Source organism: Rosa chinensis, chromosome 6, assembly GCF_002994745.2.
Source record: "Rosa chinensis cultivar Old Blush chromosome 6, RchiOBHm-V2, whole genome shotgun sequence".
NCBI lineage: Eukaryota > Viridiplantae > Streptophyta > Magnoliopsida > Rosales > Rosaceae > Rosa > Rosa chinensis.
Window position 1 is genome coordinate 56042401 of NC_037093.1, and position 53253 is coordinate 56095653.

The 53253-nt window shown below is 38.1% G+C and overlaps 9 protein-coding genes, 1 long non-coding RNA gene, 1 other non-coding gene and 1 pseudogene across 15 annotated transcripts; 7 read left to right on the forward strand and 5 right to left on the reverse strand.

Annotated features, from left to right (window-relative positions):
- The first annotated feature begins 8102 nt into the window (after window positions 1-8102).
- On the forward strand, window positions 8103-9179 carry LOC112173392 (annotated as a pseudogene).
- Window positions 9180-12434: 3255 nt separating this feature from the next.
- On the reverse strand, window positions 12435-13727 carry LOC112171617. The gene is made up of 3 exons (XM_040508594.1): window positions 13547-13727; window positions 13382-13450; window positions 12435-13279 (listed from the first exon to the last, which is right to left on the reverse strand). The coding sequence occupies exons 1-3, from the start codon at window positions 13725-13727 to the stop codon at window positions 12435-12437; spliced, it is 1095 nt and encodes a 364-aa protein (XP_040364528.1).
- A 1167-nt stretch (window positions 13728-14894) lies between these two features.
- LOC112173393 (glutathione S-transferase) lies at window positions 14895-15995 on the forward strand. The gene is made up of 3 exons (XM_024311006.2): window positions 14895-15129; window positions 15213-15261; window positions 15361-15995. Exons 1-3 carry the CDS (start codon window positions 14980-14982, stop codon window positions 15804-15806), a joined length of 645 nt encoding a protein of 214 aa, XP_024166774.1. The 5' UTR covers window positions 14895-14979; the 3' UTR covers window positions 15807-15995.
- LOC112173388 (pentatricopeptide repeat-containing protein At5g43790) lies at window positions 15926-17734 on the reverse strand. Its single transcript, XM_024311001.2, has 2 exons — window positions 16297-17734; window positions 15926-16065 (listed from the first exon to the last, which is right to left on the reverse strand). Exon 1 carries the CDS (start codon window positions 17718-17720, stop codon window positions 16320-16322), a length of 1401 nt encoding a protein of 466 aa, XP_024166769.1. The 5' UTR covers window positions 17721-17734; the 3' UTR covers window positions 15926-16065; window positions 16297-16319.
- An 88-nt stretch (window positions 17735-17822) lies between these two features.
- TRNAG-CCC lies at window positions 17823-17893 on the reverse strand. The gene has a single exon. It is a non-coding gene; the product is annotated as a tRNA-Gly (tRNA).
- A 6-nt stretch (window positions 17894-17899) lies between these two features.
- LOC112173390 (dephospho-CoA kinase) lies at window positions 17900-19935 on the forward strand. Of its 2 annotated transcripts, none has more exons than XM_024311003.2 (4): window positions 17900-18031; window positions 18695-18813; window positions 18922-19067; window positions 19368-19935. In XM_024311003.2, the coding sequence occupies exons 2-4, from the start codon at window positions 18706-18708 to the stop codon at window positions 19819-19821; spliced, it is 708 nt and encodes a 235-aa protein (XP_024166771.1). In that variant the 5' UTR covers window positions 17900-18031; window positions 18695-18705; the 3' UTR covers window positions 19822-19935. The 2 variants fall into 2 exon arrangements, with proteins under 2 accessions (XP_024166771.1, XP_024166772.1); XM_024311004.2 differs by having other exon boundaries at window positions 17992-18031; window positions 18656-18813.
- Window positions 19936-21887: 1952 nt separating this feature from the next.
- LOC112173389 (heavy metal-associated isoprenylated plant protein 36) lies at window positions 21888-23625 on the forward strand. The gene is made up of 3 exons (XM_024311002.2): window positions 21888-22279; window positions 22386-22461; window positions 22616-23625. Exons 1-3 carry the CDS (start codon window positions 22232-22234, stop codon window positions 23353-23355), a joined length of 864 nt encoding a protein of 287 aa, XP_024166770.1. The 5' UTR covers window positions 21888-22231; the 3' UTR covers window positions 23356-23625.
- A 6463-nt stretch (window positions 23626-30088) lies between these two features.
- LOC112169689 lies at window positions 30089-34977 on the reverse strand. Of its 3 annotated transcripts, none has more exons than XR_005801449.1 (8): window positions 34436-34977; window positions 33681-33949; window positions 33289-33423; window positions 32048-32117; window positions 31767-31896; window positions 30950-31102; window positions 30722-30766; window positions 30089-30355 (listed from the first exon to the last, which is right to left on the reverse strand). It is a non-coding gene; the product is annotated as an uncharacterized LOC112169689 (long non-coding RNA). The 3 variants fall into 3 exon arrangements; XR_002924834.2 differs by having other exon boundaries at window positions 32048-32139; XR_002924833.2 differs by lacking the exon at window positions 32048-32117 and having other exon boundaries at window positions 34436-34973.
- A 4393-nt stretch (window positions 34978-39370) lies between these two features.
- LOC112171865 (MLO-like protein 1) lies at window positions 39371-41406 on the reverse strand. The gene has a single exon (XM_024308989.2). The coding sequence runs from the start codon at window positions 41252-41254 to the stop codon at window positions 39728-39730; it is 1527 nt and encodes a 508-aa protein (XP_024164757.1). The 5' UTR covers window positions 41255-41406; the 3' UTR covers window positions 39371-39727.
- A 74-nt stretch (window positions 41407-41480) lies between these two features.
- Window positions 41481-42763, forward strand: LOC121050042. The gene is made up of 3 exons (XM_040508595.1): window positions 41481-41586; window positions 42039-42486; window positions 42754-42763. Exons 1-3 carry the CDS (start codon window positions 41577-41579, stop codon window positions 42761-42763), a joined length of 468 nt encoding a protein of 155 aa, XP_040364529.1. The 5' UTR covers window positions 41481-41576.
- Window positions 42764-45908: 3145 nt separating this feature from the next.
- Window positions 45909-48692, forward strand: LOC112173023 (bifunctional protein FolD 2). Of its 2 annotated transcripts, none has more exons than XM_024310568.2 (6): window positions 45909-46046; window positions 46610-46791; window positions 46864-47047; window positions 47190-47347; window positions 47524-47736; window positions 48191-48692. In XM_024310568.2, the coding sequence occupies exons 2-6, from the start codon at window positions 46678-46680 to the stop codon at window positions 48419-48421; spliced, it is 900 nt and encodes a 299-aa protein (XP_024166336.1). In that variant the 5' UTR covers window positions 45909-46046; window positions 46610-46677; the 3' UTR covers window positions 48422-48692. The 2 variants fall into 2 exon arrangements, with proteins under 2 accessions (XP_024166336.1, XP_040365092.1); XM_040509158.1 differs by lacking the exon at window positions 45909-46046 and adding an exon at window positions 46105-46483.
- A 2082-nt stretch (window positions 48693-50774) lies between these two features.
- On the forward strand, window positions 50775-52260 carry LOC112174258 (desiccation-related protein PCC13-62). Its single transcript, XM_024311993.2, has 3 exons — window positions 50775-51106; window positions 51229-51454; window positions 51701-52260. The coding sequence occupies exons 1-3, from the start codon at window positions 50778-50780 to the stop codon at window positions 52076-52078; spliced, it is 933 nt and encodes a 310-aa protein (XP_024167761.2). The 5' UTR covers window positions 50775-50777; the 3' UTR covers window positions 52079-52260.
- Window positions 52261-53253: the final 993 nt, after the last annotated feature.

The window sequence follows — 53253 nt, forward strand, 5'->3', positions numbered from 1 at the left end:
CAAAATGAAGATCAAATAGTTTAAATGTATTTATAAATTACATAAAATAACTCAAAATGAATGTTTTAAATTATAGAGAGCCTCATTTCGCTCTCTATATTTAGGAGCGAGAAAGCTAAAAGTTATAATAGAGAGCCATTTAGGAGTCTGGTGCAGCTGTTAAAATGGATAAAAAGTTAAACATACTCTCTAAAATAGCTAAGAAGTCAAAATAGAGAGTTCGTTAAAAATGCTCTTAGTCATTTACACTCGCTTCAATTCATTCTTTGTTGACTTTCTTTTAAAACCCTAAAAGCAAATTGACAATTCTAATAATTATTTTGATTAGGAATAGTTACGATCAACTTTATTAATGCCTCAAATTCTCAAGGGGGCTGAAATTTGCACACCCTATTTTACATTCTACACACCCCTTGTGCTGCTTTTACCAAATCACCCTTATACTTTCTGTCTCATCCTCTCCCTTCCACAGCCTACAACTAAAACACGCACTCTCTCTCTCTCTCACCAGACGTACTCCAACGTTAGGATATTCTCCACAAGGTTGCTCAGGTGGAGAACGGGCTATGCGTGGCGAAGGCGGGTCCAAATTGTGGGTTCGTTTCCTTGGAGCTTGGAATCAATGTAGTTGATCACACAATCAGAGCAATACACATGGTTGCAGTTCTCGATTGGAAAAGATTGGTACCCAAACTTGTCGTAGGCGCAAATATCACAAACGAATGGCGGGTAGTCAGTGAGAGAATCGGAGGAGGATTGGCCCGGTTCTGATACGAACCCTGTTGTAAACGGGTTTGTCCTTCGCTTTTTGAAGTGGGTTTTGGTGGGTTTGAATCGGAGGATCCGAATCTCGTCGATGTCGTCAGGTTCATCGGAGAGGTCGATAAAGGTGGGTACTTTGGTTGGGGAGGGAGATGATCTGGGGGCAGATAGGTCTTTGCGATCGTCGTGGAGGGCGATCGAGGCGGCTGAGGTGCTGTGGGGAATCGGAGGGAAGATGACGTCAGCGTCAGCGTTATCGTCGTCGGCGATGATGTTCTTCCTACGACGTATTGAAGAACATCAGTGGGCTTTCGAATTCGGAGTTGGCCGAAATCTTTGATGAGTGGAACAAAGGGGAGCTGGAGAGCTTCTTAGTTCAGACGGAGATGAAGGATGACTTTGGACTAACATGAGCAGCGGGTGGGTCTTTGATTAGATTTGCAAATTGATTACTGAATCATTGCACATGCTACTGCTCTATCTCGATGAGGCTATGCAGTGTTCGATTATTTGTTTATTTTGAAAGAATCCTCAATCATAATTGCTTGTGTTATTGCTATGGCAATGTGCTATTTTATGAGGATTCTAGACACAACAGAAGAAGTAGCTATCTGTTGATGTTATAGCTTAATTACTTGGGACATATATTTCTCAAGAGTTACATGTTTGGTTGCACAAGACTTGGTTGTTGCGAAGGTTTCAAGATGCTCATCCAATAGATTACATTTCTATTCTGATTGTAGTTTGGGTGTCTTCTCTCCTTTATCCCAGCTCGTTTGCAACTCATTTGCACCCAATTCATCCACAAGCTCCTTCGAACGATCCATCTCCGAGGCATTATCATCTTCGTGATTGCCCGGAGGCTTCTCTTGTTCAAAGGTGGGAGTTGGAGGAGCCAGTGGCTTTGTGGAGCTGTCAACAAATCCAGCTGGTAATGAATCCACTTCAGGAAGCTGATTTGCTTCTGGGTTCTCCACTTTAACCTACAATCAACATCACTCTCGGTTCTGTGGAGGGAGGGAGAGAAGGGTAGTTTTGGAAGAGATTTATCTTGAATTGATAAGAAATATTAAAAAAATGCAAAGGGTGTGTAGAATGTAAAATAGGGTGTGCAAATTTCAACCCCCCTTCTCAAAATATAAAATTATAAGAAGAATAGCTGCTGCGCACCCAACCAATTAACAATTAAACTAATGGTGACATATGTGCATACTGCATATGCAACCCAGCTCAGAATAACTTTGAAATATAATACCAAGTCCTTGACTTGCACTATTAATAGAGAAGACTGGTGCCAGACTGCCGGGTTGGTGGATGGCGACGCATCATGCATGAGCATATGAAACCACCGAAACTATAACAATCTACAAATATTAAATATTATGGAGTCCGTAAACTTTGCCTTGTGGATGGCATTGAATCATTGATCTCTTCCTAGCTTATAAATATAACGCCATATGTCAAAAGCTTCATAACAAAGTTTAAAGGTGTATTTATTTAAGAGTCTGTAAGATTTTTTTGTATTTTGGAAGTCTATGGGTATTTAATTGAGATTTTAAACAATTCTTTAAAATTTCGATGTATTCAATTAAGAGTTAAAATTATCTATTTAAATCTGCAGATATTCAAAAGTATACGGATTTTTAAGGATTTCATTCAATGTTGAATTTTGAAGCATTTTATAGTGTTTTTTTTTATACATATGAAAACTCAAAAACAATCTAACCATTTTCCAAGAGATTTTGATGGATTCTTTCTCACTCAAAAAATAAAGAAACTCTTTACCCAAAAAAAGAAAAAAAGAAAGAATTAGAAGAAGCAGCTCTCAATAGACCTATCTTCCCACTATCCTCCTCTGCCTTTGCCTCCGCTCTCATCTAATAATTTGTTTATTTTTAAGGCTAAATACTGCTTACTATCCTATAGTTTGGATCCAAAATCAATTCAATCTCTGAACTTTCAATTTTATCAAATACACCCCCGCACTATCACTTTTCATCCAATAAGTCATTCCGTCAATCATCCGTGAAATAAAATTGTTAAATTGCTGATATGGTATGCCAACTCAGCTTCTGTGGGACACACATGCAAGAAAAATTCCTAAATTAGCCCTGACTTAGTCATCCGTGCCCATTTGTCAATTCCATAATTATTCAAAAATAATATACCATTCGTAATTCTGCTTGTGCTCCACCATTTGTCAAGATGATACAAATTTCTAAACAAATTCTACAAGCACCCAAAAGGTGAAAAACAAAAATACAGAGCTATAATAAACATGAATCAACAAGTTCATTCACCCGAGTCTTTTGAACAAGAACAAAAGTATCCAAATATTAAAACCTTTCTATCCTTTGCGCTTTGAATTCATCTGCACAAACATCCGGCAAGACCTCCAAATCATTTTCAACTTCAAATTAAAATAAAAAGAATTCTCAGATTGGAATAGAATCAGTAATAGAAAATGAGTTTTTTACTTCAACAGTGTCTGAACTCTTCGAGGACTTTTGAAATGATACCTGAACTTTCAAAGTTATCAATGTGATACCTGGACTCTAATTTTCTTGTCAAAGGAATACCTACGTCAGTATTCCGTTACGGGTCCGTTATCTAGAGGCATGTGAGGTGCATGTGATCAAAAAAACAAAGGCAAAACAGACATTTTATCCCAATTCCCCCTAAAATGGATCAAAAACTAAATTCCCTCTATAAAATTTGAAGGAAATGAGGTTCGAACCCCCAACCTCTCTCACAACAACTCAACTCCCCACCACTGGAGGACAAATTATCCTCAGTATAATACCTGCAAACTTTATATTTATACTCTCTTTAAAAGATACCGAATAATTATACAAAACATACAAAACATGGAAGACTTGAGATTCGAACCTCCAACCTCTCGCACGACAACCCAACTCCCCACCACTAGAGAACAAACTGTTCTCGGTATTGGATCTCCAAACTTTATATTTATACTCTTTTTAAGAGGTACAGAATAATTAAACAAAATATATAAACCATGAAAGACATAAGGTTCGAACCCTCAACCTCTCGCATAACAACTCAACTCCCCACCACTGGTGCGGGAGCTGCCAGCGTTTTAATGTCTACAAAATTTATATTTATACTTTTTTTAGGTGATAGATTAAACATAAAACAGAATCTTCTCTCTCTCTTGGTCTTCGACCTTTCTTCTTCTTCTTCTTCTTCTTCTGCAGTTCTGCTTCATCTTCTTTTTTTTTTTTCTTCCTCCCCAATCTCCATCTCAAATCAACATCAGATCTTGTAATTACAACATATTCCATCACCAAATGGATCAGTTTATTACCGAATCCACCCCTACTAGTCCAAACTAACCACACAAAGAAAATTTCAGATCTTAAATCAATCATAAACTATTGCTCCCAAACCAAAAAGGAAGTGGTGGCTTCAGTGGTGAGAGGTAGGAAAAGGAATGGATAAATCTGGTGGCTTTGTGTTTCCAAGGAGAGAATGATTATTAGGGTGAGTGGCGGTGATTGTATAGAAAAAAGAAATGGATAGGTGTTGTGGTGTTAGTTTTTAGTGTGAGATTTGCAGGTGAAGAGGTCGGAGGAGGTGAGGGAGTCGCGGCGGCCGGGGGAGGCAGGGGGAGAAGAGAATGGGAGGGCGGCATCGGTGGACTGACGTGGCGGAGGGATCATGACGGGAAAGAGAGAGTTGCCGGAGGGGGAAATGTCGGAGACCGGAGGGGAGGAGGCGATAGGCTCCGGGGCGGCGAAGAACCCGACTTGGGGGACCTTCGGGTCGCTGACGAAGAAGCTGAAAGAAAGCAGGGGAAGAAGAAGCTGAAAAAGAAAAACAAGAAAGACAAAAAGAAAGAGAGAAAGCAAAAAAAAAAAAGAATTAAAAATAATTAAAAAATACTTTTGAGGGTAAATTAGTCTTTTACTCTTATTTTGTGTCTAACATGCCAACACGTGGTCATAGTTAACGGACCCGTAACGGAATACTGACGTAGGTATTCCTTTGATAAGAAAATTAGAGTCCAGGTATCACATTGATAACTTTGAAAGCTCAGGTATCATTTCAAAAGTCCTCGAAGAGTTCAGACACTGTTGAAGTAAAAAACCCATAGAAAATCTCAGATTCCTATTCAATAGTAGGCAGCTCACCCTATCTGATAAAGGCTGGATTTAGAAACTTTGCCTCAAAACCCATCACTTGTAAACATCCTCAAAGTTTGTGAGAAAACCCAGAGAAGTTGTTAGAACTTCAACCCGCACAAACCCATGGTTTTTTATCCTTTCTGCCATTTTCCATTGGCCTGCACAACATTGTATCTTGAAGATGCACAACCCTATGTGATTGAGAAAACCAATGCCAAGAGAGATGCCTTCTTTTTCATCCAGCTTCTGAACAACTTCTGGGTTGATTAGCCCTCTATTTCTGTCTCTCAAATTGAAAGCAACAGTTGCACTGCTCTTGTATTTTAGTTTTGGGCCATATATATGCACCCCTCTCGGCAGCGTCTCCATCCACTCCACGCACTGGAGATTGTTGCTGTGGAGATTCGATCAAGGCTGATTTTCGCTGCTGGTGTCTGTGTCCAAGAAAGAATTGAAAGCATTTTGGATCTGCAAGACGTGGTTGGGGTTTTGGGTGAAATCAAGAGGAAGAGTGAGCCAGGGTTAATTTGGGAATCTTCCCTCTCAAGTGGACCCCATTGAAGCTGAGTTGGCATATCACGTCAGCGATTTAACGGTTTCATTTCACGGATAATTGATGGAATGACCTATTGGATGAAAAGTGCAGGGGTGTATTTGATGAACTTGAAAGTTCAGAGACTGAATTGATTTTGGATCCAAACTATAGGGTAGTAACCATTATTTACTATTTAGCTCTTATTTTTATCACTATAGCTCTGGAAGCCTTAATCTCTTTAGCTAATTAAGCTCCTTTTCAATGTTATTGTTAAGATGATACATACACACATGTTTTTTTTTTTTTTTTAATCAAACCCGAAGTCGGATGTATATATATATATATATATATATATATCAGATCCTATCTAGAGCGAGGTCTCACTCTGAAATTAAAGTGCGAGGTTAGAGTTTAGAATCACTTTTCGGTCTCATATCCATATTTCAATCGTTCAGGTTTTAGGTACTAATGTATAGATTATCTCTGTAAAATTTCAGCCAAATTAATGGTCGTTAAGGCATTGATAACTGCTTTAAAGCTAGTACGGTTCAGGTTAGACAGATTCAGTCCGTCCATTAGTTTAAGCTAGTTAGATACCTTAAAGATCATCCATTTGACTGAAATTTTGCAGAGATGATTTATAGATTAGTACCTAAAAACAACACGGTCGAGATGTGGATATGAGACTGAAAAGTGACCCTAAACTCTAATCTCACACTTTAATTTCAGAGCGAGACCTCGTTCTGGATAAACATTTTTTTTGAAAGGAAAGACGACAGACTATATTAATTGCAAACTGAGGAGTACATGGAGCGATACAAAAACATCGTAAGAAAATAATAAATCATAACAAGATGCACAAGCGCATCTATAATGAAGAAAAACAATAAAGGATAAAAAGCTGCACAAATGCATCTAAAATGAAAGGTAACCAGGAAGTGACTTGATGCCGAACGACATCACTGCACTGCATATGTCATGAGAGCAGTGTAAGTGTAAAAGTAACCGTAACCGAAACCGGTGATATGATCACCTAGAAGGCTAGAAGAGGTGATTCTCTCACCAGGAGTCGAAAGTAACTGAGGGTGTCAGAAACTCAAAAATTAGCAATCGAACTCCTAAGAACCAGAACCAATACCAAATCAGTATGAGTAGTTGTCTCGGATCCAAGATCCGGATATGTGTGCCACCCGGGTCCCAAATACGGATCCAAATTCGCCCCGAAATAGAGTTCAAAGCGGATGCCTCAGAAACAAAATAAGCCCAATCCCAATCAGAGCTGGTCTGGGCACCCAACCTATTGGGCACCCAAGAACAGGCCCAGCTGAGGATACTCTGGACACCCAAGTGACTAGGCAACCAAGCACTGCCAGATTGGACTGCTACGCTACCATCTCCTCTTAAAGCAAAACACCGCGCCGCCTTCGCTTGAGGGAGGAGAGCAAATCGGAGGGAGAAACCCAACAATGGTGACCTCCATCGGCGCCACCCGTTCCTTGGTGCTAGACCACTGGGAGACGAGAATCGACCACCACCAGAAGAAAAAGAGGCATGCCAACCTAGCATGTAGAAGCCATCTGCAGAAACCCACCAGCCCAAACCGATCGAGTACACCAGATCGGACCCAACCAGTAATCACCTCCGGACGCCTTCAAAATCCCAAATCGGGTTGCATCCCAACTTCCTCTGTCACCGGCAACCACCGCCAAGCCTGCCCAGCCACCATCGTAGCAACATCTCATCCCCTGCGAAAAAGAATAAATAGAACCAGGATCCCAAATTCCGATTGCCGCACCCAAATCCGTTTTAGAGAAAGCTCTCCTCCAGCAAATGTCTCTCAAGAAATCGGACTCCAGAACAGACTTCTTGTTAGCACCACCGAAAAGGTCCGAGAAGCAAGTCAAGAGACGGATACCACAACCAACAAGTTGAACAGAGGGGAAGCACGACCTCTAGGAGAGCGACAGACAGGCTTCACGAGGAGAATGAGACTCATCGGAGGCCAAGGATCGCGATGAACAAAAACCTAAAGCTAGGGTTTGCCACCACCAGAGAGAGAGGGGGAGAGTTCTCATCTATCTTTTTGCTTTTGTGGAGAAATAAATAAATCCTCTTATGCTCTGGATAAATATTATATATATATATATACACACACACACACACATCTAATGTCAGAATAGGTCGTTACATACACACATGTTTCTTTTGTAAATTAGATATGAAATAAATTATGTCATTAGTTTACTACTTTATTTTTTGTGTAACATTTTGGTTGATTAGTTTTCTCTTATGATTCATATATCATTATACACAACATAAAGAATGATAGATTGCCATATATATATATATACACTTTTTTGTCACTGATATAGCATTATAGTTGGATCCATATATCCATTGCTTTTAAAGAAGAAGGAAAAAAAATTAACCTACCAAAAACATCATAAAGATTTGTAAAATCTAAACAAATACCAGTAAATCAATCCATTAGAATCAATCAGAGTTCATATAGAATTTAAACAATCCGTGGATTAAGTAAATCTATGGATTATAAAAACTCAAGCAAAATCTTTTAAAATTTGAATTGAATACACTCCTATAAATCAAAGCACATATTTTTCTCAGTTCATCGTCCAAACCAAACACAGCCCACAGTCATGGCCGACATCAAAGTCCATAGAACCGCTTTCTCAACAGCAGCAGGGTGAGTTTTGGCAACCCTCTCGGAGAAAGAGGTTGAATTCGAGCTTGTTCCGGTAGACATGAGAGGTGGTGAACATAAAAAGGAGTCCTTCCTTGCCCTCAATGTAAGAATCTTGAAATAAAAATAGAATTCCTTTTCAGGTTCGTTTACGGTACATTAATCTACCGATATATCAAGTAGGCTATTTCGGTACAGAAGTAGACTAACTCGATATAGAGGTAGACTAATTTGAGATCAAGTCAAGCTAGTCTACTTATATATAGAGTCAGTCTACATCTGTAACAAATTTATCATATTTAATGTATTGGTATATTAATCTACCGTATCAAATTTAGCATACTTAATGTATTGGTACATTAATGTACCGTAAAATTTTCTTTTTTTCTTTTATTCTTATGTTTCTTTGTTTGCAATACAATCCAGCCATTTGGTCAAGTTCCACTGTTCCAGCTTTTGAAGACGGAGATCTTCAGCTCTTTGGTAAGTTTGTATTTAGCTCTCAGCCACATCAAATTTACACACCATATATAAAATTGTGTCTGTGAATCTAAGATGCGTACCTTGTGAAATGCAGAGTCAAGAGCAATTACACAATACATTGCCCATGAGTATGCTTCAAAGGGAACCCCGCTGATTTTCCCAGACTCAAAGAAGATGGCAATTCTATCAGTGTGAACAGAGGTGGAGGCTCTAAAGTACGACCCAGCAGCCTCAAAACTGACTTCTGAGCTAGCTATGAAGCCTGCCTTTGGCAAGCCCACAGACTTCGCAGTTGTGGAGGAATTTGAAGCTAAAGTTTGGTACAATTCTCGATGTGTATGAGACTCGTCTGGGCCAATCGAAATACTTGGGAGGTGACTGCTTCAGCTTGGCAGATCTTCACCACCTTCCAACCACACACTACTTGATGGAAACACAAGCCAAGAAACTGTTCGAATGCTGCCCAAATGTTAGCGCATGGGTTGCTGATATCACGGCAATAAGGCCTGCTTGGGAGCTCACTAAAGTCGTTGCCATGGGAACTCACTAAAGAATGCTGTAGCTATCTGCTCAACAGTCGCATATCTTCAATGATTATCTCTATACTGGCATATCTTCAGTGTCTGGCCTTCTCATTTCCTCCAAGAAATTGGATAAAACTCTGCTGTACGTGTTTATAACATGTTGTTGTACACCTTTGAGCTTTTGGCTCGTCTTCAATGTGAAATTTGATGCCTAGCTTTTGCCTTTGCTTGTAAGCTTTGACAATTTATTTTGGGTGAAATTCGATAACCAAATTACCTCCGATCTGATGAAATCCAAGCCGACCTCCCCATCTTCTTACAGCGCCAGCCAGAGATTTCCGCCAAACCTCACTACATCACCTTCATTATCAAATTCTCCGCCATCACCCGTGGTTGCATAAACTAAATCAAGTGGGAAATTTGATACGGGTTATTTTGATTTTCTTAAATTTTGATGGATGGTGCCAGGTTTAGAAGGTTGATTGGGTTTAGGAGGATTGTAGAAATGGAATTGATTCATGGGAACAAGGAGTTGGAAGCGTTAGTTAAAGACTTGAGAATTGTAATGAAATTAGTCAACATGATTCTTGGCAATTTAATTAAGTGCAGAAGAGATTGATAAGGAGAGAGAGGCTTTGTCATAAGAAAATTCCATCCGATAGTGAGGGAATAATAAATGGAAAAAGAAGAGAGAGAAAGGGAAGGTAAAGAAGAACATCGAAGTAAAAGAGAGAGAGGAAAGAAACAAAGTAATTGTGAAGGTAAGGAGAAATGATAGACCATTGGATCTGATATGAGCCACGTGTTTTCATCTGCTGCAAAGCTCAGGAAGCTCAGGCAAAAATAAAGCTCAGGAGAGGATCCTCTCCCTATAAGAGCAAGTTCACCGGGCTCTCTTATGCCCGGGCACCACGTCAAAAGCAGCATCTGGGTCACCATTTTTGAACTATTCATGCTTCCACTGGTGTTGGGGCAAGACCACAGTGGGAGGCCCAGGACATGATCTCGGGTAGGAGGGTGACTGAGCCCGTGACCCAGGATGCCAGGCTAGCCCAAAAGGAAGAAGTTAAGGGAGACGCGCCGTGGGCGGGAATTGAAGGCCACTCTCTTGTCTTCTAGCGGCGACAATGACAGCAGGCGCGATGCAGCCGTATTTTTGTCGTTTAGTGGCGTGATGCGGCGACGTGGCTTGTAGCCGTTGGGCTACTTTGCAGATTTGAATGCAACGGTCCACAGATCTGGACTGTTGCTTATGATAATGAAATGGATCTGACGGCTATAAATCAACATTTGCAGAGGTTAAAAAAAAAAAAATAATAACCGTTAGATTACAACGGTAACAAAAAAAATATAACCACAATTTCCTATAAATACCTCACCTCCTATTTGACTTCTCACACCAAAAAAATCATATTTCTTCCTCAAAATTTTTTGTTCCTTCTCCTCATAGCTTTCATCTTCCGAAATTTTTTGATTCCAATATGAGCGTACGAGGCAATACGATTGTCCAACCCGTATCAAATCCAAGTATTGACGGGACACGTTGGCAGACTAATGAAGACATTCAATTGTGCAAGTCTTGGAGGGCTGTTAGCCAAGATCCGGCAAAGGGTACGGACCGCAGAAAAGATGATCTATGGATAGAGGTACGCCAACACTATGCCGAAAATTGGGATGGATATGTCCGATCAATGCAAGCTTTTCAAGGGAGGTGGAAAACCTTGAAAGTCAAACTTTATTCTTGGTATTGTGCGTTAAGGCAAGCGAAAAGTTGGTACAAGAGTGGTGCGAATATGATTGATGAGGTATGAATTTGTTGTGTAACATGAATATTAATTTTTATGATTCTTTTAGTGTATATTAAAATTTAATTAGTTGATACATCTTACTTTAAATTATTAGTTCAAATATTTTGTTGATAATTATACTTTAAATTATTAGTTGGTATATTAAAATTTAGTTGATAATTATACTTCATAATCATACTTTAGACTTCAATTTATTTTAATTATACTTTATACTCACCTTATACTTAAAGTCAGTAGGTGGATTTAAATAGTTGATACATTGTACCTCGTTTATATTTGTACTAATATATTTATATTTTTTTGTTTAAATTAAATAGTGACGACGAGCACAAGATTTGTGGAGAGCTGCGATGACCAAATCGAAAGGAAAACCAAAAAAAGGTGATTTCATTAGTTTAGAATGTTACGAGATTGTTAAGGGGTTTCAACAATTTGGTGACATTTCAAACCATTCCTCTTCGGCTGGAGGAACCTCCAGGGGAGGAACTGAACGGGTGCACACACAACAATCCATTCCTGATTCTCATGTCCAGTTGGACATAGATGCAGATGAGGTAAATGCCGATGCAACTCCCAATCCTTCGGTGAGGCCTCAAGGAAAGAAGGTTGCCAAAGAAGCTATTCGGAAAGGAAAGAAAGCATGTAATGATTCCACTCCTCTGACAGCCGCTGTGGAGACTATAGCAACCAACCAAACATCAATGCTGTCTGCTACGGAGAAACGTGATGAGGAATATGCTCGACATCTCCGTGACCAACAACAACGAAATTATATACGCTTGCAATTGGATATTCAAGAGAGGGAATTCAAAATTCAAGAGAGGGAATGACGTATTATGGAGATGGACACAAGTAAGATGACGCCAACCAAAAAGAATTACTGGCAAAGAAAACAAAAAAAAATTGCGGAGAAAGAAGATGAAGATGCAACCCGTGGATCTAACATCCCACAACCACCATTCATCGGTGGATATTATCCACCACCTCCTTTCCCCGGTGGCTATCCACAACCACCAATCCCCGGAGGGTATTATCCACAATCTTATTTCCCTGGTGGTTTTCCACAACCAACATTCACTGGTGGCTTCCCACAAACACCATTCACCGGTGGCTATCCACAACCACTATTCACCGGTGGAGTCCCTTCCCTACCTTTCTCTTCGGGTGAATCCACCAACCCTAACCATATGAATGACCCCACAAACACAAATTGAATTCCTAATGAAGATGAAGATTAGGAAAATTAGGGAGTTATATATTTTAAATAATTGTATTGTTATGATTCCAATGCTTGGTTTTTCACTTATGTAATATTAGATTGATGAAATGAAAATTTATTTGAATAATACCCTTACAAATGAAAAGCTAAATGAAACCACACAAACATAATTAAAAACATAAAAACTAAATGAAAACCACACAAACATAATTAAAAACATAAAAACTAAATGAAAATACACACAAAAAGCAGATCTAGATACGCCTGTTGCCTTGAAATTCCCAAAAGTGTTGAATGAGGTCTTCCTGAAGGTTGGAGTGACTGTGCTCAGATCTAATTTGTTGGTAGCGGTCCATGAATCCGTTCATATGATGAGCATCTCTACCAACAGGATCAAAGTCTCTACCGGTTGGTCCCTCCCATACCTCAGCAATCTTGGGCCTCATATTGTTATCCTCTTCACCGTCGGACTCCAACTCATCATCGCTGTCTTTAGATCGTTCATCCTCGACAATCATGTTGTGTAATATAATACAAGTCAACATGATGTATCGAAGGTCCTTTTTATGCCACCCACGAGCAGCTCCTTTAACAATACCAAACCGTGACTGCAATATATCAAAACATCTTTCTACATCCTTCCTATACCCCTCTTGAGCCTTTGCAAACTCGATTTCCTTGGGGCGTGTAGGATTTCGAATTGTTTTCAAGAAAGTCACCCATCGAGGATAAATCTCGTTAGCGAGATAGTACTCTAAACTGTGAAATCTGTTGTTAACTTGGAATTGGATCAGAGGTGCTCTATCGGCGGTAAGCTCATCAAACAACAGAGACTTTGCCAAGACGTTGAGGTCGTTGCATGCCCCGAGCATTCCAAAGAATGCATGCCAAATCCAGGTGTCGTAAGATGCGACTGCTTTCAGGATGATAGTGGGGATCTGTTTCCTACCACTATATTCTCCAGCCCAACCTGTCGGACAATTCTTCCATTGCCAATGCATACAGTCGATGCTCCCAATCATTCCTGGAAAACCTCTGCTCTCACCTTTGACAATAAGTCGTCTGAGGTCGACAGCAGTAGGAGCGCGAAGGTATTTTGCTGAGTAAAGATCAACAATTCCTCATGTAAATCGCTGAAGGGCTGCGACGGAGGTGGATTTCGCCATCCGACAATACTCAGCACATTGATCTGCCCCTGTACCGTAAGCAAGCATTCGCAAGGCAGCTGTCATCTTCTGGTCCGGAAGCAGTCCGACTTTGCCGGTAGCATCTGATCTTTGAACAAAGTAACGATCATACTGGCAAAGGTCAGTAAATATACGCTTGAAGAGATTGAGACTCATCTTGTAACATGTTCAGAACTCACAATCTTTGAACATTGGCCGGTCGACAAAGTAGTCGGCCAACATACCTTTGCCCCTTTCTTCTCTAAGTCGTTCCTCATTTGGTGCATGACCCGGATGTGAACCGTGCCCTCGGTGTTGGTTTCCAGATTCTTCTGTGACTGCAGTGATGACAATGGCGTTGGTGACCTTCATCATCTTCATCCTGAGACCGTCGAATTTGATCCCACAAATTGTTTATTGAAACGAGGGAAATTTAGGAAATATGTGATGCTAGAGATATGAAAAGGGTGAAGGTTTGTTAAGCTCGGATGGTGTGTATATGTAGTGAAAACATCATGTTTATTTATTGAAAATTTTCACACATAAAAGTGTCAGTGGGTTATCACTCACTCATTTCAAAAAAAATTGTCGGTGGTGTGCATGTGATAAAAGTGTCGGTGCAGTTTTAAATTTTTTCACACTTTTCAAAAAACTTGTCTGTGGTGTGCATGTGTTAAAAGTGTCGGTGGAGTTAAAAAAAATTTCACACTTTTCAAAAACTTTGTCGGTAGTGTACATGTGATAAAAGTGTCGGTGGAGTTTTAAATTTTTTCACACTTTTCAAAAACTGTCTATGGAGTTAAAAAAAAAAAAAAAAAAAAGTGTCGGTGGACATATAATTTGTCTACCAATAAAATTTTCTATGGTTGCATTTTCAAATTGTTTATCAATACTATTTATTTACATCATACATTTCTCATTTTCCAAAAAAAAATAAAATAAAATATTCGATGAACAGTAACTGACTGGTGACCCTAACCCAACGGGTGGAAGCAAAGATCCAGTGGCCGTGAATAGTTTCCTGCTCTGGTGACCCAACGGGTGAACTTGCTCTAAGAAGATAGTTGAACGCCTGCACCCTAACCAGAAACATACGTGCATTGCAACCCAGCTTGAAGAACATTTGAAATAGAAATGCACCTAGAAGAGGCATGTGAAACCACTAGGTAACTGCTCAAGCTGCTGCGTCTTGGATAGCCGAAAGCATGAAGGGGAAAATGCTGCGTCTTGGATTCTCAGGTACTGTTCTTGATATTTAAACATTTTCAGGCCCCCAAAGAATGTTGAAAGCATATTGACCATTGATCTCTTTTCCTAGCTTATTTTATAAATATAAGGCCATATGTCAAAAGCTTATAGCACAGACCACCAGGTAACTGCTCAAGATGCTGCGTCTTGGATAGCCGAAAGCATGAAGGGGAAAATGCTGCGTCTTGGATTCTCAGGTACTGTTCTTGATATTTAATCATTTTCAGGCCCCCAAAGGATGTTGAAAGGCATATTGACCATTGATCTCTTTTCCTAGCTTATTTTATAAATATAAGGCCATATGTCAAAAGCTTCATAGCACAGACCAAATCAAAGCACATCTTTTTCTCAGTTCATTTTCCAAACCAAACACAGCCCCATAATCATGGCCGGCATCAAACTCCATGGAAACGCTCTCTCAACGGCGGCATCGCGAGTTTTGGCTGCCCTCTATGAGAAAGAGGTTGAATTCGAGCTTGTTCCGATAGACATGATAGCTGGTGAACATAAAAAGGAGTCCTTCCTTGCCCTTAATGTAAGTCTCATGAAATGAATATAGAATTGCTTTGACATATTGTCTCTTTTGTTCTTACATTTCTTTGTTTGAATTCAATCCAGCCATTTGGTCAAGTTCCCGCTTTTGAAGACGGAGATCTTCAGCTCTTTGGTAAGTTTGTATTTGGCTCCGCCACATCAAATTCACACAGCATGTCAGCATATATAAAACTGTGCTTATGAATTTCAGATGCCACCTTGTGAAATGCAGAATCAAGAGCAATTACACAATACATTGCCCGTGAGTACGCTTCAAAGGGAACCCCGCTGATATTCCCAGACTCGAAGAAGATGGCAATTCTATCAGTGTGGGCAGAGGTGGAGGCTCATACGTTCGACCCACCAGCCTCAAAACTGAAAGATGAGCTTGCTATGAAGCCTTTCCTAGGCTTGGCCACAGACTTCGCAGTTGTGGAGGAATTTGAAGCTAAGTTGGGTAAAATTCTCGATGTCTATGAAACTCGTCTCGGCCAATCGAAATACTTGGGAGGTGATTGCTTCAGCTTGGCAGATCTTCACCACCTTCCAATAATACACTACTTGATGAGAACACAAGCCAAGAAGCTGTTCGAGTGCCGCCCAAATGTTAGTGCATGGGTAGCTGATATCACAGCAAGGCCTGCTTGGAAAAAAGTCGTTGCCATGAGAGCTTACTAAAGACTGCTGTAGATCACTGTTGAACAGTCGCATATCTTCAATGTTTACCTATATATCTTGGCATCGTATGTTTGGCCTTTTCATTTCCTCCAATAAGTTGCACAAGACTCTGCTGTTTTTATAACTCGTTGTTTTACGCCTTTGACCTTTTGTCTCTTGTCTTCAATGCAAAATTTGATGCCTTCTGCATTTGCTTTGACAATTTCTTTTGGGTGTTTGAAGTTTGTGTTTGCCATTTACCCATGCTACAAGCTGAGCACTGCAAATTCACCGCCCAATAAACTTATTGCAACGAGTAAAACAGAAACATTCCAATTCAATAATGGAAACTGCTGATAGGCACAGAGAGAATTCCACGAATTGTGTAGAAAATCAGAGAATCAACAATGATGATATTCAGGTTTGGCTTGACACACTTGTACTTGGTCCATTAACAGAAACATGGATACTACTGACTAACAACTGCCATAGTAAAAGGGGTTATGCTTACTTTGCTTGCAAATGCAATCCGACTTATTGCGCTACTAGTTGATCAACTTGGTCAAAGGGTTTGCATTCCGCCGAGCTACAACCCAAGTCTTTCTTAAGGTCTCTCTCTTTCATCATGGCCCTCACTTTCTCAACATCATCCCATCTACCCATCTCGGCATACAAATTCGACAGCAAGATATAGTAAGCACTATTCCCCGGCTCCAGTTCAACAAGCTTTGTAGCTGCAAACTCGCTCAACTCCAAGTCCCCATAAGTTTTACCGGCAGCCAGCAATGACCCCATCATAGCTTTACTAGGCTCATAAGGCATCTCTCTTAAGCATTTGAAAGCATCTTCAAGACACCCGGCACGAGCCAAGAGGTCAATCATACAAGCATAATGCTTGACGCTCGGCAAAAATCCATACTTGCCATTGCTCAAGGAACTAAAAATTTGTCTACCAACATCTACCAACCCCGAGTGACTACAAGCAGAAAGCAGTTCCACCAAAGTCACTTCGTCTGCACCGAACCCTTCTTGTTCCATTCTCCCAAACCACCAAACTGCCTCCTCGCCGCTCTTGGCAAGAGCAAACCCCTTGATCAGTGCATTCCAAGTAAATGTGTTCTTCTCTTCCATCGTATCGAAAACAGCCAAAGCCTCCTCAGTTTTCCCACATGTTCCATACAAATCAATCAACGCTGTTCCCAATTTCACATCCAACTCCCATCCCTCCCTCCTTATGCATTCATGAATCCACACCCCCATCTCAAGCGCCCCGAAACTTGCACACGCAGCCAAAGCATTCACCATCGTCACAGCATTCGGCACCACACCCGCATACTGCATCTGCTCGAAAGCAATCAACGCATCGTCATACTTCCCCAAGTTCCGGTACCCCTTAATCAAACCGGTCCACGACACAACATCTCTCTGAGGCATTTCATCAAACACCTTTCGACATAGGTCCATCCGGCCACAGGAAGCGTACAAATCCAGAGCCGAGTTCTGGACGTAGATATCACACCACTGACCCAATTTGACGACATGGGTATGCAAGCATCGGCCTTGTCTGAGGTCCCGGCCGTCGGACAAGGACTTGAAAAGAACAGGAAATGTGTAGTGATTGGGAGGAATGGAGGTTTTGCGCATGTGGGTGTATACAGAGAGAGGGACGTGAGGGATGTGGGAATGAGAGAAGGCTCTGATGAGGGAGTTGCAGGTGAAGACATGGGGGTTTGGGAGCTGGGTGAGTAAGTGAAGGTGGGCCAAGTGGAGGAGGCCGAGGGTTTTACAGGCGGTGATGAAGGTGGAGGCGACGGTAGTGATTGAGTGGAGGTTTTGGGTGATGAGCTGGGCTTGGATTTGATGGATGTGAGTGATGGAGGAGCAGTTGGGTAGGAGTGAGAGGAGTCTCGTGGTTGTGACGTTCAACTGCGACATGGAATTTGAGAAACAGAGAGCAAAAAGAACCAAGGACTCAGTGGTGGCGCGCAATACAGTTTTTGTTTTTATAATTTGTCAAAAAGATTTGAAAAACAAAAATGCGCATCCAGGGAATCGAACCCTGGTCAGTACCGTGGGAGGGTACTATGATACCACTACACCAGATGCGCTTGTTGGTGAAGGTCGTGAACAGGTGTTATTTAAAGTTAGACTGAAAATCTTTGTAGTTTTAAAGGAAGCATGGGGACTGGAAAAACCCAGTTGAACTACTCGGACGGAAAACTGTTCTGGTTTCTCTTGAAGAAACAGTAAGTGTTTAATTTCAATATCATCTAGAATCTGCATCATTCCCTAAAAATATTTATGCTTAATTTGCTATTGAATGTCTAAGTGTTGTTGTTAATCTTTGATGGGAGATATAGAATTTTCTTTTCTCTGGGTATGTGTAAAGCTTTAGAATTGAGGTAGCTTTTGCTTCTTTGTTGTTTCCCATGATTGTTTTTGACTGAATTTGGAATGAAATTAGTTGACTTTTTCTGTTTCTGGGCAGAAACTTATACATGTGCAAAGGCTATGATTCATATTCACTAGTTCTTTAGTGGTAGACCTCATTTTGAGACCATAAGCTGTTTGTCAATATTCTTGGGATACTTTTTATGCTTGTGGTTTGATGGAGGATGATGATAATGTGGCGGATGCTTGATGATGAAAATAAATCTGCATACTGAAGAACAATAAGAGGAGTAAAAGAAATCTGGGAAATTAGGCCTTTGTCCAAAAAGTTTTGCCTTTTCTTGTTTTGGTGATGAAAAATTTTGCCTTTTGTTCTTCCCATTTGCGGTACAAGTGCTCTTATTGAGTGTAGCAAATTTAAATACCTCAGAAATTCGTGTAATGAAAGTAATTTTCTTACTGGAATTAGTTAACGTCAGGAACTTTGTTAATCACCGTTCTTTGATCTTTCTGAGTAGACGTAAGAAGAATGAGGATAGTGGGACTGACAGGTGGGATTTCGTCTGGGAAGAGCACTGTCTCAAATCTCTTCAAGGCCCATGACATACCTGTTGTTGACGCCGATCTTGTGGCTCGAGTAAGTGATGAGCAAAAGCTGAAGCATACTAATTTAGACAGTTATAAAAAAAAATATGTGAATCAGTTGTCTTTAGGTCTTTCATGGACTTAGTATGTTTGGTTTCAGGATGTATTGAAGAAGGGAACTGGTGGATGGAAAAAGGTTGTTTCAGCATTTGGACAGGGCATTTTGCAACCTGATGGAGAAGTTGATAGGCTTAAACTAGGGCAAATTGTATTCTCTAATCCTGAGAAGCGCCAACTTTTGAATCGGTATGTACCTTCTCACAAATTGCATAATTTAATTATGTGATCTCACTGAGAGCATCTCTTTGTAACACTATTAGTTGTAAACAAGCGCATTATCTGTAAACTGTTCTAAATTATACCTGGTATGGTGGAGCAAATCATACAGTTTTACAAATTTACATGGTCACCATTTGATCTACTGATTGCTTGCTGAATGTTGGTGATTTTTATTTCGGTTAATGTCTGGATAATGTATTGGAGTGCCTTATAATACAAATTACATGCCTCTATCAACTTTAATGTCTAGATTTTATCTTTTTGTAGACTACTGGCTCCTTACATATCATCTGGAATCTTTTGGGCAATTTTGAAGCTATGGTTGAAGGGGTTTAAGGTTATTGTTCTTGATGTCCCTCTATTGTTTGAGGCCAAGATGGACAGATGGACAAAGCCCATTATTGTTGTATGGGTCGATCCTGAAACACAGCTCCAGAGACTCATGTCGAGGGACAGAACAAGTGAGGATGATGCTCGAAACAGAATAAATGCTCAGATGTCACTCGATTTAAAGAGGACTAAGGCTGACATAGTGATTGATAACACTGGATCACAAGAGGATTTGAAAGAGAAGTTTAAGAGTGTGCTATTTGAGGTCACAAAGCCCTTGACATGGACTGAATTTTGGCTTTCTCGACAAGGTGCTTCATCTGCTCTTGTCTCTATTATCATAGGTGTTCTTTTGTTCAGAAAAGTTTATAACAGTGATAGTAAATTATAGCAACCTTGGAGTTGTGCTTGTTGAGATATTGATCTAAATCTCCCTCTCTGTGGTAGTTGATAAGAGAAGAACTTCACTGTGTTTGTAATGAAGAATGATTATATGCATTTACAATCTAAATTATTGCAAAAGGTCTTCAGTTTCCTAAATTTCTAGGTTATATTTCTGTTTATAGTAGAAACTAGTTTATGTGTTATATGAAGAAGGCTCATTTGGTCATTGAACTTCCTGGGAGTAGGTTTATTTAGACTACTTGCAAGTGCATATCAAGGTTTATTTAGATCTCTTATTTCTTTAAAGTCCCCTGAACCTTAGCTTGTAAGTGGAGAGAATGGTAATATTTATGGATCTAGGAGCCAAAGGTGGGAAGGACTCCCCAGTAGCCAACTTTAACTAGACTGTTGAAATGTCAAGGTGCTCGGGTTCAAAAGAGAGTCAAGTCATTTTGCTGATATTTTGGCCTGCTTTAGGATGATTTAATCATTTATTCATTTCTTTTCGAGTTTAGATTTCTATTTGGATCTTTAGTCATAATGATCGCAGTTGTATTCCAAAAAAAAATAAAAAATAAAGCAAGAGCTGTTGTGAGTGCCAAGTGCAGTCACAAGTCACTCCAGTGATCTAGACCAGGAAAAACATTGGCTTATACAAAGTGCAGATAAGTGAAGCCGAATTACATTGTTGTCTGCTGTGACAATATTGAAGTTTTATGTTGAAATGATACTGACCTCTACATTTGCCTTTTATCTCTAATGCTAAAATACTCTTTGAGCAAAAGTGCTGCCACTGTTTAGTAGTAATCTTTAATCTTTTCATCTGCTCCAGTTGCGTTTGAGAATGATCGTTGTTATCTTTGTGCCTTTGTATTTTCAAGGACACGTACTGCTGGCAAGCACATTAATTGCTAACTACTAGCTGTTTTTCCATTGTAAAGCTGCTTTCTTCTCCCATTTGATAAAAGGAAGGCATTTATTTGCAGTTACTGTAGCTTTGTACTATGCATATATTTTTTAAGAAAGTGGTATATTAGTTTAAGTTTCCAAAATTCTCAATCATCGAATACTTTGTTTGGAAAGACGAAGTCCCGTATATAGACTATAGACTTTTTAATTGTCAATTAGGTTTGAAAATTATTGCTGGTATAAGGTCATGAAGATACAGTTACATTGTCAAACAATTCCGGTTGCTTTTTCTTTGTTCTAGTTTACTAGTTACCTGGTTAGTCCAAAAATCCATCAAAATTTGATTGAAACTTTGAAAGCAACGCAAGGGAAGTTGGCTTAGTCTTTTCGAATTCAGTTACTTTTTTGCCTTGACATTTCACCAATCCATCTGCAGATGAATATGTTACTGTAGGTTAGTGCATTGTCATAGTTGCTAGAGCTATTTACATCAATTTACTAGTCAATTAGGTTTAAATGATTCTTGCTGGTATAAGGTCATGAAGATACAGTTACATTGTTAAACAGTTTGGATGCTTTTTCTTCGTTCTAGTTTACTAGTTACCTGGTAATAGTCCAAAAATCCTTCAAAAGTTGATTGGAACTTTGAAAGCAATGCAAAGGAAGTTGCCTTTGTCTTTTCAAGCTCAGTTACTTTGTCACCTGGACATTTAACTAAATCATCTGTAGATGAACATGTTACTGTATGTTAGTGCATTATAGAAGTTGCTAGAGCTATTTACTTCAATTTATAACACTATTCTGATTAGTTCAAAGTTGAAGGGCGATGGTTACTGCTCTCGTTCCTTCTTTGATTGCTTAGAACCTTCTAGGTCTCCTAACATAGATTGATCAGATGATGAGCCCATCAGCATTTTGGTGGTAGGTTATGCTTTGGCCCCATCTGGATCAATTATCAGTACCACACCAGAATACCAGTAAAAAAGTGATGATTAAAGCCTAGAAGTAAAGAACGTCTGATCATCTAGGTAACTGCAAAAGATGCATGAAAAGCCAATAAAGGTTGAGTAAAGCCACAAGAGGACCCCCTCACCCCACATTTCCCTTGGTACAAAAGTAGTGATCATCAATCAAAAGCTCTGGTCACTTATCCACGGGCAGAGTAAGAGTTGGATTGATGATATCTGGAACTGTAAATCGTAAATTTTGCCATCATGATATTTCTCACCTACAAATTCAAACCCATGTTTGAGTGTGAGTTTGTGAATGATTTCCTGCAGTCAATTCTAGTTGAGCTTGTTCAGTTATAGATTGCTGATGTGTGAGAGATGTAGTGGTTCATTAGGTGTGAAGGTGATGTGGCATCCACACCAGATGCCTTTGCTTTTCTTCCACTTTTTAGAGCTGACTCTCTATATTCCTTCCTCAAGCCTCAGCTTACACAAAACAGTCTAAGCTATCTTTCATTTCCTTCCTCTCCACTTCCATCAACTCTCTCTCTCTCTCACATGGCAACAAAACCAGCTGAAGAACCTCCTGGATCCTTGAAATACCAGGTAAATAATAGTGAAAGGTCTTGATTTTCTTCATGAATTACAATATTATCTTGGTCTCAAACTGTTACGAACTAACCAAATCCATATGATCTCCTCTGATTTGCAGACATGGGTGTTGAAAGTCTCGATTCATTGTGAAGGCTGCAAAAGGAAAGTCAAGAAAGTTCTTCAAAGCATTGAAGGCAAGTACATGGTTATGCTTACTTGTGTGTTAGTGGATTTATGCGATCATCATATAGTCGAGTGTTCACTCCTGCTTTAGTGGATTCATATGATCCTTATATAAATATCTATAATCTGTTCATAATTAATGAATTTTCCATGAATTGTCCACAGGGGTTTACACTATTGCGATTGATTCTCAGCAGCACAAGGTCACAGTGACTGGCAACGTGGGGGCAGAGACCTTACTCAAGAAGCTGTTGAAGTCGGGCAAGCACGCCGAGCTCTGGCCAGAACCTAAGAAGGGGAAGAAGTCCAAGAAGAAGAAAGATAATGGGGAAGCAGATGGTGAGAATGGCGATGAAGCGAAAAATTCTGCTGAGAAAGACCAACAAGCTGATGAAAATGGTGGTGATGATGCTGATGATGATGACGGTGAGTCAGACAAAGAGGGTGGGAATCAAAACAATGAAGCTGGTGGAGAACAAAGTGCTGGTGCTGGTGCTTCAACTGGAGCCAAAAAGAAGAAAAAGAAAAAGAAGAAGAAAGCGCAAAACGGGAATCCTCCTAGTGGTGGCACTGGTATCCCCAGTGAGCATTTAGGTGATGCTCATCCGGCGGGTACTAATGGGCCGCCTATGGTTGGTCCAGACATTTCTCACCCAATGGCTGCCATGAATCTCGGCCCACCGATCCAACATGTATACCCGGGTCCATACCCGCCACAGATGTATTATCAGCCTCCGGTCGCATATGGTCTAAGTTACAGTACGACGTACCCGAGCTCAAGTGCTTCATATTTTACCCCTGCTATGCATGAAAACACGTACTATCACCCGGACATCTACTCGCCTTCTGATCCTGTTGATTCGTTTACCGACGATGATGAAGAAATTGGCTGCAACATTATGTGAAAATGTTGGGCAATATTAAGAGTATCTATAGTGTGTTGTGAGGAAAGGGGAGGCTTAACTTTGTACAATGTACTGGTTAAGATATGAAATGGTTGAGCTTAGTGTATTTAGGATTAGGGGGAAAATAAAAAGGGCTTGTAATGGGTTTGGTCTCTTATGTATTAGTTGTTTAGCTATTTTTGCACTACTTTGTGTTTGACCAGCCAATAGAATAGCCTTGTAATGTATTTTGCTATTTGTAGGACCTAAAAAATCTTCTTTTGCTCTCAACTGATGTGTAAAGCAGTTTTTTTGTTATGCAAATCTCTCTCATCACTCTCTAAAATTTGGAAAGCTAGCTTCTTTTCAAGCCAAAGTTACTCAACAATCTTCAAGTTCCCAAATCAATTAGACTCTCAATAATTGTTAATGTATATCCAAAATCCATGCTAGCTAGCTAGCTAGCTGTTGTTCATAGTTCCAACAATTTTAGTTTTCACTGGATTCTTGAATGAAAAGTATAGTCCTGTGATGTAATGGTTTAATCTTCATATCATGATCTTTCCAAAAGCAACATGCTATATTGCTATCTCTCTTTTGATACAAATGTCTCTTTAGAAATCTTTGCCTTTCAATAATGTGGGGGATGTATATGTAGCAGCTAGTGTGGCACTTTGGACTGAAAGCTAGTTCTTGTGGTACTTGTTGTAAGCTTTTCTTTTCTTTCTTTCTTTTTGAGTCTCAGAACCACCGATCACTCATAATGTTAATAGAGTAGGGACCAAAACCTAAGAAAAAAAATCTAGGTGGAGATATGATCTCACTTTCAGTGGATCACTTTGAACAAGAAAATTATATTTTTTTTCATTGAATCAATTTTTTTTTTTTAATAAATTTAAAATGAGTTCTAACGAAAATTGAGAAATAAAAACTACAGAAAAGAAGAATAAATGTAAAAGAAAATGTGTATAACAGGTGACCGATCTTCTCATTTCTATGAATCATCATTGTCGGTGTATTCTTTCATATTTGAAAGGTATATATATATAAGGAAGTTCTTCGGTTCATTTTACCCTTCCTTAGTATTCAATTAATTACATCGTGATGCTACCATAGTAGTCAATACTCAATGTACTTGCAGAAGGATTATGATCACTCTGTGTTGTTCGACATATTATTGGGATCCTAAGATGTCTTTTTTCTGACTTCTTTTTTGTTTTCAATAATTGGAATCTTCAACTATTGAAGTAGGGGTCATCATGGGCCAGGCTAGGGCTGGCTCTACCCTAAATTTTAGGGCTTAGGGTCGGGCCGGGTCTAATCAAAGTCAACAAAATTTAGGGTCGGACCGGGGCTTAAATATGCTAATCCTTATCTGCCCGAAAGGGTCGGGTCAGGCCGGCCTTCCAAATAGGGCCAAATAGAGCCGAAATGGGCCTAAAAGGGCTTTAATTTGTTTAATAAAAAGAAATTTTTTATTTTTTATTTTTTATCTCAAAATGTGGCTCAATGGTTATATAGTTAATACAAGACTCAAGATGGTTATATTCAATTAACTATGTCTCTAAATCTTCCAAAATTAATTGTTGTTTAACAAAGGAAACAAAAATTAAAGAAAATAAAGTTTAGGAAATTAATTACAAAAAAGAGATAAGTTGTATGTTATAGACTAAAGAGAAACATATTTAAAAAATAGAAAAAATAAAAAATCATTAGGGATTAATTGAGCGAGCGTAAAGGGCTGGGCCGGGTTTGGCCATAACGGGCTCAAACGGGCCTGGCCGAGCCGTAGGGTAGGGCCGGGTTTCATTTGCATAACCCTTACCTTACCCTATTTGAGAAAGGGCAGGGCTGGCCCGCCCTAATGCAAGGGCCAAATAGGGCAGGGCCGGGCAGGCTTAGGGCCAAAAGGCTAAATGATGAGGCCTAAGTTGAAGGAATATTGAAAATACCACCAGCCCTACTTATAGAACTTTATGAGGCCATAGATATAACATGGCGTGCAATTAATTGTCAAAATACATTATTTTCAACCCCTGTGTGTGTGTATTATATATCAATGTAACTTAGCCTTTATGCAGGCCACATGGTTAGAAATTTAGAATATTCACTTACGCAGAGTGGATTATACCTCTTTTTCAGCACACAAAAGACTGAAAGAGAGCACACCGTACCAGATATAACTATATGCTGTCACATAATGTCATCGAATGGAAAGTATTATTTGTGAGAGCTAGCTCATAAAACTCACCAATTTAATTTCCCAAAAATTGTTTATTGGTCAAAGAGAATAGGAATAAACTGCTAAATATGCAATTATGTATAATATTCTTCTAGCATAACAATGGGTCAACTGTGTTTCATTAAATTATAGAGAAGCAGTGGCATGACAACTGTAAGTTGTAGTCGATCTCTAATGTTTGTTCCATTTGGATTATATAAAGATGGAATGATTTGAGTTTGATCTTTGGCCCTCTTGGGATCATGATCGATTTGGTCGAATCTACAAAACAATCCTCTTTTCCGATCCTAAACCCTAAATCCCCCACCAAAAGAAAGGACAAAATAAGAAAAGAAAATCAGTTTGCATTTGCCTTGGCTTCATCTTTATTAGCCGTACTTTAAAACCCTACATGTATATGCAGCTAGCTTTGCTCTGTAGTCACACATTCATGAGGATATTTTGAGGCTATTGATGTTAACATGATGCAAATGCATTTAGACGACAAATGCGTACTATTCATTCCAACGGTATGAGTATGTATATCGATCCGAAAGAACAAAAATAAATCGAGTCTCACTGCAAAAGCAAATGAACCCTAAATATAAACCCAGTGTCTGCTATTAATAAACCCTGCTACGTACGCGTACGTAAAATCCCTTTTTGGTACTTTTAGCCATATAACTCTTCCCAATACGTTAATGTAGGAGATGAAGATGGAGATGAAATGGTCTGATGGTAGTATATATATAAACTTCAATGGAGTTAGGTTAAGCTTTTATGGGCATGCATGCAGCAGATAAACCTCATAACAGAAGCAACCTGCAGGTTGATCGAGTAGGTGATGGTTATATCATTGGTGTTAATTAGTCAGCTGTCATAGCTATCTTTAATTTTCTACTTAATTTCCTCTATATATAGGAAAATGACCTACCAAGTTGGGGACCCTTGGCCTCACGATAGGTCATAGTTAAATGCAGCAAGTAGTTTTCCTCCACTGGCCAATTTGGATAATGGGATCTTTATTCTTTGACCGAGCCAACCGACCATATGAAGAACACAAGAACAATGATCTAGCTAAAATTCTAGAGCACTACTTTTGACTGAGCCCTCTACTTTGGATCACTCAGTCCCAGCCTCAACTTTAACCTTAACTAATTCAGGTTCATGCCAGAACAATCTAGACTAGGTAGATAAAGGAAGTCGATCTATTAGAATGAGGTCCATATACTTCAGAGGAGGGTATATAGACTGCGTAAGTGTCATTGTGTCAACATGATTCCTCACTGATTTATTTATTTATTTTTATTTTGGCAAAGATCTCACTGAATTTTTCTAAAGGAAGGAGATATTCACACTCATTTTTGTTTTTGAAATTACTACTTGTATTTTTTTTTTTGTTCTAAATTAAACACAAAAGAGAGTATGGATACTAATTTCATAAACAAATAGAGTGTGAATATCATCTCCCTTTCTAAATTATGAGAAACATAATGAATACAAAAAGTTATGAATGGGGAAAGAGAAATTTTATTCACACACCTCTAAATACTTAATACACATCCCTTTTTTAATTTCACACACCCAACATCACATTTTATGGGTAAGTTAAATTACCAAAAGAGATATTTATATCAGGATTAATTTCAGTTTACCCCCCTAAGGTTTGGGGGTGTCATCATTTCACCCCCTGTACTTTCAATTTTAAATTTTTACCCCCTAAACTTTCCAATTTCAATCAGTCGTGTCCAATTTCTACTATTCAGTCCAAATTGGACTTTAAGTTTGACTTTTGAGGGCTAAAATGGTCATTTCAACATAAAAAAAATTAAAAAAAATTCTGATTTTTTTTTTTTTTCTGTTTCTTCTTTTTATTTATTTATTTATTTTTATTATTATTTTGTCTTCAACCTATACACCACAAGTTATAATAGGTTTATAAAAACAAAAAAATACTCTAGGTAGTTGAAAGCCGCTCGCTGGTCTACGATATTTGTGACATATCTCCGATAAAGTGAAGAATTTAGGATATATCCCTAATAAAGTGAAGAAATATCTGTAAAAAATAATTTTACACTTTATCTGTAAATAAATATCTGTAAAAAATGATTTTACACAAATATTTCTTCACTTTATTGGGGATATACAGATATTTACAGATAAAGTGTAAAATCATTTTTTACAGATATTTCTTCACTTTATTGGGGATATATCATAAAATTCTTCAATTTATTGGAGATATATCAAAAATATCGTAGACCAAAAATGATTTTACACAGATATTTCTTCACTTTATTGGGGATATACAAATATTTATTTACAGATAAAGTGTAAAATTATTTTTTACAAATATTTCTTCACTTTATTGAGGATATATTCTAAAATTCTTCACTTTATCAGAGATATATCACAAATATCGTAGACCAGCGAGCGGCTTTCAACCACCTAGGGTATTTTTTTTGTTTTTATATAAACCTATTATAACTTGTGGTGTATAGGTTGAAGACAAAATAAAAAAATAAAAAAAAACTAAGAAACAAAAGGGAAAAAAAAAAACTAAAAAACAGAAGAAAAAAAATTAATTAATTATTTAATTTTTTTTATGTTGAAATGACCATTTTAGCCCTCAAAAGTCAAACTTAACGTCCAATTTGGACGGAATAGTAGAAATTGGACACGACTGATTGAAATTGGAAAGTTTAGGGGGTAAAAATTCAAAATTGAAAGTACAGGGGGTGAAATGATGACACCCCCAAACCTCAGGGGGGTAAACTGAAATTAATCCTTTATATTAACAATAAAGAAACATAGTTGGAATTAAGAAATATATGCAGTTTTTTTTTTCCAAGTCTACCGCAGATGGATATCATGAATTTGATTCTCAATAATTTAGCATGCATGGAATCGAGCCTTCTTATCAATCTAGTTTCAAAAATGTATTAACTATCCAAATGATATGGACAAACAAGAGCAAGTGAAAATCGTTGAAAAATTCCTCAAGAACTCTTGTGATGTATTGTTTTGTTTCGCTCGAATTTCATCATCAGTAGTTCACAAATCTCAACAATTGGCATATGAATATTGTCTTGGTCAAGTCCTCAATGACAAGCAATTCCCCATTGGCATTTGAGTATGTTCAACCCAACAAGTGAAAAGCAATTAAATCATTCTTTGGGTGCCATTGTATTAACTTTAGTGATGACCATGTGATTTACCGAAACTCTCACATTGAGCCATTGGGGAATTGATTCTGAGTCTTCTAGTGTAATATGCTATTCTTTGGGTTTTTTTTTTTTTTTTTCAACTGCAGTAATGCAATAGGTAGTCTCTCTTGTATAAGAAAAAAAATAGGTAGTCTCTTACCAGATATTTATCTCAATTTATTTCAGCAAAAAAAAAAGGATATGTATTTAATGAAAAGATATTGTGTATTGTGAATGAGGATAGTTTAGGAAGTTTGGGGGTTGTGTTTCTAGTAAAATAATAAAATAAATGACTAAATACTGTTTAGTCCTTGAGTTTTTTACCATAAAACACTTCAGTCCCTGGCCTTCTAATTTCACACGTTTAGTCCATGTACTTCAAAATTTCAAACCTCCGTTAAGTCGTGGCGAAATGTCTATTATGCCCTCAGTTCTTTTTTTTAATTAATTAATTATTTTATTTTATTGGAAAATGAATTTTTTTATTTTTTCCCTTTCTTTCTTTCTGTTTGTTTCTTCATCATTCCTCGTAGAGGGTGGAGGAGAAGAGATAAAAGAAAGAAAAAGAAAAAAAAGAAAAAAGAAAAAATAAATAAAAGAGAAAGGAATAAATTTATTTTAAAAAAAGAACTAAGGGCATAATAGACATTTTGCTGCGACTTAACTGAGGTTTTAGACGGTAAGGACCTATTGGTCCGAAATTTTGAAGTACAAGGACTAAATGTGTGAAATTAGAAGGTCAGGGACTGAAGTCACTACAAAAAAAAATTGCAATAGCCACGGCGCCTTGCCGTAGCGAAAAGCTATTTTGCCGTAGCAAAAAAGCATTTGCGACGGCTCTGCGACGGCAAAGCTTCCGTCGCCGTTGGTGGCGTCGCCAATATCTTTTGCCACGGCATTTTGCCGTAGCAGACCACTTTTGCGACGGCAAAGAGTTTTGCGACACTTACTCTGCGACGGTTTTATGCTACCCCTAATGCCGTCGCCATTACAAAATATACTACGGCAAATTGCCGTCGCAGCATAATTAATATTAAGATAATTATATTACTTCCCGCCAAAATTTGTTTCCTACTAAATTTTTTTCCCGCCAAATTGTTTCCCGCCAATTTTTTTTTGCTGCCAAACTAATTTGCTTCCCGCCAATTTTTCAATAGGAAATTTTACTACGGTCTCGTTGCCGTAGCTTCGGTGTGGTGTTATATAGAAAAATATTCTTGGCTACCGCAATTCACTGATGTTAGTAGCTAACCAATATTTTTTTTTTAACAAAACCTGTATTTTTGCAATATCCAAAAATGGGATAAAAATATCATGAATACACAACACATATATTGTTCATTAGCTCATCTATTTCATTGCAATGTAATTAAATTGTTGCAGTGTCAGTATAGGTAATTAGAAGAAGTACAAATTAATTTATATATGCCCAAAATCAAGTTCCTAATGAAGACAACTAAGAGTAACACTTAACAAAAATATGCAATAACATATTGAAACTCAGCCCATTGCTCTATCACTGCTTGAATCTGGATTCCTTTCTTCTCCTACAGACTCTCTCCGAATTTCATGCATGGTCACTAGTTGCATCTGGAACCTAAGACATCAAAAAAAAAAATTAAATATATCATGTATGGCTTTGCATATCACCCTTTTTCAATGTCACACCGTAACCCAATTTCAATAATGAACATCGCAGGTTACACCATTCTTTATAATCATATTACAAAGAGAATGGCAGTATGAGAGGAAATTTCAAACCAAGTGTCATCAAAGCTAGTGTTTCTTTTACAAGTTGATACTAGTATGTATATTCATCATTGATAAATTAATAAAGGTATATATATGTGAACAACAACAACGGGCAAACAGATGCTAACAAATATTGGCAATAATGTATCACTTGAAACAATTGTAGGACTGAGGACACAGACATCCAACACATGAAAAAGATAAGGGTTACCTGCAATTCCCCAAAAAACAAAATTCATGCAAGCTAGCTGAGTTCCTGTAGAAAAGAAAAAGAAACAAGCAAACTTTCCATCATTGCCAATTTTTTTATAACATCATTCAAGCATTAGGCATATAACTAATCTAATTAAAATTGAAATAACAAATAGAGGAAGATCCATAATGCTTTAATGAATGCACTAGTACACACTAAGAAGAACAAGTGAATAAGAATATTTACCTGTTCCCCCACCTAGCACGCAGCTCTAGAATTGCAATGATTGACTTATGGCATGGCAACAGAGATAATGAGAGATCCTGCAAGTATGAAGGGGCGTCTTCTTCCCATTTTCAAAGAGCAGTTGTCACTCCAAATACCACCGCAGGGTTGAACCTTAAAAAAACAATAAATTAAACAAATTAAGATAGAAGAGGTACAAGTACAATTGATAAATATCAATATCAGCATCAAAATAAACCCAAGTCCAGATAAAAAGAACACAACATATTAGTATGCAATGAGGACATTAACAACTGTATGAATGACAATCACAGCATATAGATGAATAACTAGTTCCCCAAAGTCATCACGTTATGCAGTAAATCCACTGATACGAGCACAAAAGAGGTGGTGAATTACAGCAAAGGCTACATATTCTCTCCTTATTCGTTTTATACATCCACAAAAGAGTCAGAATCGGAATGAAGTGAAGTTGCAACCTGAATTAAGTTGAACTTTTCTTGCAGTCTATATTAGTGTAGATTATGCAAGAAGTCATTATAAATCAGACTAGGTATAACCAAAATAAAAGCAAGATCCTATCTAATTTTTCTGAAGCAGATTGCAGTTTCTATAATTTCAAGTAAAATTGAATTCAGAAAAATGAGAGTTCATGAAGTCAAATTCTCAAACTCATATCGTTTGCTCACCAATTACTCAATTGAAAACCCTAAAATCACTTCAAATTCAAACTGACCCACAAATTGAGCACAAAACTTTCTAATTCAAGCCTTCAATTTACAAAACAATGTTTATATGAGAGATAGAACTTTCTAACCTTTTCAGTTAAAATAATGTCACTTCCTAGCTTTAGACTCAATGTCTCAGGATTTCCAGCCCTCTCCTTTCCTTGCAAGAAGATTGTTCCCAAATAAATGCTAATTACGTCATTGCCAATAGGCCTTGAACTGTTCAAAGCACAAGATATCACTATATAATCAGTAATTTATATATTCAAGACCTCAAACATATATAAATTCCTCATCCAACACATCCAGCACTAAATCAAGTAAACCATGAATCAAAAACTCAAACAGTATTCACCCCAAATAAGCTTACCTTATACACAGCTGATCCCTGCAATTCCCAAAAACAACAAAGCTGCAGGAAAAATGAAAGTAGGAAGAGACTACAGCAAACATTCTGTTATGCTGCAGCTTAGAATATATTGATCTCACATCACAATAGCGAAGACAATAACGAACAAGAACAAAACAGATAACTCTAATGCATTTGTAAATGAAAAGAAAAAGTAGTAACCCTTAGCATCCATTCCACTATGAAATCCAAAAATAAACAAATGACACAATTATCCATGGCATCTACCCCAAGTAAATAAGCACTAAGCAGAATCCCTAACAACTGATATTATAACTAATGACATACTTCAAGGTGGTGTTTGTTACGTGGGACTATTATCACCCACATTATTTTCTATAATAGTCTAGGACTCTTCTAACCTGGGATATGTTATGTTAATATCTGACCCATGTTTGGTACTGCTTAGGACTAAAGAGCAGAATAGTCAAAATAGTCTTATCCCATGTTTGTTTGTGTATTGGACTAAAAGTTGGTAATTTGCAGACATGAACAATTTTATGAGTTTGTGAGAAGAAAAGAAATTGGAATGAGAAAGCTGAAGACAAATCCAGAAATTGTATCCCTTACGTGACCAGTTACAGTGACATGGTCAGTTACGTGACCAGTTACTTGGTCAGTGACATGGTCAGTTACTTGACCAGTGACATGGTCAGTTACTTGACCAGTGACATGGTCAGTTACTTGACCAGTTACAGTTACTTGGTCAGTGACATGGTCAGTGACATGGTCAGTTACTTGGTCAGTGACATGGTCAGTTACTTGGTCAGTGACATGGTCAGTTACTTGGTCAGTGACATGGTCAGTTACGTGACCAGTTACATGACCAGTTACAGTTACTTGGTCAGTGACATGGTCAGTTACCTGGTCAATTACGTGACCAGTTACATGACCAGTTACATGACCAGTTACAGGTACTTGACCCAGAATTGATCAACATCCAAAATCAATGAAAACAAACAACCAAATAAGAAGATAAAAACACAGACGTTGTTGAAAGAAAGAAAAAACCCAGAATTGATCAACATTCAATTGAGTCCTCTAATCTCATTTAATTGAGTCCTCATGTGTGCCAAACGTGGGATGAGTCTTATTTTCTTACATAAGTTACTCCAATCCAGTCCAATCCCATGTAACAAACATAGCCCAAAAGTATAAACAGAAAAGCTAGTAAAAACAGAAACAAAATGAAGAAATTATACCATGAAATTAGATTGCTAGCAAGGTAAATATGCAGTTCCCCAACTTTAGATAACAGAATTCTCGTACAAGTCAAGCTTTAGATAACCACCGTCTTTTCCTTGTTTTCTTCCACACCAGAATTGTTTACCACTACCCTGTTCAGGAACCCCCAAAAAAAAAAAAGGAAAGAAGAAATGCTTAATCACCACACAGAAAACAGAAAAAGTACAATTATAATAGAATCAACCACTAAACCTGAACCAAAGTATTACAATTAAGGAGTTACAATAGCCCATGGACAACGTATTAAAAAAAGAGATTATACAGACATTAGCCCATCGACACGAAAAAGAAAAAAAATGTGCAATTTGGGAAACCAAATTAGTTAAATGGAGAAGAACAGAGGGGTTACCTGGAACCATAATTGCTCAAATACCTGCAAATTTCAAAGAAAACCACAGGAAAAAATCAATTAGGTAGGAAACTCCATGGTATCTGGGTTTTTCATGTGAATCTAAATTCTTCAGTTACATAATCTCTGAAATGCCGCTTAGTGTCTTCTTTGGCAACGTGGTTCTTGACAGCTTTGAGAAGGTGGCGGTATGCCTTAGCAACTTGCAAAGCTTCAGCATTCATTTCCAACAACTCTCTAGCTTATACAACCTCTTCTATTTCTCCACCCTGCATCATCAATTGAGGGGTTTCTCATCATGAATGGGCATACTCATAAGTCAATTTTGAAAACTCCACGGTAACAACAGATAAACGAAAACCAATTCATAAAACACAGACTCTAATTTTGAGAAAGGCGAATACGAAAGTTAAAAATCAACAAAAACATTACTCAAATCTACAGGAGGAGAAAAACAACAGAAGAAGCAGAACCATTAGCAAAATTACACAACCAACAGATGCATACAGATGCTATAAGACATTAAGAGCTTAATTCGAAAAGAAGGGTTATGGGTGCCAATGAAACAAGATTGAAACTTGACTAGAGTCTAGAATCCAACAGTTCAAGCACAATGAATCATAAAAAGGGTTGAATTTCACAAAAACTCACAGAAATTAAATTAAAGCATGAAACTTTCTATGTTATCTAATTGAAAACTGCGAATTGCAAATCAAACGTATCAATTAAAGTTTGAAAGGGTTGAAATTTCATACCAACGAAGAGCGATTTAGGGCTAGATGTGAGAGAGGCTGAGAGAGAAGGCTTTGGGGGTTTTCTTTTGGTTCGGAAAGATCTGGTTTCAGTCTTCAGAGCAGCCGCGCGCGCAGAGAGAAAGAGAGAGCAAGAGCTACTGAGCGATGAAGAAGCTGAAGCCGCCGGTTCCGATCTGGTTCTGAGCCGCTGAGACAAAGTGATATGTATAAGAGAGAGAGAGAGAACGACAACAACTGAGCCGCTGAGCGAGAGAGAGAGAGGACTGAGCGGAGAGACTGAACACGGAGGACCAGCGACGGGAAGTTCCGATCCGATCTGCTTCAGTGAGATCGAGAACAGAGAGAAAGAGAAAGAGGGATGCGGTAGAGAACAGGGATTGAGAGAAATAGGCTAGGGTTTTTTTATGAGAAAATAGATTTAATAAGAGAATTGGGCTCGTAGTTGTTCTCTAGTTGCGACGGCATTTTAGACGCAGTCGCCAAGCATTGGAAGTTTGCGACTGCAAACGTTCGCCGAAGATAAATATTAAAGTTTGGCTACCCCATTGCCACGGCGTAGCAACTCAGTCGCAAGTTTTACGACGGCGTAATTTTGCCGAAGCAAAAAGTCAATTTTTTGCGACGGCAAAAGGGTGCCGACGCGAAACGGGGTAGCCGTTGCAATTATTTTTTGTAGTGAGTGTTTTATGGTCAAAAGCTCAAGGACTAAACAATATTTAGTCCTAAAATAAAAAAGTGAGAGTTTTTCTATTGGAACCTCCAAATTTATTCACTTGACCTCCTTGCTTTTTACAACTCCTATCAAATTTTCAAATACTAAATTTACTCGCAAAACCTCACTCAAGTTCCTGAAATAACCTCACTCATATAATTTGCAAACAAACTATTAATTACATATTCATTTCTTAACCAGATTACATAAATCTCTTATCTAATAAAAAAGAAACTCAAACACAAGGTGTTGGGCTTTAAAAATTAATTTCTAATAAAAAAGAATTGTTTTTTTTTTTAAACTTCTTTTTTTTTCTCTTGTGGATGTGCAAAAAAAATATGAAGAGTAATTTTTCTTAATGTTTAATTATTTTCTCTATTTTTTGTACCTCATGATTAATTATTTAATAGTTTTTTAGAAATTTTTTTTTACTGCTAGCTCTTTTTTTTATTTTTTTGTAAATATAATTAATAGACTGGGGTTTAGGTCATAATATGATTTCTTTTGTTATCCCTCACCAATATGCGTTCAACATATATGATGATAGAAATTTTTATGCCACATGATCTTGATTATATATAGTTTTAATTCTTATCAAATATATATAAATGCTTTAATGAGTATGTAGTGAAATTAGAAAATGAAAATAGATAAGGAAAATAATAAAGAATGCAATATAATATTATTGAATTGGAAAGTCTAGAGAAATTAAATATATATATTTTTGGTATAATTATTGTCCTTAATAGTCATTTTATAAAAGATTATATATGTCATTTAATAATTCATAATAGATTGAGGTCAACTGAGCAGATTTGGAGGTTCAAATAGAAACACTCAAAAAGTTAATAGATTGTGTATTAAGTAAGAGATGTGTATCTATCATTTAGCAATGTGTGAATAAAATTTCAATGAAAAAAAAAGAAGAAGAGAGAAAATAGGTGAAAACAAAAACTAAGTTCACGGGTCCTTTTGTTTTTATTTTTGTTATTTTGCTATGATCGGGGCAGCCCGGACTAATTAGTATGGGCACAACCCTCCTAAAATTATAGAATGCAAAGAGTATAATAGATTAATAGGGCTAACGTATAAAACGCTGCAGTACCATATCATGAGCCAAGAATGAGTCTTCGTTAAATATAGACCACGCTCACCTACAACATATGTAGAACTTCCTATAAGCAACCATATTACACTGCCTTGAAAAACATGTTAGAATTTTGTGAAATAAGTCCTACATTCGAAACAAGTCTCCCACTTGGATCCTTTATATGTGTATACACAACACTTTATATTAAATGGACAAGTGGAGAGGCAAGATTTATTGGGATGAAATGCAAGGGCCATTGGGTTGAATGTCTTGTTAATATAATAATATATTTTTAATTAAATTCCAATAAATGATTCTTTCTTTTTATAATTTTGATAAAGATAATTGCAATTAGATAAGTCTGGTCCAGACAGTTGCAGCTATTTTGTTAAAATTCAAAATAAATGAACAATTGCGTCTATTTATGTAAATTCTATAAAAAGAACGTCAATGTTCTTTGCAACAAAAAACTCGACAAAACACAAGTAAAGTTCACTAGGTTTCAAGGCATCTGTGCAACACCTTGAGATTTGTACCCTGCAGGACAGACGTTCAAGCAAACCGCAACACATGTGTGGGGACGAAATTCGGTCTTAGAACATTGCTTCGCAAGCCTTTCTCAGGAATCAAACTAGTGCTTCTGTTTTTGTTCAATCAATTTATATTAGGATTGATATATATTGTAGTTTATATTCGTACACTATCTATATATTAATGTAGTTTATTTTTGTTTATGTATATTGTGATTAACTGATTATATATTCAATTTAGCGGCCCCTTATTTTCTAACAAAACATAGTTTAGGAATATATGAGCATGCCATTACATCTTATAGTTCCTTAACAATAATGCATTCACTACCAAGACAAGGTTCATTTTCGGGTCTTTCTATTTAACCCAGCAAAGTTCTAAGTATACCCAGCATCTAAAAATTTATCCCACAATTTCTGAATTTACCCTTGTTTTGAATGCCTAAATGAAAAACTGAAATCCAGCCAAACACTTTCCCCCTCCAATTTGTTCCATAGTCTACCATCTTCACAATCCCCCACCTCCAACTATGTTCTCCATAAAAACTCTTGGTTTTCAATTTGTATTAGATTTAAAGTGACGTTAAGCTATGCAACAAAAGGCACATGAAAAGCCACTAGAAGCCATGAGCGCATGTGCCAGAGGAGAAGATTCAGCACTTTCTTTTCTATTTCCAGCATCACCTGGCTTACGGACACAAACACATACATAGCATTCAATGGCAGACCAAGAATTGTGCGAAGGTTTCGAAGATTGGAGAGAAGAGAGGACCCAGAAAGGCCTTCTATCCTTGAAGAACCCATAAACATTTTGAATGAGAGAGATGAAGCCATCCATTTCACCAATTCTGAGCTCACCAATAGCAACGAGTTCAATTGACAACAACAATCATCTCTCTCTCTCTCTCGATCAAGTCTTTGAAGTGGAAGAGCTTGAATAGCTTACTGAAACTATGTATGATGAATGAGTATGATTATTAATGAATACTTCACAATAGTTGAGTGGAAGAGTTTGATACACAAAACAAACGGTTGACACGAACCAAACATTGGGATTAGTTTTGATGGTTCCACAATTATCAACTCTCTCTCTCTCTCTCTCTCTAGTTTGCTGGGTGTATTTTTTGTAAGGGTTTGCTGAGTGTATTTTTCTGAAGGGTAAACTTGGAAAATTTAACACAATATTTTAGAATTAGATTTGTTAAGATATTTGCTGGGTACATTTAGAAATACCCTTTCTTAATTTCATTAACTAGAAAAATCGCCTCTAGACAATCTAAATTAACAACTACAGAAATTAATTTCATAAAGTTGGAGATGACAACTTTCTTAAAAATCGGTCTTCCCTTTGGCAGAACCATCCTCCCAATGGGGCACTTGGGGATGAAAAGAAAAAAAAAAATTGTATTCCCGGCTTGATTTGGGGGCGAGAAAAATCAATTCTTTTTTTCTTTTTTTTTAAGATTTTGAAGAATTCGAGTCTACGCGTGGCCCGAAAATCCTCCGTGCTTAAGCCCAATTATTAGCGTTCAGTATCCCAACAGGGATAACATAGTCAGGAGTGGGCTCGTATCAAAGGCCCAAATACTTTCACTGAAGCAAAAGGAACCGCCTGGACTCCCAAAGCCATGATGAGATAAGGAGACGTTTGATATTGAAAGTTTGAAACCATTGGTGACTGGTGCTATTTAAGAGTCAATTTGTTTCCACCATTTCAGATTGGGAGTGAGCATATCACAGCTATAAGTGCATTGTCATTACACCATAAAAGCATCTTTAGTAGTTCCTCATCATGTTTCTCATTCTGAAATGAAATATTTGGAATCTTAACCTTGTAAAAAAGTGAACACAGATTTGAAAGAGCATCTTACAAATTCTTAGCACCACCAGATATTCCAAAATGATATGATACATCACTCCCATATCCATCAAATTTCAGCTGTCAAATTAAGCATCAGGTGATCAGGACAGAAACACAATGAGCATATATTCCTGTAACATGGTATGGAATTGGATTCCATTATGAGACCATGTTCATCCTGTGTTAAAGATAATTAAAGCAGACGACTAGACAAGAAAATTGAATATTAAGCACTGTATCTAGTTGAGTCACCACCTTATTCAGCATCTTTGTTCTTCTATATAAGAGACATCCTAGGCCATTCCCAATTCCAATATCCCAGTCACTTGGCCTAACAAGCACAGAATATAGAACAATGAAACCTCAGAACATCTGTGGGGAGGGTTTTCTCTGCGAGGAATCAAAGAGAGGTTTCAGACAAAAGCTTGGGCAGGCATATGAGGCAGCTCTGTTAGTCATGGCTAGGAGCGGAGCTCAGAAAGGAAAGGGTCTCTTAATCTCAAAATCGATTGAGAGACGAAGGTGGAACTACTCTGCAGAAGAGCCAATAAGAACTCTGATGTTCTTGGGTCCATGGAGCCACACCTAGGCTTTGGCTACTTGTAAATTTGTAATAAGCTATCAAGTAGGATATAATTGGCCGATGAAATCAATCTGATAACATGTATGATAGAATTCGATTGAAGGTATGTATGATAGTCCATGACTCATATAATATATGTGGTAATCGAATAACACCATATGAATATCAACAATAATCACATGTGTATATGCTTTGATCAATAAAACAAAAACTCTTTCAATGCAGAACATGCAAAGAATTCAACTTTTGTACCTCAGAGTTAGAATACTTATCTCCACACCATGACAAGAGTTTGAGGAAATGTCACCAAACAATTCAAGATTTTGCAGTAATAATGGAATTGGCCGACCACTGATAACTGTGAGTATCACTCACTAGAATCCAGAGTCATTTCCATTGATAATTGGAAGTAACAAGCTTAGATCAGAATTCAGAAGTCAAGCAAAAACAAGCAGAAGATCTGGAATCTCATTACAACGACTATTGCTAATTCATTCTACAAAAAACACATACTTTTCAGTTATTCTCCTCCTCCTTCTTCTGGTCTGAATTATTCTCCTCCGGCTTAGTTGCCTTCTTAGCAAGTTTCCCCATCTGAATTCCGAAAGCAGAGCCAATACCACCATGGGAACTTGCTTGGACAGAACCAGAGCCAGAGCTGGAGGCGTCAGCGTCAGCAGCGGCAGCGGCCTTCTTTTTCTTAACCTTTTGAGCCCAACCAACAAGGCCTACTTGCACATGGTCATCAAATATAGCTTTCTTGAAGGAGCTCCCCATCTGTGTGATAATGGCATAGAGTGGCAGAGTACTATAACTACACAGCCCCTGAATGAACACCCCAATGACAAGCCTGGGCACAATGTAGCGCACTTGCCCCATGATGCAGGAGTCGAAACCATACTGAACCCAAATCCAGAAGAAAAACGCAATCTCGAAAGCGTTTTGGAAAAGGATGAAATGAATCAAGAAGAGCACAAGCTTAGGCTTTCCAAACCAAAAGTGGCCATCGGATGGTGTAACTACTAGATCCCCCTCTATGGCTATGTGTTTCTCAGCAACATCATGAGCCATTTGGGTAATCACATGCTCAAGCTTAGTCCCCACCGCAATTAAAAGAAAGAAAGGCAGGAAAGCAATCCAGAAATAGGTATGCCAACCATTCACATTCAGCAGCAAGAAAACCACCACAAACACCCAAAGATACCAACTTATACCCACCACTTTTCTGAAATCATCTTCCAGAGCTCGGATCATGTACTTGTGAAAATTAAACTTAGGATTCGCCGGACAGTGGGTGGTAATAAAACCCAGCCGCAAGGTCACATAATCCGATCTTGTAACAGATGCATAAAATTGCTTGAAAAAAGAGTGAATCCAACCCAACAAGGCTGAATTTTTACCCATTCCCAGAAACCGTTCTTTGATAAAAGCATGCTCCTGAACACGAGTAAACTTATGCTTTTTATTAAGAAATTGTTGGGAGTCATAATTCTGTGCCGCAATCGCATCCTCCCACGCTCTCCACTGCCGGATCTTCATCCCTCCGAAGACCACAGTCAAAACACAGAACACCACATGAACAATGGCCAGAACAAAGATGAAGATATGAAGATGATGCAGTGCCTCTGTAGATAGCAACGGTACCTTACCCTTTGCCTCACAATACCCACTTTGGGCCGCGGTGGTTTCCTCCGCCAGACGCCGGAAATGGGCAAAATGGGAAGTGGTGTTTTCCGCTTCCGCTTCCGCTTCGAGTTTACAAGGAAGAAGATGCTCCATGACTCCGTGCTCCACGCAGATTTTGGCGATTACATTCTGGAAAACGGTGAGCAGGAGCGAGATAAAGCCCAACAGCATAAGCTCTTCCTTCACTTTCTGCAACGCTTCATACAGAGGCTTCTGGCCCTTCTTCTTCAAGAACTTGCCGCCGTAGTGGAGCAGACGCTCCAGAGCCAGAGATATGGCCACGATGACGGTGCAGACCGCCGCAACAACCCATGTGGGCGTGTACTCTAGCGTTTTCTCTTCCTCACCACCACTCATCGTGTTTGTTTGTTTCTTTCCTTTTTATCTTCTTCCTCCTAAGTCTTCTGCCCCCAAAGTTCAGTGCACTGATGTTATTATAGGAATAACATGTGAGCCTTCGTTATTAGTTGTAACTCACTACCAAACTGGGGGAGGAAGTAATTGACTCTTGAGTGACACAGCAACTCTAAGGACGCGTATGGTACGCAGGTTCTAGATTGGGAGGACAAAAATGCCATTGCCGGGAGACTAATGGCGTTTTGCTATTGGGAGGGTGAAGATGAAATCATTGAACATATGAGGACAGAGTCGATTCATTTTGAGCCGTCCATGACCATCCATGAATGGTGGTGAGTCATTCCAGACGTGACCAAAACTATGAAGCTTTAATATTTCACTTAATAGCTGAAAAATTACTACAAATCAAGTGTTACTTTTCTCTTTTTGTTTTGAGTGAATATTATTTGTAAGGAAAGTTATCCATCCAGGAAAAGATTGTTAATAACTTTAAGACAACCTTTTATTATATATAGTTTTTAGTTGATAGTAAGAATTTGAATTTTTTTTTTGAGGCCGTGACCACTTACCTAATTTTAGCCTAAAAATTGCTCACTTACTCCAATAAGAGCTTTTTACTCCCATCTACACAATTTAATATTTAATTACAGTTTTACCCTTAACTCTATTAATTAATTACATTTGCATCTCCTTGGCTCTCTCCACTCTCCCTGATCTGCTCTTTCTCTCTCATCCCCCTTTCTCTCTTTCTCTCTCTAACCCATGGCTTCTCTTAAATCTTCAGAACCAGACCGTCGGCACTCCTGCTCGGCGATCGTATCCGACCTCCTCCCCTCGCTTCCCTCCCAAAGCGACACCCCCAAAGACCCGAAGGCCAAGGTGGGGCTGCAACTCAAACGATCGTCTTCAGTCTCAGACTTCTCGCTTGCGGCGAGGACTCCGGTGAGAGAGGAGGAGGCAACGACGTTAGTGTTTGTATGGATATTGGATCCGGCCGAAGAGATCGGCGTCGGCGCCGGTGTATGCATCGTCGTCTGCGGCGGCAGTGGCCTTGCCTTTAGACTTGTTACTCTTCTTGGCCTTCTTCACCATCGACTTGGTGTCCTTGGACGACGAGTAGTTCGCCGCCGCCGTCACCCTCCATGGGCTGTCGGACCTTGGGCCCGTCGTTGTTGCCCTTCGAAGAATCGTTCGCAACATTTCGCACTCTTCACTCCCTCTCTCTCTTTGGGGTTTTGGGGAGAAGAAGAAGAAAGAGGCTACTGGGAGATTGGATATTTCACACTTCTTTGGGCCTCTTTTGAGTTTAGCTTGTCCAATTCAAATTGGGCCTAGATTTTGAAGCGGTGAGAGAAGAGGAGGAATAAATTTGAAGCAGTGTTAGTGTTTGGATCAACGAGGTTTGCTTTTTGTTGGTATTTGCATGCTTAATTGAGGGGCAATAATGTTTCTACTAGGGAAATAATCACATTATTGGGTGGCAATATTCATATTATTAGGGGACAGTAATGTTTTTATTGGGGGCAATAATAAGATTATTTATTTGGATGAACCTCCGAAAGCTTTCAAAATTCAAAACATCTTCATTTTCACTAATTATTGATCCCCAATAACAAGTTTATTGGGGAGCAATAATATGATTATTGGGGGGTAATAAAATCAGAAGACCGAATCCGGTCACCAGTCCGGCAGTCGGATTAGGGATTCCGGTGACTGGTTGTTGGATTTCGGTGACTGGACGCCGGAGTCCGATCAACGGTCGTCGGAGTCCAGTCATCGGTCACCGGAGACCGCGGCCGGTCACTGGTCACCGGTGCACAGCAAGGTGGAGGATGGCTTCTCTCTCTAAGTGAGAAAGAAGGAAAGGGCAAAAAAATCCCAAAAATAAATAAAAAGAATTAAAAAAGAATTAATTGGGTATTAGGGAAATAATCCCTTAGAGTATTTTGGATAAATGAGGTTAAAAAACTATTTGTGGAGCAAGTGGGCAATTTTTAAGCTGAAATTGGGTAAATTATCATTTCCCTTTTTTTTTTTATTGAGATCACACAATTGCTCAAACTTTTCTCTTTTATTATATATATTTCCCCAACTTTAGTTGTCACTTTAGTTTAACAATGTCGGTAATTGAATAAAAGAGTACAGAGCTGGGGAAGAAGATTTGGTAGTGTTCTTCCTAGTTCCTATCGAGAAAACCTAAGTGGACATGTCCACCACTATCTAACTTCTCCCATGTTACGATAATCTTGCTCTTAAAAAATGCCAATTGGTTGCTTATTCTGATATATTGGTCATTTATTTTTTTGTTGCGTTGACCTGATGTCTGGAACTTTGGTTTTCGTGGTTGTTGCTCATCTACAAAAATGACTCAATAAATTATATCTAAAAAAAGAGAGGAAAAACTACAAAAAAATATCCACACTTTGGAGGTCATTTCAAATAAATACTCAATCTATAGAATCTTTCAAATAAATACCTGAGCTATTCTTAATCTTACAAAATCTCAATTCCGTCAGACATTCCGTTAAAACAACCGTTAACTTGCTATGATGAAATATTCGACCTTTTAATTCCTATTGACTGGACCCACCAACGAAGATATTTACCTGAATACCCTTTTCTTCCACCAATAAATCCATTCGTCATTCTCCTTGATATCGAATCTCAGTGTATATCCTACACCAACTTATCTTAATATGTAAAGTGCAAGACATGGTTCAAATGAGAGAGTTCACTGGTTCGACATTACTATTTGTGCACTCTACTCATATATCACAATAATCATTTGCCTCAGAAATAGTTGTGTAGAGTCAAAATCTAAACCTAAGCGAAACTACTAAGGTACTGCAAACTCCAAATGGGAATTAACTTAATTCCAAAGCAGCTTAATCTGTAATGGAAATTTTCTAGCTATTTTGTTTTGGCAACGTTAAAAAAATGATCCAAAGCTTGTTCTCCAATACATCAAAGTTTAGATATTTTAAAGCATAACAACTGGAAAAAAAAAATATATCCAATCAATCAACATAACCAAAACCAAAAGCAAAGACAATTCAAAGGATGCCAGGGTGGTTCACCATGACATGAAAGACGGGAGATTACAACGCATGTCAAACTAATTCATATCAAAGTAATATAGGTTCATCATTTATGCTTTCTTTGGTGGTCTTCCTCTTTTCCCAACATCAGACGTACGAGCCTTTGATGTTTGGCTTGCTTGCATTATTGACATTGCACAAATTTTCAATTCAATTCAAATATAAAACAAGTCAAACATTTTAGCAATCTAATATAAGAAAGGAATACTCTGGCTCCCTTTTTCGCATAGAATTATTTTTATCATCAGAATCACGGACGCTTCTTAATTCCTTATTTGAAAGATGGTCTTCTTCCTCTTCTACATCTTCCAATTGAATATTATTCATCACTAGATCCCAACTTCCAATTTCCATATTATGACTAAAATTATTTGTAACATTTGCATCACTCCCACAATTAGTTTCACCATCATTAACACATGCATTGACACGAGTATTTCCACCATCTTTGGCAGTAGCTTCAGCATCAATACTACTTGCTGTACCATCATTATAACCAATTTCGTCAGAATCATCATCCCCACTGTAATCACTATCAACAAAATCAGTTTCAGGATGATAGTCTCCATCTGAATTGTCATTATCACTGTCATCCTTGTCATTAGCTAATTCAGTCTGCGTTATATGATAAGCATTGTCATCTTCACCTAACCCTAACTCCTCAATCACAATACTTTTTCTCTTCCTAGCTCCCACATCAAAACTTTTACTGAGATCTATTCCAAAGTCATTGAGGACCCAACGTAAGTTTGTAATGTCACAAGGACTAGAGTCTAGTATATCTCCAAGTACACTTCAATTATCCTCACATTTGGCACAAAAGCCACCAACCTATAATAACATGTCCAAATATGAAATTCCCGAAAACTAGCAGAACTACAATACTTAAACAACTAATCTATAACTTCAAACTACACATATCAAAAATCAATCTTAGTGAATCCAATTCAAGCAAGAAACTATTTGGGACTCAGGTAGGAATCCTATAGACTGATATCTCAACCTATAATGATTCACATCATTGTCTCTTTGTCAAGAACAAAAACACGTACAACTGATTGTGACATTTTCCGTCTTGGAAACTATACTTGAAATTAACACCCTTACTTCGTTAAACAACAATCAGAATTCTTACCAATTAAGTACGCCCGCTTGCATGCAGGGAAGTAATTCTCCCTACCCTGACCCTCACTTTGCAGACATGATGTTAGTAACTGAAAAGGGATTCTCCCATTACATGTGAACTGTAACAAGAACGGCAAGGGAAACATGGAATACTCAATTTGTTGAGGGAAATGGCTGAAAGTTTAGGGTTAGGGGAGACATTGAGCGGGAATAAATTTTGTGTTGTCTAAAATACCCTCGTTGGTGGGTCTAGTCAATAGAAATTGAAAGGCCAAACATGCCACGTAGGCAAGTTAACGGAATGTCTGACAGAATTAAGATTTTGTAGAATTAAGAATATCTCGGGTATTTATTTGAAAGATTTTATAGATGAGATATTTATTTGAAATGATCTCCAAAGTTCAGGTATTATTTCGTAGTTTTTCCCAAAAAAAAAAAATTATTTATGGGCAAAATCCCTAATTGACCTCTCACCTTCTATCTCACCCTTGTTTCCTCTCCACTCCAATAACCACTGTTCAACTGCAACGATACCACTCACTCACCTATAACTTCGCCAATCGCCAGAGGTACCAAGTTTCATGCTTTTCTTTTTATTTACCACAAAGTTTCATTTTTATTCTCTTTCTGTTAGTGAAGTTAGTGTAAGAGCAAGGCTGAACCAATTTAGAGTCGATCCTAGTACAATTGGATGATGATATTATGCATCTTTGGATTATGCTAAATCTGGATTCAGTGGCAATTGGAAATCTGTGTTACAAAGGATTTGAGTAGCGAATGAAAATCAAGATTTTAAATGCCCCATATGTCTGGGAAAGGAAAATGGTTGCATTTCTTGGAGGAAATTAAGCAACAGATGTCGATGTTATGATTAAACTCAGTTGCACATGTTCAAATGATAACTAGGAAAATGGAATTGAAGCTGTTGTTGTAGTGCAATTCTTTTTCTTATTCCATTTGGCTTCAACAATGGAAAATGAAAGCTTTAATTAAGGTTGTGCTCTTGGTAAGATTATCACTCTTTCTACAAGAAACTAGAAACCACCTCTAAAGGTACTTTGTTTAATCTCAGCACATGTGAAGAAATGAATAGTATATTTATATGCTGGCAATTTGTTGTGGTGGATTACAGAGCACACTGAGCTTGGAGCTGCTTATCAGAAGTGAGAAACCCCCATAGACCAAGAGAGTGGTTCATCAATGGCGTTGCAATCAGATCACCAGGCTAAGATAATTGACGGCAAAGCCATAGCACAGACCATCCGATCTGAAATTGCTGAGGAAGTTCGCCATCTCTGTCAGAAATATGGCAAGGTTTGCTCTACCTGAATATTTTAAGTTTACATAGTGGATGAATTATGACAATGCAGTTATTCAATTCTATAGGTCCCTGGACTGGCAGTAGTGATTGTGGGGAGCAGGAAGGACTCCCAGAGCTATGTCAGCATGAAGCGAAAGGCATGCACTGAAGTTGGCATTAAATCTGTCGACATAGATCTCCCTGAGAATGTGTCCCTAGATGATCTCATAGCCAAAGTTCACGAATTAAATGCGAATCGTGATGTACATGGTTGGTTACTTATAATGATTTTCTTTTTAAACTGAGATAATAAATTGCAAACTCTTTTACTTTTTTTCATATTGGAATCTGAAACTATTTTTATGTGCTAAATTTGCATTTGTTGGTAAGGTGGATTTTATTTTTCACGCAGGCATACTTGTTCAGCTTCCATTGCCAAGGCATATTAATGAAGAGAAAGTGTTAAGTGAAATCAGCATCGAGAAGGATGTAGATGGGTTTCATCCTCTCAACATCGGCAAACTTGCAATGAAAGGCAGGGAACCTTTATTCCTCCCTTGCACTCCCAAGGCAAGACACTCAAGTAATGTATTCAAACACAGATGGATGTAGATGCACACACTCATGTTCTCATTGTTTTGAGTGTTCTGTTAAACTAGCAATCCATACTGTCCAAGAAGTTTTCATATGGAACTCTGAAAAGTTATTGATGTATTAAATAGCTGTCTTGTTGTTTTTCTCCACAGGGCTGTCTTGAACTTCTATCACGGAGTGGTATAAGCATAAAGGGAAAGAAGGCAGTTGTGGTGGGAAGAAGTAACATAGTTGGATTGCCAGTTTCATTGCTGCTTTTGAAAGCCAATGCTACTGTTACCGTGGTTCATTCCAACACTCCTGATCCAGAGAGTATCATTCGTGAAGCGGACATTGTTATTGCTGCAGCAGGACAGGCAATGATGGTAGGCAGTTCACATTAGTGTTCTTTGATATACAATCGTCTTATTACATGTCGCTGTTATCTAGTTTAATACTTGTATGGCTTGGAAAATGTACTGCTCTTTCTAGATCTAGTTAAAAGTATTTAATAGTGGTTAAACTCATACTAGCACAGAACACTATCCATGGTTAAATAAAACATTTTAAAATATTAAAGAAGAGAAACCAAATGAAAATAAGAATAGGATCAGTTGTTGTTTCATACCATTCCAACGTGAAAGAAAAAGGACATTTCTTGGCCCTGATACTTCCATAGTTGACTATCACATGTGAGTTGTAGAACAATCCATTTGATGCTTATAAAATAGCTCTTTTAGTAAGCTGATTGGTTCAATGGAAAGAATGACATCATTTTTTAATTGATTATTTCTCTATACATCTAGTTTGTTAATCAAATCAATAACTGAATTGGTGCAGATCAAGGGTAGTTGGATAAAACCAGGTGCTGCAATTATAGATGTTGGCACAAATGCTGTAGATGACTCCAGTAGAAAGTCGGGTTATAGATTGGTAGGGGATGTACATTTCCAGGAAGCATGTAAGGTAGCTGGATGGATAACTCCGGTTCCTGGTGGAGTTGGCCCGATGACTGTTGCAATGCTTCTCAAGAACACATTGGATGGTGCTAAGCGAGTGATTGCGCAGTGAGGGCTGTTAATCTTTCATAGTCCCCATAATAAGCTGTTGCTAATTTCAGGAGATAATTTTGCAATGGAGTTCACAGGTTTTGATTGGAAAATCCTGTAGTTTTCACTAATATTGCATGGTGTCATGCATCTTGTAGTAAACTAAGTCCTTTCTGATCGATTTGATTTATCTCCCCAAATTCATTTTATATCTCTATAATTATTGTATATTTTGTCAACTAAAGTAAACCTATATATTTACCAAAGAAAGAAATACGTAAATCATTATAATTGCAGAGCAAGTTAATGCAGATATCTTTTTTGGCTACGCAAACTCACTCAACTATCTGTTAGCTTTTTCAGCCATCTCTGATGTGGGATTTTTAGTAGGTTTGTTGGCACCATTCCAGAGCTTCCCATCCCTACTTCTAGCTTGCAGAGTAGATCAAAATAATTGGACACCCCTTTCAACCCATGAGGTCATGTTTAACTAACCTTGCTAAAGCTATACTTTGATTTAGTTACCAGAAGCCGTTTGGCCACCGAAATGTCGATCTTCTTCAAGAATCATCTGTACAAATTTGTTTTTGGTCAAAAAGATTATGAGGTGGTTAAGCAAATTGGTGAATGTCTGGAGTACGCCAGACGTAGATTACGCCACAGAGGACACAGTAATAAGGGTAAATAAAATTTCACCACACTTGCTCCTCTCACGTGACAGATGTTGTGCTACTTCAATTCATCGTTGGCCTCTCATCAACCACAAACCAAATCCCTCAAAGAACAGCTTCGAGAGGCAGGAAAACTCGATGAATTCCAGAAAGGGTTTACAACGTTTTGGGTCTAGTACACACTAATATCATCATTTCTCTCTATGTTCCCTTGATTTCTGTTGCAAAATCAAACTCTTCCAAGTAGAACTGAAGAAATTAAAAGTTTAAACTATAGTTGATCAACTACAACGGAAGAATTATTCTTTCAGTGGGATTCTTAAAATTTATTGCTGCTATTGGCTTCCATTTAGACTTCCAATTTTATTCATCATCAGCTTATAAGCACCATTTCCATATATTTGAAACATGGTGTGGTGGTGGTGGAAGGGGAGAAGAAGAACTGGCGATAAGAGACCAGAGAGAGAATCCCAGTTTTTCTGAGAAAAAGGTACTTTGATAGTTTGATTCCTCGCCACAAAGTATGCAGATTATATCGAGATCAGAAATAATTACACTACAACAAAGTGAATAGTCTACAAACTCCTAGTATTTTTTACCACAACGACTACAACTTTTATCGAATAGCGTTCGTCATTATGAAATTACATATTGTCCAGACTTAAAAAAATTATGTGGACATCCATGTGCTACGTTTGTTAGTATGACTGGGGCGTAGCTTATACCTGAAGTATTCCAGCGGCTTCCATAATTGGTTGAAATATACATTCGTTCGTGTCATTTGAGACAAATGTCTAGTCAATGCCCTAGCCCTAGCTCTAGCTAGTGATATGACATTCAATAATTGGTATTACCTTGTGTTTCCTCTCATATCTTTTGCTCGTTTATTTCCGTAAATCAGACAGAAATAAATATAAAATGTTGCATTGTAAAAGTTAGAGAAGAAACATGCATGAGCTAGCCCATTCCTGATTCCTCTTATATACCTAATTGATTGACGGTTTAACCATTTGACTATCTCTTTGAACCAACCATTACAGGAATAACTATTTAGGGAAGCTTTGCAAAGCGCAAGCTTCAACCGGTTTCGTATTCTAAAATGGTAAAGTGATTTATCAAAGTCTTAAAAGGAGCAGAATCAGGATGGAAAATTTTGGGGGGGGTGGGGGGGGAGGTGGGAATTACGGTATATATTGTTACTTGAGCTGCTCTATTCAGCACACCTATACAGTAGTAGAACTGTTGAAGCAGCAAATCTGGAATACTGTAACGTACAGCAGCAGACAAGATCTCTAATGTATTTAATGTAGCTGTAGTACTTGACATTTATATTTAGTTTTCATACCTAGCTTTAGGTCGCTTCTATTGTCAAATATATTCTCCGGTTTGGAGAAGAAGATCAACCTACATGCAATTATACCATACATCTCTATAATTGACATATATTTAATATTGTATTCATAAGTCATAACATAACATATATAATTAGAAAAATATTCCAAAAAACATACCAGCAGGTCCAGACCCTCAAGTAAGTCCGCCCCTCTTAATCATTCACTTAAACACGATTTCACTACAATTGGGTAGATCAGCTACTTGTGCGAATTGAGTTCATCTTCACCAAAGTCACACTGCATTCTAGCTACTATATATATTACCTACTTCTTTAGTTGTCTGCAATGCATGAAATTAACAATGGCTACTTCAATGAGTACTAATTCTAATGCCTTTGTTTTTCCTCTTGCTTTCTGTTTAGTTGGGATATCTCAGCTGCTGCTTTGCCCAGGTGATGCTCCCAACTGTGATCCCAATTTGATTGAAGCCAGTGATAGGGACAGGCTCCAATTTGCTTTGAACTTGGAATTCTTGGAGACCGAGTTTTTCTTGTATGCTGCTCTTGGCAAAGGTCTAGATGCTATCAGTCCAAATTTAACCCTAGGCGGCCCCCCTCCGATTGGTGCTCAGAAGGCGAATCTCGACCCTCTTGTTCGTCGTATCATCGAGGAATTCGGTTATCAAGAAGTTGGTCATATCAGGTATACAAATTATCAGCTATATCAAAATATTTGTGTGTGTTCTTATATTTATTGTTGTTTCTTTCTTTTTCTTGTTTGGATATGAAGCTCACTCACTATGATGGTGGATTTGCTAATTTCAGATCAATTATTAGAAAAGAAGGAGGGTTTCCCAGGCCTTTGTTAGATCTCAGCCGTCAGAATTTCGCAAAACTAATGGATCGAGCAGTGGGTTTCACTCTGAACCCGCCATTCGATCCATATGCAAACTCACTTAATTATCTCTTGGCAACCTACACCATCCCTTATGTGGGATTAGTAGGTTATGTTGGCACAATTCCATACCTTAAAAACATGACATCTTGCAGAGTAAGAGCTCAACTCTCATTTTTGAGAAAAATCTTATGCAACTCTCATTTTTGAGAAAAATCTTATGCGTGAATTTATTCTTGTTACGTGACGGTACTTAATTACATAAAATCGAGTTTGAACTCATCTACTGGTCAATCTGACTCAATCAATACCGTCACATAGAAAAAATGGTTGCACTAAGTTTTCTCTTATATATAATGATTACATTTTCTATATAATACTGCTAATTTTGTTGTTGTATAGTTGGCTGCATCACTTTTGGGGGTTGAGAGTGGACAAGATTCGGTCACACGTACATGTCTCTATCAGAGAGCCTTTGAGAAGGTGCAGCCCTATAACATCACAGTGGCTGATTTTACAAACCGTATTTCTATGCTTAGGAACGATCTTGCAATGTGTGGGATCAAAGATGAAGGCATCATAGTGCCGGAGAAGCTTGGGGCGGAGAATCGGACGTCCAGTAACATCATATCAGCCGATCCTAACTCGCTTTCGTATGCAAGGACACCGCCGGAGATATTGAGGATTGTATATGCAAGTGGCAATGAATCACTGCCGGGCGGATTTTACCCTAAAGGTGCAAATGGGAATATTGCAAGGCGCTTCTTGAAGATTAATTAACGCTCTCTGCCTCTCTAATCAATACAAGATTTAACACAATCCACTTTGTTAGCCAAACTGCCAAAGTGAGTATGAAATTACTCAAATACCCTCATGTACACTATAGGTCATATTAAATTTGCGTTTAATGAATAAGGGATGTCAATATAATTAGCAAAAGAGTCCATAAGTGCATCCAGCAAACTTTTTACCCCCATCAAATTTCTAAATGTACCCATCAACTTTTTATATAATCTAACCACACCCATCAATTTTTCCTATAATACTCTTTTCTTTAATTAAATCAAGCAAAATTCACACACCCATCAAAACCCATACACCCTGATGAAGAATACCAAACACCCAGCACAACTCTTACACCTTGACATGTATTACACCCAGCAGACACACACAATGTGGAAGCAAGCAATGCACTCTATCCTTGTTATTATCATCGATCCTAATAGATCGGAGGGACTAACAGGATGCAATTATCATAATGGAAGGGAGGCCTTTGCATGGTGAAGATCTCTTACCTAAAATGAAGGAAATCAATTGCAAAGAATCTGAGCAAACCGCTCCATCTCCAAATTCAAAGACGTGTATTCTCAATTTGGATGGACTTTTTTTAAATTTCTTCATGACCAAAAGTTATCTTCTCCATCTCAACTGCAGTTTCAAATTCTGCCAATATAACTCTCTTGAATAGAGCTTCATTACATATATAACCATCTGCACAGACTTGAGCAGTTCACCGATATAACCTGCATCTTGCTCATCTAGAGTGTCCGGTTGCTTGGCAATCCCAATTGAAGAATCTTCATCTAGACTATCAAAGAAGAACAATAATCTGAGACCATATAGACAACGGTGTACCATTTTTATCAACAAGCCCCACCCTTTTGATTGTTTGATGCCACATGCTATATGGGCTAAATGAGGAACGACCATTATTCTTGCTTTTGATTTCAATTATCTTAACAAACCGGCAGGTCTTAACTCTCCGCCAAAGAACCTCGAAGTTCTTTTTTGAATCTTCATCAGACCCTTCTATACAAACCGCTGGGTACATAGAAAACATAATTTCAAATTTTATGGTTTTTTTTTGTTATTATCTTAATTTACCATGACTTTTAATATCATTTCTTATGGGGATACAACTGTCTTTTCATGCAAAATTTATTTGCTAGTTGTAT

What these genes read in the sequence shown, in the direction of transcription:
- LOC112173390 (XM_024311003.2), top strand. Translation starts at nt 18,706, where the DNA reads ATGAGGATAGTGGGACTGACAGGTGGGATTTCGTCTGGGAAGAGCACT. An exon ending in ACGCCGATCTTGTGGCTCGA is followed by an intron (nt 18,814 to 18,921) that starts GTAAGTGATGAG and finishes GTTTGGTTTCAG; the next exon opens with GATGTATTGAAGAAGGGAAC. An exon ending in AAGCGCCAACTTTTGAATCG is followed by an intron (nt 19,068 to 19,367) that starts GTATGTACCTTC and finishes ATCTTTTTGTAG; the next exon opens with ACTACTGGCTCCTTACATAT.
- LOC112174258 (XM_024311993.2), top strand. Translation starts at nt 50,778, where the DNA reads ATGAGTACTAATTCTAATGCCTTTGTTTTTCCTCTTGCTTTCTGTTTA. An exon ending in CAAGAAGTTGGTCATATCAG is followed by an intron (nt 51,107 to 51,228) that starts GTATACAAATTA and finishes TGCTAATTTCAG; the next exon opens with ATCAATTATTAGAAAAGAAG. An exon ending in AAAACATGACATCTTGCAGA is followed by an intron (nt 51,455 to 51,700) that starts GTAAGAGCTCAA and finishes GTTGTTGTATAG; the next exon opens with TTGGCTGCATCACTTTTGGG.
- LOC112173389 (XM_024311002.2), top strand. Translation starts at nt 22,232, where the DNA reads ATGGCAACAAAACCAGCTGAAGAACCTCCTGGATCCTTGAAATACCAG. An exon ending in CTGGATCCTTGAAATACCAG is followed by an intron (nt 22,280 to 22,385) that starts GTAAATAATAGT and finishes TCTGATTTGCAG; the next exon opens with ACATGGGTGTTGAAAGTCTC. An exon ending in AGTTCTTCAAAGCATTGAAG is followed by an intron (nt 22,462 to 22,615) that starts GCAAGTACATGG and finishes AATTGTCCACAG; the next exon opens with GGGTTTACACTATTGCGATT.
- LOC112173388 (XM_024311001.2), bottom strand. Translation starts at nt 17,720, where the DNA reads ATGTCGCAGTTGAACGTCACAACCACGAGACTCCTCTCACTCCTACCC.
- LOC112173393 (XM_024311006.2), top strand. Translation starts at nt 14,980, where the DNA reads ATGGCCGGCATCAAACTCCATGGAAACGCTCTCTCAACGGCGGCATCG. An exon ending in AGTCCTTCCTTGCCCTTAAT is followed by an intron (nt 15,130 to 15,212) that starts GTAAGTCTCATG and finishes AATTCAATCCAG; the next exon opens with CCATTTGGTCAAGTTCCCGC. An exon ending in CGGAGATCTTCAGCTCTTTG is followed by an intron (nt 15,262 to 15,360) that starts GTAAGTTTGTAT and finishes TGTGAAATGCAG; the next exon opens with AATCAAGAGCAATTACACAA.
- LOC112171865 (XM_024308989.2), bottom strand. Translation starts at nt 41,254, where the DNA reads ATGAGTGGTGGTGAGGAAGAGAAAACGCTAGAGTACACGCCCACATGG.
- LOC112171617 (XM_040508594.1), bottom strand. Translation starts at nt 13,727, where the DNA reads ATGAAGATGATGAAGGTCACCAACGCCATTGTCATCACTGCAGTCACA. An exon ending in CCGGCCAATGTTCAAAGATT is followed by an intron (nt 13,451 to 13,546) that starts GTGAGTTCTGAA and finishes TTCAAAGATCAG; the next exon opens with ATGCTACCGGCAAAGTCGGA. An exon ending in CTTGCGAATGCTTGCTTACG is followed by an intron (nt 13,280 to 13,381) that starts GTACAGGGGCAG and finishes ATCTTTACTCAG; the next exon opens with CAAAATACCTTCGCGCTCCT.
- LOC112173023 (XM_024310568.2), top strand. Translation starts at nt 46,678, where the DNA reads ATGGCGTTGCAATCAGATCACCAGGCTAAGATAATTGACGGCAAAGCC. An exon ending in TGCGAATCGTGATGTACATG is followed by an intron (nt 47,048 to 47,189) that starts GTTGGTTACTTA and finishes TTTTTCACGCAG; the next exon opens with GCATACTTGTTCAGCTTCCA. An exon ending in TCCTCCCTTGCACTCCCAAG is followed by an intron (nt 47,348 to 47,523) that starts GCAAGACACTCA and finishes TTTTCTCCACAG; the next exon opens with GGCTGTCTTGAACTTCTATC.